Source organism: Microtus oregoni, unplaced genomic scaffold (genome assembly GCF_018167655.1).
Source record: "Microtus oregoni isolate MIOR12 unplaced genomic scaffold, Mior012 000012F_ref0000307, whole genome shotgun sequence".
Taxonomy (NCBI): domain Eukaryota; kingdom Metazoa; phylum Chordata; class Mammalia; order Rodentia; family Cricetidae; genus Microtus; species Microtus oregoni.
The window spans coordinates 45,678,326-45,750,414 of NW_024543071.1; the positions used below are offsets into that span (position 1 = coordinate 45,678,326).

Below are 72,089 nucleotides of genomic sequence, written 5' to 3' on the forward strand. Positions count from 1 at the left end.
ACTGACGTTGACTTTCACTTTCTGTTTCTAATCCTATGATTTTTCTTGTCACTCAATCCACCTCCATCCCTGAGGTTAAGAGTTGGCACAGTGTTATTATGAAATACCAGACTTGGGATCATGGAGAGCTATTTATATGAGCTCATCATTACCCTCCAGACATCTGAGTCCATATGTGTGAATCCAGGTGAGACTAGCAGAGCTGCTGTATGGAGATCGATCCTAATTGTAAGCTAAAATAATTGTTTTGAACTGATATTGAAAATTTGAGCTGGGCACTGGTGGTGCACAACTTTAATCCCAGCACTCAGGAAGCAGAGGCAGAAGAATCTCTGTGAGTTCGAGGCCACTCTGGTGTACAAGAGCTAGTTCCAGGTCAGTCCCCAAAACTACAGAGAACCCTGTCTCAAAAAATCAAAAAAAAAAAAAGAAATGAAATGAAAAATTGAGATTCTATAAAACTAGATAGAATATTACTGATTAGTTTCTACAAAATGACTCATGTAGCCCTTAAGGAGTCTATGTTTGGAATAGTATTAAAGTCATTTTTTTTTCTCACAAATCTTTGATCTCCAAAACAGAAATTACTTAGTCCTTCCCTCACAGCTAACAACTGTTTCAATCAGGATTCAATCTTAGATCATACCTCTTTAGAAGGCATAGTCTTATTTACTAAAATATTTCTTTGAAAAAGTGACAATATAATAAAACAGAGATGGAATGGGAGGTTATATTGCCCACATGTTTATGTTCTTTAGTAAAATATGGGCATGCTAAAGAAGAAATCTTAAGTCCTAAGGCAGTAAGAAACTACATTAAAATTTCCTTTGTACACTTTACCTTCCGCAGCTCTTGAGAGTTCCCCTTGCAGGTGGTAGATGCTGAACCTGGAAACAGGTAACAGCATGGCAGTTGTCTACAGCCTGCAAAACTGTGTGGAATATAAGGTTTTGTTCAAGAGGAACAGTGACTTCCACCATGTGTACACAGAAGATAACAACAGCTAAATATACCCTGGCTCTCTTACTTTGAATCTGTAGATGTTGTTTCCAGTTAATGACTTCTGATGAGCTGAGGAACTTCTGACAATTCTCAGGATCCTTTGAGTAGATTAGGTAAGTGTTGGTGTAGTGGTCAAGGTCATCGTCCATGTCCTGTTTTCAAAAAAATAAACCAAAATGTTTATGAATGGGTTGGTGTTTGGTTATATAGGTATTCAGAATTCAGTTACATTGTGAGAAATTAAAATCCTAAGAGTAAGGGCTCCTGTGGATTTATGTTGTAATTATTTACAGTGCAAAAACAAGAAGAAAAGACTTGACTCAATTCAAAGTAAAATAACCCGGAAAAACATTATCCAAACTCAAGGGAAACTAGAATGCTATAAAATTCATTTAGAAGAATCAAAATAACAAAATAAAAGAACATTTTGACAAAAGAATACTCCTTGCTCTGGGCTATGAATACTCTGGTATTAAAGTCTATACTGAAAACAAAATCAGAATACGACCCCATAAATAGGAAAGCATTGCTAAAGCTGGTAAGCTAGGTAATCCTTCAAAAATAGCTTATTATTGTTTAGTAAATGACAACCTCATAAAGCAAGTAAATGGGCATATATATATATATATATATATATATATATATATATATCTACACGGTACAAGTTTACAAACTCAAAATGGGACTACTTAATTATCACAGAATATATTGCAGAAATATTACTTCTACTAATATATAATCTGAATGCTTTTACTCCTCAAATTTTGGTGAAGTATTAACTAAAATGTTGTATACTGTATAATGATACTGCAGATCAAATTATTAATTTTCTTGTTCTGCCTTATTAAATATTTAAGTCATCTTCAACATTCATGTTGGCAAATATTTTCCACTTGGTATTGAGAATAAACTCTAATTCTCTCCCTATAACATCAACCACCCTAACCATTCTTTTTTCTACCTTCTTTTATTGTCTTTGCTGTAGATAACTGGTATAGAAAGCAGAGCAGCATCTCAATGGGAAGCTGATATTACAATGAAAATTTATGATAGAATGAGAATGAGCTGTATTACTTTAAGTCCAGTTATCTTTAAAGTCAGGAAATCTGTTTTACCATAGGATAATAGTTGAAAATGGAACTAAGAACTTGTTACAATATACAAACCTAGCTTAGGTGATGCCTTTTTTTTCTACAGATTTCCTTCTTTTATTGTACAGATATAAATATTTTGCTTGCATGTATGTATGTATATCACAATTGAGTTATGCCTGTTGAGAATAGAAGAAGGTGTCAGATTTCTATAACTGGAATTCCTTACAGTGGCAGCCACCACATGGGTGCCTGGTTCCAAACCCTAGTTCTCTGCAAGAATAGCAAGTATCCGTAACCACTGAATGATCTCTCCAGCCCTAGGGAAATGTTGTTTTGATGTTTATAATAAAAGATCAAGCCATTTTTTTGTGTATCAACATGATCTTATGTTGATAATACTTCCAATAAGTTGCCTCTAAATCCTACAAATAAGACATAAGAAATAATGAAGTGATAAAGTGTGCTCACAGTTCAAATCAGCCACTGCTGATGGAGGAACTATGCTGCCAAGTAAAACAAAAGCATGGATAAAAATGAAAGTGTACCATCTGTACCTTTAGTTACCGTTCTCCATGGCTTATTACTACACCTTTGTGTATTTCCCTTCTTGAAAGTTTTATAACATTCTGTAATTTTTGTAGACTTTTATGAATTATCCTTCAGGCAGGGTATTGGTTGACTTTAGTACAACTCATGTCTATTTTTCATCACGGGATTAGGCAGTGGCATCAACCATCCAGCCAGACTCATGCTAGGAATGAAACACATGTGGAGATACAGGCATATTTATTCTATATTGCAACTTACCTCCTCCCGAGGTCGAATAACAACAGTATTAAAATCAGGCCACTTGTCCACCAAAGCCTTCAGCTTGAATGGGTTCCCCTGATTCATGTGGAAGACAGTCCCATAAACCTAAATATTTCAAGCCAGCAGAAATGTCATCATATTACAAAGAGGTAGGAAGCTGTAGCATATTTGACTAGAACAATGATCATTCCTATGAAAATATGAAATTTTTTTGGAAAGGTATGATTGATAAATTTTTCAAATGACTACTAGTGTCCAGTTGCTTATTGTAACAACAGTATCTTTTAAACATTTTGATAAAATATAAAAATGATGCATTTTATTAATAAACTCATTAACTCTCTTGATGTAGAATCTAATAAAAGTTTTTCATGGATATCAGATTTATTTCTTTTCATGTGCAGACAAATTTCATGACGATGAGACATTTTAGAAATGGTTTCCATTCATGGCAAGTGTTTTCTTACTACACCTTAAAGAATTTTTGTAATTGCTGCTTTTATATTCATACTACGTCATTTTAGATCTGCATCATCTGGCTGTTGATATGTGTGGATAACTGTTTCTCATCTAAGTTAATATTTAGTTAGGGTTAGTGATACATGTCTGTTATGTCAGATAATAGGGAGGCTGAGGCACTCAGGTTGAAAATTCATGGGCTGCCTGGAAAAACCAGGGAGTCCCAGGTCAACCTATAAAAATTGGGTTTCCATGCCATTAGTATGTTTTATGACAGACAATTTTACCTCATCTCTTCTGGGACCATATATAGGCCAAATCCTAGTTCACTGAAGATTTCCATAGTGAGTTATGTCAAACATACAAAGAGAACTTGAAATTTTTATACATTAATTCTTATTTCATTGAATTAATATATGCTACAGAGGCATCTGGTGATATATATTTTAATAGATTTTGTACTTTAAAAAGGCTTCCTATCATGGTAATGCAACTTTGTACAGGAACTTTGTATGTCAGTGTGGCAATTTCTCAGAAAATTAGTAAAAAATGTTACTCAAGACTCAGTTATAAAACTTTTGATTATGTATTCAAAGTATACTCAATCATGCCACAAGAACATGTGCTCAACTATGTTCACAGCAGCATTATTTGTCATAGCCAGAACCTGGAAACAACCTAAATGTCCCTCGACTGAAGAATGATTAAGGAAAATGTGGTAGATTTGCACAATGGAGTACTACACAGCAGAAAAAAATAATGACATCTTGAATTTTGCAGGAACATGGATAGAGGTAGAACACATTATTTTGAGTGAGGTAACCCAGATACAAAAAGACAATTATCACATGCACTCACTCATAGGTGTCTTTTAAACATAAAGCAATGAAAACCAGCCCACAGATCACAATCCCAGCTAACCTAGACAGCAATGAGGACACTAAGATAGATTTACATAGATTTAATCTACATGGGAAGTAGAAAAAGACAAGATCTCCTGAGTAAATTGGGAGCACGGGTACCATGGGGGAGGATGGAGAAGGGAGGGAAGAGGCATAGAGGGGAACAGAGAAAAATGTAGAGCTCAATAAAAATAAATTAAAAAAACATCCTTTTGGTAGTCACAAAAAAAATGTTCCCCTGCTAGAGCCTTGTTGCGGACACAACTAAAACAAAATTTAAATCAGATCAGAATCCTTATTACTTAGTTTCTAATATGATTTCAACTAAATAGTGATTTGTCATTTAAGAATCAGGAAAATTATTTATTTTCTACTGGCAATTAAACCTAGGACCTTGCACAGGTTAGGCAAACACTATTATGATGTATATTTTCAACATTCTTTCAAGTTTTATTTTGTAACTGAGTCTCACAAAAACTTTGAATTATCCTTTGGGAGTAAACGGTGACATTTGTTTTAGACAATGGGGAGCAGCACTTTGCTTTTTTAATGTTATGCAGTGACATTATTGAGACTTCTTTCTGCTCTGGTGGCATAAACATAGGAGAGAGGAATATCATGGCGCCAGTGCTCAATGAGACTTGACTCTTTCCCTCCTCTGCCCTACCACGGTGTGATCCTCAGTTTCTGTGAAAACATTCTACTCTTACCTTTAAGGTCTCAGGCAGGTGCTTCCTCAGGGAGTTCTCCAGAACCTGGAGCATCTGAGAACCCTGTAAGTAGAACATCTCTTCTGATACCTTAGATGAAAAGATTAACAATAGCAAGTTGCAGTGGGAAGACCTTTACACAGTGTGTCCAGACTACCTGTAAAATAAGGAGTCACAGGCATATAAACATCAGGAATTTATTTCTCACAGGGCTGGGAAATCCGTGATCAAGACATTGGCATGTTTCTTGTCCTGTAGAACTCTGTTTTCTGTTAGATACACGCTCTAGCAGTGCCTTCTTGGGACAGAAGGAGTAGGTTTGCTCTCAGGAGCTTAACCTATGAAGGCATTCATAACATCTGAAAAGGTGGCACAGAATCTCTCCCAAGGGCTCCAGCCCCTGCTATAACCCATCATATTGGCAAGACCTTCCAACATAGGACCCTTGAAGACATGCAAATATTTAGATCATAGCAATGCTAAATCAGTAGGATCTGGATCTACACCAGCCTTTCCTCATATCTTCTTTTTAGGACATATGATTTTGTGGTCATATCCAGTCTCTTTACTGCTGAAGGTATGTATCAGCTCTAAAAGTTCCCTGGTAGTATTTTTGAGGATTTTATATATAAAATCTTACCATCTGTAAATAGGGATACTTTGATATTTTCCTTTCTAACTTGTATTCCCCTTGATTTTCTTCAGTTGTTATTGCACTTGTTAGGTCTTCTAGTACTCTATTGAATTTTTACTACAAGTGTGGACCACCTTATCTTGTTTGAATTTACTGGAATTGTTTTTACTTTTTCTCTATTTAAATTGAGTTTGGATATTAGTTTGCTGTAAGTTGCCTTTATTATATTGAGGTATATTTTTTGTACCCCTATGCTTTCCAAGACGTTTATCAGGAAGAGGTTTTAGATTTTCTTCAAAGGCTTTTATTTGGTAGGGGACATCTGAAAGATAATCATAAGATTTTTTGACATCAGTTTGTTTATATGTGGGATTACATTGATTGATTTTTATATGTAAAGTAGTCCATTCATTTCTGGGGTTAAACCTACTTGGGCATAATGGATAATATTTTTGATCTGTTCTTATATTTGGTTTGCATTCTAAAAAGTAGTTTTACATTTATATTCATAAAGGAAATTAGTCTGTAATTCTTCTTTGTTGAATCTGTGTGTGGTTTGGATATTAGGGTGATTGTGCCCTCATAAAATGCATTTGGCAATGTTCCTTCTGTTTCTATTGTGAAATAATTTGATGACTATTGGCATTAGCTCGTTTTTGAATGTTTGGTAGATTTCTGTGCTAAAATCAACTGACTGTGATTTTTCTGGACTGGGCGAGTATAATTTAGAGGTTAAAGGTCTATTTAAATTTATGCCCCTTTTCGCCTTTTTATTAGAAACTATTGTTCATGAAATACATTTTGATCTTCTTTACTCCTCTCCCAATCCCAATTCCTTCCATAACCTCCCAATCTCCTTACCTACTCAATTTTATGTTCTTTGTCTCTCTCTCTCTCTCTCTCTCTCTCTCTCTCTCTCTCTCTCTCTCAAATACAAACCAAGAAACAAAAATGAAAAACACAGCACGAAACAAAAAATTAAACTAATGAAAAATTGGCAAAATAACAATAAAAATGGCAAAAAAGGAAAAGGAAACAAAAATGCCAGAAAGTTTGTTTTGTGTGGTTAGTATACCCAGTGACAACTCCTTTTAGAAAACGTCTGACAGAGGCTGTCATTTTCCAAAAGCTATCTCCTTGATTGTTCATAGTGTTTTCCTATCTCGTGATGGGACACCATTTGATCTGAACTATGCAAGTTTTGGTGTGTTGCCATAGTCTTTGTGGCTTCATGAATACATTAGATCCATTATGTCTGAGAGACACCATTGCCATGGAATTCTCCTTGACAATTATGATCTTTTAGCCTTCTCTTTTACATTGATCCCTGAGTCATGAAGGGCAGTGTTGATGAATATGAGAGGGTTTAGGATGAGGGGGGAGATATGGAGGAGAGAAGAGAAAAATGTGGAGCTCAATAAAAAAATAATAAAATAAAGAGGAAAATGTCTTATTTATGACAAAGAGCTCCAAAATCCTTCTTAGCACATTGTCCAGTTTTAGGTCTTGGGCTAATTCCCATCTACTAGAAGAAGAACTTTCTATGAGGTGAGTTAAGAGAGTCTTGATCTATGGATATAGCAGTATGCCATTATGAATCATTTTATTTCTATGTTTCTTCAGTAGAAAATGCAACATGTTTTCACCAAGGTCATGGTCTATCTAAACTGGGGTTCTTGGCCACAGTAATCAGGCATGTGCTACATTTCACAGAGAAGGCCTTAAGGGTGATTTTACAAAGTGGTTGGTTACTTTTATAACATTTGTGCCATTATTGTACTGGCCAGTCTTGCAGGTAGGCCACTGTTTTATGTCACAGGGTTTGTAGCTGGGAAATGTTGATGATTACCTTTCCCTTCCAGTGGTGTGCAAAGTATCTTCCAGTAACATGGACACTATTCAGTAGTGTGAAACTTCTCGTTTTGCACAAGCTCAACTCCTCTATTCTCAATGCTATAAGTAAGTGTTGGTATAAGCAATAGGGCCTTACCATCAGATTATAGGGAGTAACCAATGAATTTACAATAGACTGTGATGTCTTGGAATTCCATGGGACCCCTTGGCCAATAACTCAAAAAGATGCTATTGGATCCTGGCTCTGGAGGTTTAATTTCATGGCTTATGATATCTAGTTGGGGCCCTATCTCCCATATTTTTTGGAGACTCCATTTAAATTATTTTCATATACATATATATTCTAAGAAGCTTTTATATCAGTAAATTTCTATGTTTTTCAAGCAACATTTAGTATTCCTTGTCTTGCTATCTTCTTACCATTCTTATATTGTCTGTAGTTTCTGTATAGTATTCTTTTCCTCATTCATGGTAATGTTAACACATGCCTTTTATTTGTATTTCTTGGTAACATCAGAGTAGAGATACTCAAATTGGACTCTATAGTATTTTGGCCAAGATAATTAATTCTTTGTTTTTAAGACAATTATGTGAGTAAAATATATTTTGAAGACAATTATGTACACTGCTGATCATACAACAGAATCCACAGATTTTTAGTAGATGCGAGTGGCAATATTTTATCTCTTGGTAAAAGCAGCAAAAAAGTTTCTTACATTCATTCTAATGCCCTAGGTTGTAACAAAATAGTAGGGTCTAATATTCTTATAGGCAGCTGATTTTTTTCCCTGGAAACATTTTTCTGAGAGTGTCACAAACACAAAAGGCAAAGTAAATCTGGTATAAAATCATAGGCTTTGTTATAGTGTCAGCAAACTGGATAGCATGAGAATGTTTGAGAAATGCAGAAACACACACACATATAACGAATCATAATGTGCAATAACAACACAAGTGTGATGTCCAGTTAAAGGGGCAGATTGCAGTCTGAAGAGGTTTAAGGAATAGGAAATCTTAGCATTGTTAGTGGATAAAATCCACTGTGTTCTTCAGGGTTTTTAGACAGAGTTTTTACATTATTAAAAATATATCTACATAGAACTACTCAAAATAATGAATACAAAGAATAGATTTTATAAAACCTTTAAGGAATGGAACAAAAAATGCAGTGATTATAACCAAACTATGATGAGATTGTATAATTATAAGCTCATGGTCTGTCACTACTCTAAATGACTATTAATATAAAAATTATTGTACATATGTAAAAGTTAAGAAGTATTAAAAGGATGAAACATAAAGTAATACACAGACTTTTGTTAATTATGTGCATTTCACATGCATTAATCATCAGAATATGGAAGAATACAAAAAATAAATTAAGATAAAAGTCAATATTTTATAAATAGCTCATCACATGAACAATATAGATCAAATCTCTTAGGCTAGCTTTCTTTTTTGATAATATTGATTAGCAGTGAAAACACTTTATTTTCTTCATATTTCTCATCATATTTCTTCTTAGATTTATCTGATACATTTTACTCTCCTGGTAAATATCCAATAAAAAAAATTAAAGTCATTTTCAATTGTCCAGCATCCACGTGCTATTGGAACTGATTAACAGTTGCTAAAGCAAGATACTTCTTTGCAAATATTGCTAACCAAATGTACTGCCGAGCTTTCACAATATATCTATAGTTCCTATCTGTTTGGAATGGAAACCTGCCATAGATCTCTCAAGAATTTTGACATCAACAAACACATCAAACTGGATATAGAAAGTCCAAAAGCCCTCAAAACTACACAAAGAATTACACTCCAGGGAGGAAATCTGGGAAATGAAGAGGTTGCCTTCCCCAAGGAAGAGCACACCATTTCATTATTCAGTGTCAAATCAGTCCTAAAATATATGTACAGCTATAGTTTTACAGAACAGGTTAGTTATATTTAGGAATATATGTATATAAATATTTACATTCAATAACAATTATTTCAAAAAGAGGCCATGAATTTGAAAGAGAGCAGGGAGGGGTATATACGAAGTTTGGAGGGAGGAAAAGGGAGAAATTATAAAATCAAATTATAATCTCTAAATAAAAATTAAAGATTTTCCCCTATGGGACATATTAATAGGTATATGCACTTCTCAAGTTGAATAAACTCCCCCTTTTCACTGTATTTCCTTTCTAAAACCAACGTTTGATTTTTCCCACCTTGTATGAGAGAAAGGACAAGAACTCACCATTCTTCTATGATAAATCCTTACCTATAAATATGCATCCACACAGAGCCTGTTTAGAGCAAATAACAAGCAGCAGGTCTTTTCTGAAATGCTAGCATTCACAGTAGTTTGGTAAATGTTTTACAGAAATCTTTAGACTGAGGATGTACTCTGGACTTTGGTTTTCATTAAGAAATAGGAAAGCAAAATTCTGGCTGTCTTGAGAGTCAGAAGATTCCAGTATCCCCACAAATGTTTGCCCAGGAAGATGACTATGCAAATCTGAGATTCTGATTGTGTATGCTCTCTCAGATTTTCATATATTATCTTTTTGGCCCACAGGAAAACAGGACTAGAAAGAATCTGTGATTGTCTAGAAATATCTTTCCTCATTGCCTTATGTGGAATTTGCCTCTGTATGTTGTAAATATGTTTATTAAACTCTGTTTACATTTCTACCCTTCCTTTTCCAGCTGCAGTAACAAAGGGAAGCCAGAAGTGTTGGGTAAAATTAGTTCTGAAAAATTTAGAGTTTCTTATCCATACACTGTTGTTCGCCATCCCAGACATAAAACATTTCTTGAACCAGAGTGGAGGTGTGGAATAAATTTGGTACAGTTCACACGACAATATCAGGAGGGAGTCTCAGGGTTCATTTAAATCCTGAAAGTTACCCATTTTATTATCCAAACAGATTTTATATCAAATCATAAACTGAGGGGGAAACTCATTAGCATTCTGTTTCCTAGGTAGCAGGGGAAATGATCTAGGTCACGCCCATAGCTGTGCTTGCTGTCAAGTCCATGCCCATGCTCATTGTGCCACATAGACTGGAAACACCTCTTCCCCAGGTGACCTCCTAAATTACAACAGAAGGAGCAGAACGACATTGGCATATGCTGACCTCTTGATTAGGGTGGCATCAGGTTGTCTCACTATCAAAAGGCTAGGTGACCACCTTCTGTGTGGGAGTTGCAAATTGTGCCTTTCATGTCGCACAGAATTTTGACTGCCATACAATGTGGGAATATAAGCCTGTATTATCCTGCCCCTACAATCCATCCCTTGTATTAATTTTAGTAAAACCTGTGCCTCTTCAACATGACAAATGATTGCATCTGCCTTAGGCAAAGACTCCTTCATTTACCCACACTTATCCAACATCAGAAAAGAGCTTTCTAATCATGCAAGTTCCTATCTTAGGCATCTGGGGAGAAGAAGCTTCAAACCCATCTCTGACTGCCGACCTCTGTGAAACAAAAGAGATTAAGGGAGAGAAATACCATTGGGTTCTCTGCCTCAGAGATAACCAGACCCTAAATTAATCCATTACATCACCGATTCCAGACTATGACAACATCAGGGTGCTGCAATAGTCACTGTGGAGCCCAAGGGGCAAAGTCTACACCAGATTGTTCAAATCCCCAGATAGGCTTGCTCTTGAAGTGCACTGCCAGATCAGTGCTTTTTGTAAAGATTGAAGTAAGTGCCTACCTCTTCAAATCTACAAAAGATGACTGTAAAATAAAGGGCAATTAAGGGACCATCAAAATGCATCAACAGGTACCCAAAATAAAGTGTTAGTGACTCATAACTAGAGTGAGATGCATAAGATCCCAGACAAGAAATTTGAAATATCTGCTTTAATGATGTTCAAAGAACATTTAGAGTTTTCTAAATGTTTATTGTTTAATAAAACTTAAGATAAGGTATATACAATAATTGACTCAACATAAAATCAATATTTATTTACATATTGAAATAAAACTTTTTAAAAATCAAATGAATCCTGAATCTGAAACACAAAAAATAAAATTGAAAACATAATGGAGAACATTGACAGTAGAATAGATCAAGTCAAAGAAATAGTCCATGCTCTTGAAGATGGAACATTCGAAAATATCAATTTAAAGAACAAAATGAAAGATAAATAAAATAGATCGAAGAAACAATTTTTGTTTTTAATTATTTTGTTTGAGGGAATGAATTATAAGCTCAAATGGTTCATGACATTGAAATTTTGTTGCTCCCACTTTGACTTTCGGAGATAAATGATTCAGCATAAGGTTCCTCCCCAGGTTTTCACACTGCCAACCCTTTTCTTCTGCCAAGACAAGCAGCTCTCTACCCTCTCCCTCTGTGTCTTTCTGCCTTTCTTCTGGAGAGGCAACCTCTGCTTTTCTCTTCTCTTCCTCTGTTGACTCAGGTTTCTATTCTGCCTGGTCCCATAGTTGCTAAGTCCCAAAGAAATACAGAGAGGGTGACATTAATTATGAACTGGTTCGTCAATTAATTCAAACTTATTATCATCTCTTTCTTATATCTTACATTAGCCCATAAATTTTGTCTGTGTTAGCCATGTGGCTTAGTTCCTTTAGCAGTGAGGCTTCTCTTCTTCCTTCCTCTGTATCTGGGTGACGACGGCAAACTGAGCTCTCCTCTTTCCAGAATTCTCCTGTTCTCATTGCTCTGCCTCTATTTCCTGCCTGGTTGGCCCACCTATACTTCCTGCCTGGCTACTAGGCAATCAGCATTTTATTAAAATAGAACTGACAAATCTTTACAAAGTACAAGAACATTATCCCACAGCATTCCCCTTCTCCCTTTGCCCCCTTCCTTTCTCCTTTCATAACCCACTTAATAAACTGTATAACCAAGCTCTCTCTGCATGGCTTTTCTACCTGCCTGTCTCCTGCCAAGGCCTCAGGCCACCTGCTAGGAGACACATCAAAGACTCGGGTGAACCACAGCTGCCCCTCTTGTGCTGTCCTCAGGTTAGCAACATTATAAATTATAAACAACTTGGCTTGAGATTTTTGTGGGACTCCTAACAGTGGAATTGGGGTGTCTCTGACATTATCATTCAGAAGGCAGTAGGTGTCATACAGGAGGTGACAACTAGTATCCAGAAGGTCAGCCCACCAGATGAATGACTCTCTGATAGGGAGCCCACCTGGAAGAGCTGTGTAGGATTGACTGTAGTGACCAGTTGTCCCTGTCTATAATGTCCCTCATGTGTCACGTCACGTCTTCTGTAAGAACTGCATTTCTTCCCTAAGAAGAGCTATGGGTGTGTTCCCACTGCTTGTGTGTTTATCCCATGTATATAATCCACATATTGGGCACACATATAGCTGTGAAGGGTCATAAGGATGATTTATGCTTAATCTGTATAATTTTGATGAATTTAACTAATACTAGGATTTTTTACTACTCAAACTTACATAGAAAAACAATAGTATTCTCATTCACAAAGACAGCTAATTTTAGACTTTAGAACATTTTCAAAGCAAACTGGTTGCCCTGGGGATGAATATTTGGTTTCTAGAGACAAATACATGAGATCAATTTCCCAGGTGTTCATGCTGACTCAAGGTCAGAGCTTTAGGCAGCTTTAGCAGACATAACTTTCTCAGCAATTCACCTTTTGCTCCACATGTTACTCAGTAATGTTGTCTGCTTTTACTATACTAGAAAACTATGTAAGGAGAATAGGTCATGTTACTTGAGGAACTAATTGCATTTATAACTAACTCAGCATGCCTACAGTCATGCCAAGCTGAGTCCCTACAGAGTACCAAGTACAAAACAGAGCTTGTAAATTCCAAGTTGCTTTGGAAAAGAATTCTAGGGGGAAAAAAGCACACTGGGCCTTTTCTCATTTGCTGGATTGCCAAGAATTTTTAAAAATTGTTTTATTCTAATTGTATGAATATACATGTGTTTGTATCTGTGTGAGTGTATATAACATGTGTGTGAGGGTGCTTGTAGGAGCCAGTGGGGGTGTCACATCCCTTGGAGTTAGAGTTACAGGTATCTGAGAACCACCTGACATGGGTGTTGTATCCAAACTCCAGTTCTCCTGGTTTAGCAGAAAGTGTTGTTGATCACTAACCCATGTCTCTAGCCTAGAGGTTTTTTTTGTGATATTGATTTCTGCTTGTTTTCCTGAGATTTTGTTTACAATCATTAAAAGCTGGCCACTGAGCTCTTCTTCCCTGAAATTGCAGCTATTAAGTAACTGTATCCAGTGAACTCTTTGGTAATCTTGTGAGGCGTCTGGACCCCTCTTCAGGATAAGTGATGGACTGCTAAGTAAATTAAACATATGGATTATGGAGAAAACAAACTGGTATTGAAATACACTTATTTAAGTTTCAATGATGATTAATTCCATAGCTAACAAATATCTAATGGCAAAGTCTAGTAGTGAGTACAACTATTTATTAAATTATTATGTTATTACATTAAATATTTAAGAGAAGGTGATGTTTCAGTTTACCCTCAGCAATAGAAATCAGACATAAAATTATATTGTCAGCATTAAGGGCACAGCCAGCAGGAATTCTAATTTACTGTAATCTTATGTATACATTCATAATAGAAGGAAATGCTAATGTGTTGCTAATATGTGATTTGGAGTTCATGAAAATGAATCATCTATCTCTCTCTTCCCTGAATTTAAGTGAAGCTCTGGGAAATCTACTGACCTAAGCAGAAATTTATTAAACACTGCCTGGCCCATTAGTTCCAGCCTCTTATTGGCTAGCTCTTACATATCAATCTAACCCATTTCTAATATCCCTGTAACACCACGAGGTGTCTTACCAGGGAAGATCTTAACCTGCATCTGCGTCCGGTAGGAGAATCATGGCGACTCCTCGACTCAGCTTCTTTCTCCCAGCATTCTGTTCTGTTTACTCCGCCTACCTAATTTTATGTCCTATTAAAGGGCCAAGGCCATCTCTTTCTTTAATCAATGAAATTAACACAAAACAGAACTATCCCCCATCAGAAAGGTAGCTAAGACAGTGCTAAAAGTGATTGCCATTGTATCTTTATTTTTTCTTTTAAATTAAATTAGACATTTTATTCTAATTTCTATTTCTAATTTTATGTTTATATAATTTTACCTTACATATTATTTGATAATTTCATATATGTATTTAATGTATTCTGATCATATCCACTGCCCACCTTCTCTAGACTCACCCCCAATATGACACTTCCAAACCTCTTTTCTTGTATCTGTGTGTGTCCCACTGAGGCCAATAAGTGCTGCCCTCAGATGTGCATGGGTGTGTAGCCATCCCCTTGGGTGTGGACAGCCTACCAGTGGCCAACTTCCAAGGAAAACTGACTCTCCCTCCCCAAGCAATTGCCAGTAACTCCTCAGTAAGAACGGGGCTTCATGAACCCTTGACATGTTCATGCTGAGATTTCAACTGCTTGATCTTGTGCATGTCTTTTGCAGGTAATCACAGCTGTTGTGAGTTTATGTGTGCAGCAGCCATGTCACATCCAGAAGAAAGCATTTCATAGCTCTCCTCCCCATCCTCTAGTTCTTACATTCTCTCTGTTTCTGAAGATTTTATTTAAATTAAATATTTCTATTTAATATAAGAATTTCTATAATTTATTATAAGTTAATATAATAATTTCTACATTTATTAAGCAATAACTAAATATTAGCTGTGGAAAATTATATATGTGAGAAGTAAAACAATATAGAAATATAAGAGCCATTATATTACTTTATTTTGATTCCTTCATTATTTAGTGTATTCAGTAATTATCTCCTTCCAGTTCTTTTTTTTTGTTTGTTTGTTTGTTTGTTTGTTTTTTTTTGGTTTTTTGAGACAGGGTTTCTCTGTGGCTTTGGAGCCTGTCCTGGAACTAGCTCTGTAGACCAGGCTGGTCTCGAACTCACAGAGATCCGCCTGCCTCTGCCTCCCGAGTGCTGGGATTAAAGGCGTGCGCCACCATCGCCGGGCTCCTTCCAGTTCCTATGGAGAATTAGGAAATCTGGTGTGTACAGTGGGGAACAGTGGTGCCGAGTTACAGTTTTAGTCATTTCTAGTTAATTTTCTGCTTTTTTTTTCTACTCTGAAAACAGGGATTCATGATGAAAAATCTTATTAGCATTCCCTGTGTGGATGATCACTGAAACACAAAGACGAACCCAGGAAGGTAAGAAGCATAAATTCATTTTTTGCAGACTCCACTTTAAGACCCCTTCTTTGGAGAGATAGTCTTCCAGAGTATTTTCTCATTTTCATGTGATGTAGCTGCCAATGTCTTGACATAACAGTTTCCCAAAGTTTGAGTTGTAGTAGAAGATCTGCAGTACTTACTAAGAGCTGTATGCTAAAGTCAGGAGGAGTTTATCCCAAGAAGCATCCACTCCTGCTAGAGGATTTGGCTACTGCTGCTGCCCTCTGCTGGCTGTGCAGAGTCTCTGAAGATCAGCCCATCCTTTTGAACTATCTTTCATCCTTTTGCAATCTGGTCAACTGAAAAATTCTCACTCTCTGCTGTACTAAGGTAAATGGCCATTCTCTTCTCTACAAATTAATATTCTTTATTTATGTATTTTAAAACTGTCTTATACATGCATAGTGGCCCAGGTTTTAATCCCAGTGCTTGAGAGGCAGAAACAGGTGAATCTTTCAGAGCTCGAAGTCAACACAGTGAGACCATGTCTCAAAATAACAACAAAAAAAAACCCCTTCATTCTAACCTATGAAACACTTGTCACTGAAAGTGATTTTGAATATTTGAAGTTTCAAAGAGTTGTATTATAATAAATCTCTGAATTATGAACCTCCTAATTTATTCATAAACATTTTCTAAGTTTTTAACTTATTTTATGTAGTAGTGGAGTTGGCCCTCAAGACTATATGCATGGTACCCAAGTGACCCAAACCTCCGGTCCAAATCATTAACCAATAAAAGTAATACATAGACAGAAGGACCTCGAACACCATTTCCTAATTCTGTTTAAATAAAAAGGAAGACTTAAACTTTAACACAGAAAAATCACATATAACAATACAGGTAGCAAGCAAGAATTAGAGTTATAATATTTATATCTACTTTATCTTTTATTATACCTAAAGAAAACCATAACTATCATTTTTTCTGCTCCATCAAAGACTCCAGAAGGATATAATATTACCTAAGTAAACAGGAAGTGCATTGTAAACAACTTGTAAAACTCTAGAATAGACAGAGACCTCTTGCTGCCTGGACTACCCAAAGTTCTTATGTAACTTTGCGGCCTCCATCTTCATCCCACAGGTCCTTAGTATCCAGTAGACTTTTTCATGAAGCAAGAAATTCCAAAGACAGTTTCACCTATTTTGGCAGTTTTTCAATAATTTTCTTCTGTGTCCTGCAGAATGTCTGGCAAACTCTTTCATGTGGTAAGAACCCTGAAGGACAGTCTCACCTTTAGGCAAGTTCAACAGGCTTTTTTTTTTTGTGGATCTTGTATGTCCAGTTCATCAAGCAGTCCAGGAAAGAGCAGTTTCTTTTTCAAATGGCTAACCAACTCCATAAAAAGCATTTTTGATGCCCATCTTCCTCTTGAAATAATTGATGCTGCCAGAAGTAGATGTGTCTCATTGTCATGAAAAATTCTAAGGTCTTAAACATTTTAAATACCATATTCTGTAGTCTTTGAAAGGTTTGAATATTATCTATCCATCTGAGATACATCTCTGTACATATACAAAATCTAACATGAATACAAGCTTGACTATTATTGATAATTATCTATTAACCTATATTGCTTAATTATACATTATATTATTAAATGAGCTGCACAAATACAATACCTTAACAAAGATCATATATATATAAATTAACCTAGAATTTATATCAATAAACCAAGGTCCATGCCAATGCAAATCTCTATGGAATATTTCCCTTTAAATGTAAAGAAACATTTACAAATAGTATTTGGGTGTATGGGCATAGTTTTCTAGACTGTTTTCTGCTGATTGTGGGTGCTGTTAATCAGGTCTTTCATGGTATATCCTGTGTGCTAGGTTCATCTCAGTCAGTAGTTTGGTGAAGTCATCTTTTGGGAGCGTTCATAGTAATTTTTTCAGGGGGTGTTGATCCATCCACATTAGTCTGAAATCAATCCACAGGTTCTCATCCTCCATGGAAACAAAAGAAAAACCTCTTTTCCAAAGTAACATATCCTTACACCCATGTTCTAAAATCAAGATACCTTTAAAATGCATATGCTGGTTTAGCTTAGCAGCCCATACATCACTCTGTACTTAATCCATCCACAGTCAAAATTTAAAGAAAACCTAATAATATACATAACGCAGACTATCTGTGAATTTTCCATCTTTACATGGCTTATTATTCTTTAATTATTTAATTTATGACCATGTACACTGTCTCTTTAAAGACTTTATCTTTTAAAAAAACCATGTACTTCTTTCTATAACTGTCTATATTCTTTTTCTTTTCTCTCCTAAGCCTATGTACATTTTTAATTCTTTACTGTCCAGGAGTGCTTCTTAAAATACTATGTGCTTTTAAAAAACCTAAGCTGCATCATTACTAGGTGAAATACAGCACTGTCTGCTTGACCCAACCCACCCAGCATAGTGAAGTTGATCACCACTTCAGAGAGCCATGTACAGTACCCCATCTCTAGGCACAAAACTGGTCCATGTTGCCACCATGCAAGCTGTAGCATGCTGCTCACAAAACCCATTCAAATAAATGCTCAGTCTTCTGAAAGAGCCAGAGGTTATGCTTTCAGTGTGGCCCAGAAAGCCAGCATTTCAAAACAGCATGGGTTTTTTTCCCCAACTACCATTGAGTCAGAAAAATCTCTCTTAAAGGAGCTCCACCATGCCACCAGCAAACAGAAAGACTGTATTTTTGTGTCTATATTTCCTTTTCAAGCTCTCTGAGGTTTTAAAGTTGATTAAGTTGGCCATGTTGGTGCACTAATTTGTTATAGGAGGCTGCTTGTTTGTTCCCAGCTGCTGAGATCCAAAATAATCACACAGAAACCATATTATTTAAATCATGGCTTGGTCCATTAGCTCTAGGTTCTTATTGGTGAACTTTTACATCTCAGTTTAACCCAGTTCTATTAATCTATGTATCACCATGTGGCTGTGGCTTACTGGGTAAAGTTCTGTCTGGCTCCAGCAGGGTTACATGACTTCTCTCTGACTCTGCCTCCTTTCTTCCAGCTTTCAGCCTAGCTTTTCTGCCTTACTAAGTTCTATCTTGCTAAAGGTCAAACCAGTTTATTTACTCACCAACAAATAAAAGCAACACATAGACAGAAGGACTTCCCCCACACCAGTGGGGTAAAGGAAACACTCCTGCTTTGCTGGTGGGAGTGCAAGCTATACAGCCTCTTTGGATATCAGTATGGTGATTTCACAGAAAATTAAGAAACAAACTTTGTCAAGACACAGCAATATCACTTTTGGGTATATATCCAAAGGATGCTCAATTGTGCCACAAGGACATGTACTCAACTATGTTCATAGCAGCATTGCTTGTCATAGCCAGAAACTGGAAACAACCTAAATGCACCCTTGACCAAAGAATGAATAAGGAAAATGTGGTATGTTTACACAATAGAGTACTGCACAGCAGAAAAAAAATAATGACATCCTGAAATTTTCAGGCAAATAAATGGAACTAGAAAACATCATTTTGACAAGGTAACCCAGACCAAGAAAGGCAATTATCATACATACTCACTTAAGTGGGTTTTAAACATAAAACAAAGAAAACCTGTCTAAAATTCACAATCCCAGAGAACCTAGACAACAATGAGAACCCTAAGAGAGAGACACATGGATCTTCTCTACATGAAAATACAAAAAGACAAGATCTGACGAAATTAGGGGCATGCGGACCATGGGGGGTGGTTGAAGGTGGCCCACACCTTTGATTACAGAACTCAGGAGGTAGAGTCAGCGGGATCTCTGTTAGTTTAAGGCAATCCTGGGCTACACAAGTTTGAATCTGTCTAAAAGAAACAAAGCTCATACGAAGGTGATCCCACCACTTGGGATTACACACCTCTAATCTCAGCACTAGAGAGGTGGGACAGGAGTGATATGTTGGGGTAGAGTGAGGAATCTAAAGCAGGAGACAGGAATAGAGCAGTCTGAGGTTTGGTGGGGACACTTGTAGTCTGAGGATCAACCTTGCGGTCAAAGGATGAAGTCTCAGGAGAGAGTCTAAGGACAGGATCACCCCTATGGTTTGAGAATTGGTAGAAGCAAAAGAATTCTCTAGTTTCTCTGCCTCTCTGATCTTTAGCATTAACCCCTATATCTGACTCTGAATTTTAATTATTAATAGCAACTAGAATCCATGCTACTGCTCTCAGATTTAACTAGTAATATATGATGAGATAACTGATTTAGACTTTTAACTTTATGCTATTTCTAGATATTAACACAAGTTTGTAAGAGTCTCAGCTGGTGCAATCCTTATAGACTTGCGGAAGTTTCTCATGTATCGGGCTTCTACCCAACCCTGTAAAGTCCCCCTTTTCAGTCATCCCTGTACTCTCCCACTGCCCACCCACAACCCTATCCCACAAGTTCCCATGCTTGCCAGCCCTCCAGTCCACCCAGGAGATCTCTTCTATTTCCCCTTCCCAAGGAGATCCATATGTTCACCCCTTGCGCCCTCCTTGCTATGTAGCTTTTCTGGGGTTGTGGACTGTAGCATGGTTATCCTTTACTTTACAGTATATCCATTTATAAGTGAATACATACCATGCTTGTATTTGTCTGGGTTACTTCCCTCAGAATGATTTTTTTCTGCTTCCATCCATTTGCCTTAGTGTCCTTGTTTTTGACAGCCAAGGAATACTCCATTGTATAAAATCACCATATTTTCTTTATCCATTCTTCAGTTGAGGAGCATCGAGGTTGTTTCCAGTTTCTGGCTACAAATATAACTGCTACTATGAACAGGTGTCCTTGTGGTATGACTGAGTATCTCTTGGGTATATGCCAGAGAGTGATCTAGTTGGGTCTTGAGGTAGATATATTACCTATATTCTGAGGAATACTGTATTGATTTCCAAAAAGTCCTGGAAGCAGTGGATGCATAGCCTGAACTGTCTATCCCCCTGTACTCAGAATGGTGACAACCCCAGGTATCACCAGAGAGTCTTCATCTAGTGACTGATAAAGGCAGATTCTGGGACCCAAAGCCAAACTTTAGAAACTCACACATTCTGAACCAACAATAAGGGTGCCTACACAGGACTTATCAAGGCCCTTTACATATATGAGAAAGTTGTGTAGCTCGGTCAATTTATGGGATTCTGGTTATGGGAGCAGGGGCTATCCCCAGTGCTTTGACTGGCGCTTGAGAACATATAACTCATGCTGGATTGCCTTGCCCAAACTGAATATAGGGAGAAGTGCTTGGTCTTATGGAATCTTGATAGGCCATGCTTTGCTGACATAAAGGAGAGGTCTGTCCTTTATGAGCAAATACAGAGCAGGAGTGGATTAGGGGTGTGGAAGGGAGGAAGGGGGAGAGAGTGAGAGGAGAAGAGGGAATAGAGGTTGTGGTCAGGATGTAGACCCACACTGGAGCACTGGACTGAGCTCCCAAGGTCCCAATGAGGAGCAGAAGGAGGGAGAACATGAGCAAAGAAGTCGGGACCACGAGGGGAGCACCCACCCACTGAGACAGTGGAGCTGATCTATTGGGAGCTCACCAAGGCCAGCTGGACTGTGACTGAAAAAGCATGGGATAAAACTGGACTCTCTGAGCATGGCGAACAATGAGGGCTGATGAGAACCCAAGGACAATGGCAAGGGGTTTTGAACCTACGTAATGTGCTGGCTTTGTGGGAGCCTAGCCAGTTTGGATGTTCACCTTCCTAGAAATGCACGGAGGGGGGAGGACCTAGGACTTACCACAGGGCAGGGAACCCTGACTGCTCATTGGACTGGAGAGGGAGGGGGAGAGGAGTGGGGGGAGGGGGAGAAGGGTGGGAGGAGGGGGAGAAGGGTTGGAGGAGGGGGAGGGAAATGGGAGGCTGGGAGGAGGAGGAAACTTGTTTTTTTTCTCCTTTTCTCAATAAAAAAAAAGTTAAAAAATAAAATAAAATAAATAAACTAATTAACCAAGAAGTCTGGAAGATCTTCTGTATTTTTATATGTTTAATTTGAATAGTGTGTGTGTGTTCATGCACCTGTGTGTGTTCATGCATGTGTGTGTGTGTGTGTGTGTGTGTGTGTGTACAATGCCATTCAGGTGCCTGCAGAGGACAGAAGAGGGCATCAGAGCCCATGTAGTTGAAGTTGCAAATGGTTGTAAGTCATCATCTGAATTCTAGTAATCAAACAGGGGTCCTCTGAAAGATCAGTGAGTGCTCTTCATGGCTGAACTAACTTTCCAGCCCTTATATTTGAATTTTAGAATTTGCTATTATGGATGATTCTGTTGCTAAGAAAGATCTTTAAAAATTAAAGTGAAAATAAAATTCAAAAATATAGTTTGGTGTATGTTTAAATATTTAAGAAATTAAGATTGTAAATAGATGTAAATACACATACACATATATACATTATATATTTTATAGGTTCCTAAAAACATAGCTGGCTTCAAAATGGAATAATAAAGGCATATTATAGCCTTGTTTTAAAATGAACCCCTGGCAGTTCGACTTTAGATTGAAAAAGAAAGTAAATAGTCTATCATTTACAGGAAACATGAGGGGGAAAAACAACTTAAATAACTGTTGGGAGTCACAGGACTGGCAGCAGAAGGATTTAAGTGCTGGAGGGAAGAACTCAGGAGCTGTCTGCTGTACGAGATTTAGACGGTTAATGCTGGCAACATACTCAGGAAAACTTACTTAAATTCAGACTCAGCGTTTATCCTCTCTACTAAAGAGATGGTCTTTCTACAGCCGAAGATCTCCCTCCCTCTCTCTCCTACCATTCCCTTAGCCCTCCAGTTTTGCTTCTCTTCTCCTTCCTCACCCTCTCCTTTTTTCTCTCTCCTGTGTAAAAGACATCCATTTTCCTGGTTTGAGTGCTGTTGTTTCCTCCTCTCCCTACAGTGCTCTCCCTTCTAACATTTAAGCTTCCATAAATAAAGAATAGTTTTATTAAATATTGTAGTGGGAGCTGCAGGCTGCATTCCGCCACCGGCTAGGGCTAGCTTTACCCTAAATAACAACACACAAACTGTATTCTTTTAAACACTGCTTGGCCAATTAGTTCCAGCCTCTTATTGGCTAGCTCTTACATATTGATATAACCCATTTCTAATAGTCTGTGTAGCACCAGAATGTTAGAATCTTACCGGGAAAGATTCAGCATCTCTGACCTGGCGGCTTGCTTCATCGCGTCTGGCCCAGAGAGGGGAAGCATAGCGTCTGAGCTCAATTCCTCTTCCTCCCAGCATTCTGTTCCTCCCACCTATGTTTTAACCTATGGGCCAAGCAGTTTCTTTATTATAACTAACCAATGACCTTCCTCCATCAAAATATGAACACTAGAATGAAGAAACAAAGCTCAACCTTTAGAACAATGCTAATTTCTTCTTCCTGGTGTGGGAACAAATGGTGAAAGTCATTGTAAATTACAAAAAACTAGTCTTTTCTTAAAATTACATAATTTATTTGTGATTAACATGTCACAGAACACCTGTGGAGGCCAGAGGACAACTTGATGGAATTGGTTTTCTTCTTCCAGGTAATGGCTTGATTGCGAACATCTATACTTGATGATCCCTGGTTTATTTCTTAATAATTCTACAATTTCACCACACACATTGGGCATCTGTGTATGTATGTGTAGTAGTTTTTACATACTAACAATATAACAGCTAGGAAGTGACCTGATAGAAAATGATTTTGAATAGGTATTTATAGATGACAAGCTACACCTCCAGTCAATCAAAGAAAAACAACAGAAAGCCAGAGGTGGTATGAATATCTGGGGTGTGGCAGGTCACAAAACAGATCTACTTGCTAATGTACATGGATGAGAAGCTGTAAAACCAAAGTAGAAAAGAAAATGATTTAGTTAAGTGCATTAGAGCAGTGTTCTCAACCTTCAGATTGCAAAACCTTTGAGGTTTGAATGACCCTTTTCAAGGGTTGCCTAAGACCATCAGAAAACTCAGATATATATTTTATGATTCATAACAGTAGCAAAATTACAGTTATAAAGTAGCAACAAAAATAATTTTATGATTACGGTTCACCACAACATGAGGAACTGTATTAAAGGGTCACAGAATTAGGAAGTTTGATAACCACTGTGTTGAAGGCATCCTGAGAATGTGAGGCTTGTGACAGAGTTGGAGCAGGAGACAGTGACCTTCTGCATGACAAGGAAATGGAGTTAAGAGCATGAGCAATGTGAGGGCAGAGAAAAGGTGTGTGCAGTTCATGATATACCCCTGCTCTAGAAACACATGCCCACCTAATGACAATTTAGTACTTCTCTCTGTTCACTCAGCTGTTTCTCCATCTACAAGGACTGTACCCTCAACACTCTTTTCAACTTCATAGAGGCTCATAATTCCATTGGTTCCAAGTACAGGGCATGGGAACATGAGCTAGCCTGGCAACCATTCTCTGTACAGTGAAGTTAGCTTTATCCACATGTGCATACATGGGGAAGCCAAGATCATTTAGAGTCTGAATCTGGTGGAAGGCAACATGGTAAATGAGGCCCTGTTTCCGGTACTGAGGCAAGGTGCCTCCCATTCTCAACTCTCCAGTGTGGTCCATCAGGCCCCAGGACACAGGGATCCCCTCAGGCCCCATAATACAGGAGCTGGGGAAGGTGTGGATACAACGCTCAATAAACTTCTGACTTTTCTCATTGCCACCAAAATGCCAGATGCTATTCACCAGCGCAGCATGTGTAACATCCAGGGAGGTGAATTTGAACAACTGTTGATTACTATTGGAAACAAGAGGAAAGAGCAGCCCTTAGTCACATAGATTATGAAAAATTTTATTTATTTTCCCCTAAATTGCCCCAAGAGGCAGACAGTAGACTCACTAAGACTGTGTGCTCTGTAGCCAGACGGGATGAGCTCCTGTCAACACTGGGTGCATGAAGTGTTGATTAATTGTTCTTCACCTTTTGTGTTTCCCCATCTAGTGAGTAGGGCTAATAAGCAACTTGCAATGGTGTGTGAGGCTTCAGGAGTCATTTTGGGATGAGCTCTGTAGGTGGAGCTAGACACTCTTTTTTCAACTCTGGTTCACTCATCCATGTGCTAAGCAAACTATTCCACCGCTAGATTCTGCTTACTGTCAAGATTTGGGCTAACTTTAAGCTCACAGTAGAACAAAAGTTCCTAGTAGCTTCTAGATAGGAATATTCTCCAGGTTCCCATGTAGTACACAGGAGAGCAGGGTACTTCCAGGAGGAAAATTCCACAAAGGGCTTTAGAATTGAGCATCCTCAAGTCACATACTCGCTGCTGGTTTCGGGTTCTTTTCAGCATTACATTAAACATAAATGGGGATAATATAAAATGTGTTCAAAATATTTTTATTAGGATCCAGTTGTTACATGAAGAGAATTCAATGAACACATATTGGTTTAAAACTCACTGTGTGACAGCTCCTGATGATCCTAACTCTTGCAGGGTTTTCAATATTGGTAGAAGATGAATCAAATATCTAATCTGTAGAATAAATTAACTAGTTTCAAATACTCATGAGTGCTATGAGTAAAATAAATGTGAATCCTGCGCATTGGTGACTTTTATTGAAGTGATTTACCCAGACTGTGATGAAGGAACTTGTGAGCTGATCTGAACTGGATAACAAAGTAAGTCATTAGTGTTCAGACCCATCTGCATAGCAGAGAAGTTTTAGACAGAGGGGAGCTGATCTTGGAGACCTAAGCTCATGAAGGTCAAGTAGAATTGCATTAAAGCTACGGCATAGCATCAGTACCATCTGCATTTAGCTCTAACACTAGAAACAATGTTAAATCATTCACATAAATGAATCATGTCACCTAACCAATATTACAGTGTGAACTGACTTTCTGAGAGAGAGGAAAGAGCAAGAGAGTGAGCTAGTGAGTGAGCAAAAGAGAGAGATAGAGAATTTGAATGAGGTTCCCTTTCCTCTAAATCTAACCAAAATAATTAACATGAAGTAAACTGATGTGAACCAATCTGTCAAATTCTAATGTGTGCCTTCCTTTTCTATTTTATGTGGGAAATAACACTGAAATGACAAAAGTTCGCTTTTGTTATTTTAGCTTGCCTCAGTCTATAAAATCAACCTCTTTCTCTTTAGACTACATCCATGAGAACACTCGTTTGAAAGAATGGCTCAACCTCTGACTTTAGACTCATTTCTAAAAGACAGGTTATGTTTTTAAAGTAAACTTGTAGTATTTTTTAAAATGTCTGGAAGTTTTGTAGGGAAGAAACAAGATAAGGCCTGAGAAATAGATGAAAATCTCCTCTTAGAGGGCTGAGAAGTTCAGAAAGATCAGAAAGCATGTCAGAAAGCATTGAATTCTTGTTAGCAGGAGAGAGACGTGATCCTTATTTAAATTTATTGTAATTAGAAAGCTACCCTGCAGAATATGGTTGGATGGGTACCAGGGCAAAAGCTAGCAGAGGTAGTGAGGGCACTGCTAGTTAAACGGTAACCTACATTCAGATTGTGTAGGCAGATAAAATTTTTAATTGCATGCATATATATGTATATATATATATGGATGTAGCATGTTCATGTATGAAAATCAGAATACAAATTTTGGGAGTTGGTTGTCTTCTTCATCATGTAGGCCCCAGGGATTGAATTCAGGTCGTCTACTTGTTAGCAAGCACCTTTAGCTGCTGAGACATCTTGCTAGTTCTTCATGCAGATAATATGGTTTAAAAAAGGATTTTTGAACATCAAGTCTAAGACTTCAATATAAGCTCATCTCAGTTATTCTGTGCATCCCAAATCTATAGATAAGTGTCATCAAAACAAATAAAATGGGAAAAGACACAGAGGACAAAGAAGGTCAGGTGAAAGTGAGTTTAGTGAGTGGAGCATTGCTGCCCAAAGCCCAGGTACTCCTGGAATGACAATGTGTGTGGGAAAAGAACATAAGGAATTCTAACCTGTGGATTCCAATGCAGCACAGCCTTGCTCAGATCTTGATTTCTACCTTCTAGACTCCAAAACAATGATGGATCGCATGTGCTTTGATTTATCCCTATCCTTTCAGGTAGCCTTCTAACGATCACTTCAGAAATCTAACACAGGAGGCATGTCATTAGTAAGACAGTGATTGGTGCAGAACAGCTTTGAAACACTTACATGGGCCTGGTATTGTCACTGCTGCGCACTAAGTTATTCACGTCCATCAAGGAAGGAGCCAGTTTCTTTGCTGTTTCAAGTACCATATAGAGAAAGCACTGTGTATGCTTGACCTTGCCCAAATTAATGGCTCCAAGATTTTCTATCACTTTGTCCAGGCTTGACTGTGAACCTTCATGGGGAAACAAGGCAGCAAATGATATACCATTAGTCATCTTAACATTTGGGGAAGGCTATTCAGTGTATTCAAAGGGAATATAAACATAGAACCATCAAGTCTTATGTCAAATCGTGACCAGTTTCATATGATAAAGGCTATATCCCTCTCTTTTTCTAAATTTAATTTTTGGATTGTATCACAAACCTTAACTACTTAAGACTACAGTTATATTCAGGAGTTTTGAAATTAGAGAGAAACATGGTGCCAGGGAAGCTCCCAGAAAAACACAAGGATGACCCAGCTAAGACCCCCAGCAAGAGAGGAATTGATGCCTGATCTAGCCTTCCCCTGTAATCATACTGGTGACTTCCTTAGTAGTCATCATAGAGACTTCATCCAGTAACTGATGGAAACAGATGCAGAGGTCCACAACCAAGCACTGTGCCAAGCTCTAATAGCCCAGCTGGTGAAGGATGAGGGATTATATGAGCAAGGAGCTTCAAGATCATGATGGCAAACCCACAGAGACAATTGACCTGAGTTTGTGGGAGCTCAGGACTCCGGAAAAGCAGTTAGACAGCCTGCATTGGACTGACCTCAGCGTTCTGCATCTGGGTGAGAGCTGTGTAGCTTTGTCTGTTTGTGGGCCTCTAGCAGCGGGGCCAGAACCTGTCCCTGATGCATGAGCTGGCTCTTTGGAACCTATTCTCTATGGTGGGATGCCTTACCCATCCGAGATGCAGTGGGGAGGATCTTGGTCCTGCTTCAATTTGATATGCCCTGCTTTGTTGACTCCCATGGGAGGACTTACCCCTTCTGAATGAAGACTGAGAAGAAGTGGATTGGTGGTGTTGTAGAAGGAATATAGGGGAGGGAATGAGAAGAGAGGAGGAAAAGGAAACTGGTTGGTATGTAAAATTTAAAAAAAAAGTACACTCATAGCTACCAAACAAGTTGAGTTAGCATTATGGTTACTGAAATTGAAGGGACATTTCTATGTACACAATCCATTAAATTGTCAGTATAAGGTTCTCAGTATCTATCTATTGCACTAATATGACTCCCTTAACCCAACATTACTTTGCTTCAGTCATAAAACTTGCTTGGGCTCATGGGAAGAATGTGATTCAAAGAGTACACTGAAGTTTACTTTTTCTTTCTGTTCCTGATCCTGTGATTTTTTTCTTGTCACTCAATCCACTTCCATCCCTGAGGTTAAGAGTTGGCACAGTGTTATTATGAAATACCAGACTTGGGATCATGGTGAGCTATTTATATGAGCTCATCATTACCCTCCAGAAAACTGAACCTATATGCGTGAATCCAGGTGTGACTAGCAGAGCTGCCTAATGGAGATCAATTAAAATTTCTTACCCATACAATTGTAAGCTAAAATAATTGTTTTAATTGATATTGAAAAGTTGGGCTGGGCAATGGTGGTGCATGCCTTTAATCCCAGCACTCGGTAGGCAAAGGAAGGAGAATCTCTGTGAGTTTGAGGCCAGACTGGTGTATAAGAGCCAGTTCCAAGACAGGCTCCAAAACTACAGAGAAACTCTGTCTCAAAAAACCAAAAAAAAAAAAAAAGAAAGAAAGAAAGAAAGAAAGAAAGAATAATGAGAATTTGAAATTCTCTAAAACTAGATAGAATATTACTGAGAAGTTTCTATTAAATGTCTCATTTAGTCCTTAAGGAGTTTATGTTTGGAATTAGTGTTATAATCATTTTTTCTCAAATATCTTTGGTCTCCAAAACAGAGCCCTTCCTACTAAGCTCACAATTGGTTCAATCAGGATTCAATCTTAAACCACACTTCTTTAGAAGGCATAGTACTATTTACTAAAATATTCCTTTGAAAATGTGACAATATAATAAAACAGATTTGGAATGGGAGGTTACATTGCCCCATATTTATGTTCTTTAGTAAAATATGGGCATGCTAAAGAAGAAATCTTAAGTCCTAAGGCAGTAAGAAACTACATTAAAATTTCCTTTGTACACTTTACATTCCGCAGCTCTTGAGAGTTCCCCTTGCAGGTGGTAGATGCTGAACCTGGAAACAGATAACAGCATGCTGATTGTCTATAGCTTGCAAAAATGTGTGTGGAAGGTAAGGTGTTGTTCAAGAGGAACAGTGACTTCCACCATGTGTACACAGGAGATAACAACAGCCACATATACCCTGGCTCTCTTACTTTGAATCTGTAGATGTTGTTTCCAGTTAATGACTTCTGATGAGCTGAGGAACTTCTGACAATTCTCAGGATCCTTTGAGTAGATTAGGTAAGTGTTGGTGTAGTGGTCAAGGTCATCTTCCATGTCCTGTTTTCAAAAAGAATAAACCAAAATGTTTATGAATGGGTTGGTGTTTAGTTATATAGGTATTCAGAATTCAGTTACATTGTGAGAAATTAAAATCCTAAAAGTAAGGGCTCCTGTGGATTTATGTTGTAATTATTTACAGTGCAAAAACAAGAAGAAAAGACTTGACTCAATTGAAAGTAAAATAACCCGGAAAAACATTATCCAAACTCAAGGGAAACTAGAGTGCTATAAAATTCATTTAGAAGAATCAAAATAACAAAATAAAAGAAGAGCATTTTGACAAAAGAATACTTTTTGCTCTGGGCTATGAATACTGTGGTATTAAAGTATATACTGAAAACAGAATCAGAATACGACCCCACAAATAGGAAAGTATTGCTAAAGCTGGTAAGCTAGGTAATCCTTCAAAAATAGCTTATTATTGTTTAGTAAATGACAACCTCATAAAGCAAGTAAATGGGCATATATATACCTACACGGTACAAGTTTACAAACTCAATATGGGACTACTTAATTATCAAAGAATATATTGCAGAAATATTACTTCTACTAATATATAATCTGAATGCTTTTACTCCTCAAATTTTGGTGAAGTATTAACTAAAATGATGTATACTGTATAATGATACTGCAGATCAAATTATTAATTTTCTTGTTCTGCCCTATTAAATATTTAAGTCATCTTCAACATTCATGTTGGCAAATATTTTCCACTTGGTATTGAGAATAAATTCTAATTCTCTCCCTGTAACATCAACCACCCTAACCATTCTTTTTTCTACCTTCTTTTATTGTCTTTGCTGTAGATAACTGGTATAGAAAGCAGAGCAGCATCTCAATGGGAAGCTGATATTACAATGAAAATTTATGATGGAGTGAGAATGAGCTGGATTATTTTCAGTCCAGTTATCTTTAAAGACAAGAAATCTGTTTTACCATAGAAAATAGTTGAAAATAAAACTAAGAACTAACTTGTTAATATATAGAAACCTGGCTTAGGTAATACCTTTTTCTCTACAGATTTCCTTTTTTATTGTATAAATATCAATGTTTTGCTTGCATGTATGTATGATATCATATGTGAGCGATGCCTGTTGAGAATAGAAGAAGGTGTCAGATTCCATATAACTGGAATTCCTCACAGTTGGCAGCCACCACATGGGTGCCTGGTTCCAAACCCTAGTCGTCTGCAAGAACAGCAAGTGTCCGTAACCACTGAATGATCTCTCCAGCCATAGGGAAATGTTGTTTTGATGTTTATAATAAAAGATCAAGCCATTTTTTTTTGTGTATCAACATGATCTTATGTTGATAATACTTCCAATAAGTTGCCTCTAAATCCTACAAATAAGACATAAGAAATAATGAAGTGATAAACTGTGCTCACAGTTCTAATCAGCCACTGCTGATGGAGGAACTATGCTGCCAAGTAAAACAAAAGCATGGATAAAAATGAAAGTGTACCATCTGTACCTTTAGTTACCATTCTCCATGGCTTATTACTACACCTTTGTGTATTTCCCTTCTTGAAAGTTTTATAACATTCTGTAATTTTTGTGGACTTTTGTGAATTATTCTTCTGGCAGGGGTTTGATTTACATTAGTACAATTCACTTCTATATTTCATGATGGGATTAGGCAGTAGCATCAACCATTCATCCAGACACATGCTAGGAATGCAACACATGTGGAGATACAGGCATATTTATTCTATATTGCAACTTACCTCCTCCCGAGGTCGAATAACAACAGTATTAAAATCAGGCCACTTGTCCACCAAAGCCTTCAGCTTGAATGGGTTCCCCTGATTCATGTGGAAGACAGTCCCATAAACCTAAATATTTCAAGCCAGCAGAAATGTCATCATATTACAAAGAGATGGGAAGCTGTAGCATATTTGACTAGAACAATGATCATTTTTATGAAAATATGAAATTTTTGTTGGAAAGATGTAATAAATGAATTCTTCAAATGTTTCCTAGTGTCCAGTTGCTTATTGTATCAACAGTATCTTTTAAACATTGAGATAAAATATAAAAATGATGTGATTTACTAATAAACTCATTAACTCTCTTGATGTAGAATCTAATAAAAAATTTTCATAGATATTAGATTTATTTCTTTTCCTATGCACACAAATTTTATGAAGCTGAGACATTTCAGAAATGGTTTCCATTCATGGCAAGTGTTTTACTTACTACGCCTTAAAGAATTTTTGTGATCGCTGCTTTAATATTCCTACTATGTCATTTTTAGATCTGCATCATCTGGCTGTTGATATGTGTGGATCACTGTTTCTCATCTAAGTTAAGATTTAGCCAGGGTTAGTGATACATGTCTGTTATCTCAGATAATAGGGAGGCTGAGGAACTCAGGTTGAAAATTCAAGGACTGCCTGGAATAACCAGGAAGTCCCAGGTCAACCTATAAATATTGGGTTTCCATGCCATTAGTATATTTTATGTAAGACAATTTTACCTCATCTCTTCTGGGACCATATATAGGCCAAATCCTAATTCACTGAAAATTTCCAGTGTGAGTTATGTCAAACATAAAAAGAGATATAGTAATTCTTATACATTAAATCTTATTTCATTGAAATAATATATGCTACAGAGGCATCTGGTAATATACATTTTAATAGATTTTATACTTTAAAAAGGCTTCCTATCATGGTAACGCAAGCTTGTACAGGCCCTTTGTATGTCAGTGTGGCAATTTCTCAGACAATTAGGAAACAACCTTCCTCAAGACTCAGTAATAAACTTTTGATTATGAATCCAAAGGATCCTCAATCATGCCACAAGGACATGTGCTCAACTATGTTCATAGCAGCATTATTTGTCATAGCCAGAACCTGGAAATAAACTTAATGCCCCTCGACTGAAGAATGAATAAGAAAAATGTGGTACATTTACACAATGGAGTACTATACTATACTATACTATACTATGTAGTATAGTACTCTACACAGCAGAAAAAATAATGGCATCTTGAATTTTGCAGGAAAATGGGTAGAGCTAGAAAACATTATTTTGAGTTAGGTAACCCAGACACAAAAAGAAAATTATCACATGCACTCACTCATAGGTGTCTTTTAAACATAAAGCAACGAAAACCAGCCCACAGATCACAATCCCAGCTAACCTAGACAGCAATGAGTACACTAAGAGAGACTTACATAGATCTAATCTACAAGGGAAGTATGAAAAGACAAGATCTCCTAAGTAAATTGGGATCATGGGGACCATGGGGGAGGATGAAGAGGGGAGGGAAGAGGCATAGAGGTGAACAGAGAAAAATGTAGAGCTCAATAAAAATAAATTTAAAAAACATCCTGTTAGTGGCCACAAAAAAAAAATCTTCCCTTGCTAGAGCCATGTTGAGAACACAACTAAAATAAATTTTAAATAAGATCAGAATCCTTATTACTTAGTTTCTAATATGATTTTAACTAAATAGTGATTTATCATTTAAGAATCAGGAAAATTATTATTTTCCACTGGCATTAAACCTAGGACCTTGCACAGGTTAGGTAATTACTATTATTGATGTATATCTTTAACATTCTTTCAAGTTTTTATTTTGTGACTGAATCTCACAAATTTTGAATCATCCTTTGGGAGTAAACTGTGATATTTGTTTTAGACTATGGGGAGCTGCACTTTGATTTTTTAATGTTGTGCAGGTGACATTATTGAGACTTCTTTCTGCTCTGGTAGCATAAACATAGGAGAGAGGAATGTCATGGTGCCAGTTATCAGTGAGTCTTGACTCTTTCCCTCCTCTGCCTTACCACGATGTGGTCCTCAGTTTCTATGAAAACATTCTACTCTTACCTTTAAGGTCTCAGGCAGGTGCTTCCTCAGGGAGTTCTCCAGAACCTGGAGCATCTGAGAACCCTGTAAGTAGAACATCTCTTCTGATACCTTAGATGAAAAGATTAGCGACAATAGCAAGTCAGGAATGGGAAGACCTTTACACAGTGTGTCCAGACTACCTGTAAAATAAGAATTCATAGGCATATAAACATCAGGAATTTATTTCTCACAGGGCTGGGAAATCCGTGATCAAGACATTGGCATGTTTCTTGTCCTGTAGAACTCTGTTTTCTGTTAGATACACCCTCTAGCTGTGCCTTCTTGGGACAGAAGGAGTAGGTTTGCTCTCAGGAGCTTAACCTATGAAGGCATTCATAACATCTGAAAAGGTGGCACAGAACCTCTCCCAAGGGCACCAGCTCCTGCTATAACCCATCATATTGGCAAGAACTTCCAACATAGGACCCTTGAAGACATGCAAACATTTAGATCATAACAATGCTAAACCAGTAGGATCTGGATCTACACCAGCCTTTCCTCATATTTTCTTTTTAGGACATACGATTTTGTGGTCATATTCAGTCTCTTTACTGCTGAAGGTATGTATCAGCTGTAGAAGTTCTTATCTGTAAATAGTGATACTTTAATTTTTTTCCTTTCTAACTTGTATTCCGTTGATTTTCTTCAGTTGTTATTGCACTAGCTAGATTTTCTAGTACTCTATTGAATTTTTATTGCAATTGTGGACAAGCTTGTCTTGTTCGAATTTAATGGAATTGCTTTTAGTTTTTCTCAATTTAATTTGAGTTTGGATATAAGTTTGCTGTAAGTTGCCTTTATTATATTGAGGTATATTTCTTGTATCCCTACGCTCTCTAAGACGTTTATCACGAAGAGGTTTTTGATTTTCTTTAAAGGCTTTTTTGGTGGGGCATATCTGATGAGATAATCGTAAGATTTTTTGACATCAGTTTGTTTATCTGTGGAATTACATTGATGGATTTTCATATGTAAAGCTGTCCATTCATTTCTGGGGTGAAACCTACTTGGTCATGATGGATAATATTTTTGATGTGTTCTTAGATTTGGTTTGCATTCTAAAAAGTAGTTTTGCATCTATGTTCATAAAGGAAATTAGTCTGTAATTCTTGTTCTTTGTTGAATAATTGTGTGGTTTGGATATTAGGGTGATTGTGCCCTCATAAAATGCATTTGGCAATGTTCCTTCTGTTTCTATTGTGAGATAATTTGATGACTATTGGCATTAGCTCGTTTTTGAATGTTTGGTAGATTTCTGTGTTAAAAGCATCTGACTGTGGGCTTTTTTGGATTTGGCGACTATAATTTAAAGGTTAGAGGTCTATTTAAATTTATGCCCCTTTTCTTCTTTTTATTAGAAACTATTGGTCATGAAATACATTTTGATCTTCTTTCCTCCTCCCCCAAACCCAATTCCTTCCAGATACTTCCCACCTCTTTACCCACTCAATTCTATGTTCTCTGTCACTGTCTCTCTCTTTCTCTCTCAAATATAAACCAAGAAACAAAAGTGAAAACACAGCACGAAACAAAAATTAAACTAATAAAGAAATTGGCAAAATAACAATAAAAATGGCAAAAAAGCAAGAGGTAACAAAAATGCCAGAAAGTTTGTTTTGTGTGTTTAGCATACCCAGTGACACTTCCTTTTAGAAAACGTCTGACAGAGGCTGTCATTTTTCAGAAGCTATCTCCTTGATTGTTCACAGTGTTTTCCTATCTCGTGATGGGACCCCATTTCATCTGAATCTATGCAAGTTTTGGTGTGCTGCCATAGTCTTTGTGGCTTGATGAATACATTAGATCCATTTTTTTGATTATTATAATGAGTCTGTATTTTTTAATAATTTCATATTAATTGAATTAGTGAGTTATCTTTTGTCTGCCTTCATTATACACATTTTGAAATTAAGTTGATGTTCCATTTTTATACTAATGTATGATCATACTGCTGTTTGCTCATCCATCCACTGTTGACATAGTTTTAACCAGAATATCTTCTCTTTGTATAAATTTGAATTATTCATTAAAATATAATTACATCTCTCTCCTTACCTAAATTCCCTTGAGCCTTTTCCATGAACCCATCTTACTCCCTCTCAGAGTCACAGTTTCTTTTTATCTTATTATTACATATATATAAATGCATATATATTATATAATATATATTTATCCTTTTGAGTCATAAGTGTTTTTGTATGTATATTATTATGTCATTGCCAGCTGGACTGTGACCGAAAAAGCATGGGATAAAACCGGACTCTCTGAACATGGCGAACAATGAGCCCTGATGAGACACCAAGGACAATGGCAGGGGGTTTTGATCCTACTTAATGTGCTGGCTTTGTGGGAGCCTAGCCAGTTTGGATGTTCACCTTCCTAGATATGGACGGAGGGGGGAGGACCTAGGACTTAACACAGGGCAGGGAACCAGGACTGCTCTGTGGACTGGAGAGGGAGGGGGAGAGGAGTGGGGGGAGGGGGAGAAGGGTGGGAGGAGGGGGAGAAGGGTGGGAGGAGGGGGAGAATTGTGGGAGGAGGGGAAGGGAAATGGAAGGCTGGGAGGAGGTGGAAACTTGTTTTTTGTTTATGTTTTTTTTCTTCTTTTCGCAATAAAAAAAAAACATTAGATCCATTTTGTCTGAAAGACACCATTGCCTTGGAATCCTCTCTGACTATTATGATCTTTTAGCCTTCTCTTTTACATTGATCCCTGAGTCTTGAATGGGGGTGTTGATGAATATGAGAGGGTTTAAGATGAGGGAGGGAGATAGGGTGGGGAGAAGAGAAAAATGTACATCTCAATAAAAATAATAAAAAAATAAAGAAGAAAATGTCTTATTTATGACAAAGAGCTCCAAAATCATTCTCGGCACATTGTCTAGTTTTAGGTGTTTGGGCTAATTCCCATCTACTAGAAGAAGAACTTTCTATGATGTGAGTTAAGAGAGTACTGATCTATGGGTATAGCAGTATGTCATTATGAATCATTTTATTTCTATGTTTCTTCAGTAGAAAATGCAATATGTTTTCACCAAGGTCATGGTCTATCTAAACTTGGGTTCTTGGCCACAGTATCACTATCAGGCATGTGCTACATTTCACAGAGAAGGCCTTAAGGGTGATTTTACAAAGTGGTTGGTTACTTTTGTAACATTTGTGCCATTATTGTACTGGTATGTCTTTTTTTTATTTTTTTTTTAGTATTTATTTATTATTCATACAGTATTCTGTCTGTGTGTATGCCTGCAGGCCAGCAGAGGGCACCAGACCTCATTACGGATGGTTGTGAGCCACCATGTGGTTGCTGGGAATTGAACTCAGGACCTTTGGAAGAGCAGTCAGTGCTCTTAACCTCTGAGCCATCTCTCCAGCCCCCTGTACTGGTATGTCTTGCAGGTACGCCACTGTTTTATGCCACAGGGTTTGTAGCTGGGAAATGTTGATGATTACCTTTCCCTTCCAGTGGTGTGCAAAGTATCTTCCAGTAACATGGACACTATTCAGTAGTGTGAAACTTCTCATTAGGCACAAGCTCAACGCCTCTATTCTCAATGCTATAAGTAAGTGATGGGCCTTACCATCAGATTATAGGGAGTAACCAATGAATTTACAATAGCCTGTGATGTCTTGGAATTCCATGGGACCCCTTGGCCAATAACTCAAAAAGATGCTATTGGATCCTGGCTCTGGAGGTTTTATTTCATGGCTTATGATATCTAGTTGGGGCCCTGTCTCCCATATTATTTGGAGACTCCACTAAAATTATTTTTATATACGTATATATTCTAAAAAGCTTCTATATCAGTAAATTTCTATGTTTTTCAAGCAACATTTAGTATTGTTTGTCTTGCTATCTTCTTACCATTCTTATATTGTCTGTAGCTTCTGTATAGTATTCTTTTCCTCATTCATGGTAATGTTTATACATGCCTTTTATTTGTATTTCTTGGTAACATTAGAGTAGAGATACTCAAATTGGACTCTATAGTATTTTGGCCAAGATAATTCATTCTTTGTTTTTGAAGACAAGCATGTACACAGCTGACTTTATAAAAGAATCCACCGATCTTTAGTAGATGCCAGTGGCAACACTTTATCTCTTGGTAAAAGCAGTGAAAAGGTTACTTACATTTATTCTAATGTTCTGGAGCGTAACAACATAGTATGGGTCTAATATTCCTATAGGCAACTGATTTTTTCCCGGGAAACATTTTTCTGAGAGTGTCACAAACACAAAAGGCAAAGTAAGTCTGGTATAAAATCATAGGCTTTGTTATAATGTCAGCAAACTGGATAGCATGAGAATGTTTGAGAAATGCAGAAACACACACAAATAACAAATAATAATGTGCAATAACAACACAAGTGTGATGTCCAGTTAAAGGGGCAGATTGAAGTCTGAAGAAGGTACAGAAATGGGAAATGTTAGCATTGTTAATGGATAAAGTTCATTGTGGTCTTTAAGGTCTTCAGACAGAGGTTTCACTTTATTGAAAATATATCTAGGTAGAACTAGTCAGAGAAAATGAATACAAAGAATAGATTTTATAAAACCTTTAAGGAATAGAACAAAAATGCAGTGATTATATCCAAACTATGATGAGATTTTATAATCATCAACTCATAGTCTGTCACTTCTCTAAGTAACTATTAATATAAATATTCTTGTACGTATGTAGAAGTGGAGACCTATCGAGTTAAAAGGATGAAACATAAAGTAATACACAAACTTTTGTTAATTATGTATGAGTTTATGTACATTTCACATGTGTTAATCATCAGAATATGGAAGAATACAAAAAATAAATTAAGATAAAAATCAAAATTTTAGAAATAGCTCATCACATGAGCAATATAGATCAAATCTTGTAGGTTAGATTTCTATTTTAGATAATATCGATTAGCAGTGAAAACACTTTATGTTCTTCATATTTTCATCATATTCCATCAGACATTTGTCTGAGACATTTTATTTTCCTGGTAAGTATCCAATGAAAAAGAATTAAAGACAATATTAATTGCCCAACATCCCTGTACCTTTGGAACTGAATAAAAGTTGCTGGAGCATAATACTTCTTTGCAAATATTGCTAACCAAATGTACTGCCAAATTTTCACAATATCTTTGTAGTTCTTATCCCTTTGAAATGGAAACCTGCCATAGATCTCTCAAGAATTTTGACATCAACAAACAAATCAAACTGGATATAGAAAGTCCAAAAGCCCTCAAAACTACATAAAGAACTACAATCCAGGGAGGAAATCTGGGAAATGAAGAGGTTGCCTTCCCTAAGGAAGAACACACCATTTCATTATTCACTGTCAAATCAGTCCTAAAATATATGTACAGCTACAATTTTACAGAACAGGTTAGTTATATTTAGAAATATATATGTATATAAATATTTACATTCAATAAAAATTAGTTGAAAAAGAGGCCATGAATTTGAAAGAGATCAGGGAGGGGTGTATAGGAAGTTTGGAGGGAGGAAAAGAAATCGTGTAATCAAATTATAATCTGAAAATAAAATTAAAGATTTTCTCTATGGTACATATTAGTAGGTACATGCACTTCTCAAGTTGAATAAACACCCCTTTTTCACTGTATAGACGCCTACAAAGAGATCAATATTTCCTTTCTAAAACCAACGTTTGATTTTTTTCCATCTTGTATGAGAGAAAGGACAAGGACTCACCATTCTTCTATGATAAATTCTTACCTATAAATATGCATCCACACAGAGCCTGTTTAGAGCAAATAACAAGCAGCAGGTCTTTTCTGAAATGCTAGCATTCACAGTGTTTTGGTAAATGTTTTACAGAAATCTTTCGACTGAGGATGTACTCTGGACTTTGATTTTCATTAAAAAAAAATGGAAACCAAAATTTTGGCTGTCTTGAGAGTCAGAACATTCCAGTATCCCCACAGATGTGTGCCAGGAAGATGACTATGCAAATCTGAGTTCCTGATTGTGTATGTCCTCTCAGCTTCTCATACATCATTTTCTTGGCCCACAGGAAAACAGCTGACCAGGACTAGAAAGAATCTGTGATGGGGCTGGAGAGATGGCTCAGTGGTTAAGAGCATTGCCTGCTCTTCCAAAGGTTCTGAGTTCAATTCCCAGCAACCACATGGTGGCTCACAACCATCTGTAATTAGGTCTGGTGCCCTCTTGTGGCCTTCAGGCATACACACAGACAGAATATTGTATACATAATAAATAAATAAATAAATGTTTTAAAAAAAAGAATCTGTGATTGTCTAGAAAATACTTTCCTCATCGCCTATGTGGAATTTCCCTCTGTATGCTGTAAACATGTTTATTAAGCTCTGTTTACATTTCTCGCCTTCCCAGTTTCCTGCTGCAGTAACAAGAAGGAAGCCAGAAGTGTTGGGTAAATTTAGTTCTGAAAAATTTAGTTTCTTATCTATACACTGTATGGCACCGGCCCAGACATAAACCATTTCTTGTACCAGAGTGGAGGTGTGGGAATAAATGAGATACAGTTCACACGACAATATCAGGAGGGAGTCTCAGGGTTCATTTAAATCCTGAAGGTTACCCACATTTATTATCCAAACAGCTTTTATATCAATCATAAACTGAGGGGGAAACTCATTAGCATTCTGTTTCCTAGGTAGCAGGGGAAATGATCTAGGTCACGCCCATAGCTGTGCTTGCTGTCATGTCCATGTCCATGCTCACTGTGCCACATAGACTGGAAACACCTCTTCCCCAGGTAACCTCCTAAATTACAATAGAAGGAGCAGAACGACATTGGCATATGCTGACCAATTGCTTAGGGTGGCATCAGGTTGTCTCACTATCAAAAGGCTAGGTGACCACCTTCTGTGTGGGAGTTGCAAATTGTGCCTGTCAGGTCGCACAGAATTCTGACTGCCATACAATATAGGAATATGAGCCTGTATTATCCTACCCCTACAATCCATCCCTTATATTAATTTTAGTAAAACCTGTGCCTCTTCAACAGGGCATATGATCATATCATATCTGATTAGGAAAAGACTCTTTCATTTACCCACACTTACCTGTCTTCGGAAACAAGCATTCTAATCATGCGAGTTTCTGTGTTAGGCATCTGGGGAGAAGAAGCGTCAAACTCATCTCTGACTGCCGACCTCTGTGAAACAAAAGAGATTAAGGGAGAGAAATACCTTTGGGTTCTCTGAATCAGAGATAACCAGACCCTAAATTAATCCATTACATCACCGATTCCAGACTATGACAACATCAGGGTGCTGCAATAGTCACTGTAGAGCCCAAGGTGCAAAGTCTACACCAGATTGTTCAAATCCCCAGACAGGCTTGCTCTTGAAGTGCACTGCCAGATCAGTGCTTTTTGTAAAGATTGAAGTAAGTGCCTACCTCTTCAAATCTACAAAAGATGACTGTAAAATAAAGGGCAATTAAGGGACCATCAAAATGCATCAACAGGTACCCAAAATAAAGTGTTAGTGACTCATAACTAGAGTGAGATGCATAAGATCCCAGACAAGAAATTTGAAATATCTGCTTTAATGATGTTCAAAGAACATTTAGAGTTTTCTAAATGTTTATTGTTTAATAAAACTTAAAATAAGGTAGAAATACAATAATTGACTCAACATAAAAATCAATACTTATTGACATATTGAAATAAAACTTTTTAAAAATCAAATGAATCCTGAATCTGAAGCACAAAAAATAAAATTGAAAACATAATGGAGAACATTGACAGTAGAATAGATCAAGTCAAAGAAATAGTCCATGCTCTTGAATATAGAACATTCGAGAATACCAATTTAAAGAACAAAATGAAAGATAAATAAAATAGATCAAAGAGACAATTTTTGTTTTTAATTATTTTGTTTGAGGGAATGTATTATAAGCTCAAATGGTTCATGACATTGAAATTTTGTTGCTCCCATTTTGCCTTTCAGAGATAAATGACTCAGCATAAGGTCCCTTTCCTGATTTTCGCATTAATCTTTAACTTCAAAGCCTCCAGAAACATGGAACAAAAAAAATTCTGTTAATTATAAGTTACTATTTTTGGCATTCTGCTATAATGGTGCAGACTGAGACAAAGTGTATCTTCAATAATCTCCGCTATCAGAATTGAGTATCCATACACAAATAATATAAATGTCAAATATAAACTGTAACAATATGTCCCTCAAACCAATCTACATGCAAATATTTTTTAAAGCATTGTATTTTTATTTTGGCTCCTTTTCATTGAAAAAATTTCCAGATATTTTGATCATATTTTCCCCTACTTCTATTCTTTCCAGATTCTCCATAACTAACAAAATTTATGCTTTTCCTTTTTCTCAGAACAAACACACAAAACAACAGAATACAATAACAGAAATAAAAATACACAATCAAAAGAATAATAAGAAAAACATTCCCAAAACAAAGCAAAATTTGACAAAAAGTCTACAAAAAAAACCATTGAGTTTGTTTTGTGCTAGGCAACTACTAATTGGTATGGGGAATGCCCTAATATGGGGTTAATATATCCAGTGAGATTCTGTTGATGACAGCAGATGTTTCCTTTACCAGTGGCTGTCAATCGAAGATAGCTTATTTGTTAGGGATGGGAGCCCATGTTCATGTCCCCTCTCAGTGCTGGGACCTCATCTCACTTGAACATGTTCATTCCTTGTGCATGCCACCAGTCTCTGTTGGTTTATACATATTGATTCAGTCCTGTTTTGTCTGAAAGTCACCCATCACATCCAGCTCTTACAGTCTTTCTGGCCCCTCTACTACATATATCCCTATATATCCCTAAGCCTAAGGACAGGGTTTTGATGATGTCCTATTTAAGATTAAGCACTTCAAGTCTCTCATGCTCTGTGCACTGTCCCATTGTGCATCTCTGTAAATTCCCATTTACAACAAGAAGCTGTTCTGATGAGGACTGAGCAAGGTACTGATTTATGGGTACAGCAATAATATATCATTAGGAATCATTTTATTGCTATACTCCTTTAGCAGTAAAATAATGCTTTCCTCCTAGATCCATGACCTATCTAGTTTTAGCTTTTTGGCCACATTAGCAGGGACAGGCAAGGGTAACAAGCAGGCTTGTGTAATTAAAACAGATCAAGCTAATGTACTCACTTTGATTTAGATTGCAGCTGAGCTGCTGCTGAGCACTGTGAAAACAAGGCTTAGTGGAGGGTCAGTGCACATGGGAAGGAAAGTGACTGTCTTATGAAGGAATCAGACTCTGAATCTCTTTACAGAGAGACATGAATGTAGTCAAGGAAACTCCATCCAAGGAAGCAACAAGTTCAAGCATCCTGAGGTGGAGACATTCTTGTAGTTGAGAAGAACATTAAGGAGATCGGTGTGAGTGGAGTGAGGTGACAGATTATATAAGGGACAAGATGGTACAACTTTATTAAGGATAAATGAGCATCACTAACATTCAGAAGACCTTGCAGAGGGAAATCATGGGAAACGTGAATATGCCAGGGCACTTTCAAAGCAGTGAAAATGTGGATAATCATGGACAATGAATTAACAATGCCTTTGTTTTCAGTCCACTTTCATGATGCACTGCCTAATTTTTCCTTTTGATGTATACTATAACAAACAAATGTCTATAAGTTAGTTTCACAAAGAGAAAAGAATACATTCATTTAAGATACTTTTTTTTTAACCTTGAAAGTGGAACTACACTAGATTTTGCAGGTGGACTGGGGACCGGTAGAGATGGAAACAGGAGTGATCAGGTGGGTAGGGAGGGGTAGAAGGAGAGAGTACTGGAATAGGTGGCCATTTAAGGGGTAATGTGGAAACCTAATGCTGTGCAAACTTCATGGAACCTATGAGGGTGACCTTAACAAGATTTCCTCATAGAGGAGGGCTTGGAGCCTGAAGTGGCCATCTTTTATAACCAGACTAGGCTCCCAGTGGTTAGACGTAAATACTAGCTCAGTCACACATACCTCCTACCCACGACCTGTTCTACCTGCAAGATGTTCTGGCCCAATGGTGGCTCAGAGCTTGTGGGTTTTGTCAAGAAGCCTAAGCCTTAAGACAGAGTTCATGCCCAATACAGCCTGCAGTGCCTAGATCCAGTAGTGGGATGGTTCAGAGGTTATCTTAGGGTTTCTCTTGCTGTGATGAGACACTGTGGCTCTGCCAACTCTTATAAAGGTAACATTTATTTGGAGCTGACTTAAGATTCAGAGGTTTAGTCCATTACTGTCATGGTGGGAAGCATGGTGGCAAGCAGACAGACATGGTGCTGGAGAAGGAGTTGAGAGTTCTACATCTAAAGAAGCAGGCAGCAGGAAGTGAATGTCACAATAGACATGGCTTGAGCATTTAAGACCTGAAAGACTACCTTCTTGAGATGTACTTCCTCCAACAAAGTCACACCTACTCTAATAAGGACACATCTTCTAGTAATGCTACTCCCTATGAGCTTATAGGGCTCGTTTTCTTTCAAATCACCACAGAGGTGAAGAATCAAACACAAGTGACAAAAATAAAACAAAATAGCACAACAAAAATCAATGTAATGATTCCTAATGATATTCTGCTATACTCATAGCTTAGTGCCTACCCCATTGTCATAAGAGTGGCTTCCTCCACCAACTTAATGGGAGCAGATGCAAAGATTCATAGCTAAACACTAGGCAGAGCTCTTAGAACCCCATGTAAGAGGAAGAAGAAGAATTATAGGAGCCAGAAGGGTGGAGGACACCCAAAGAACACAACCTACAGAATCAGCTAAGCAAGGTTCATAGAGTTTCACAAAGACTGAAGTGGCAGTCACAGAGCCTGCGTTGGTCTGCTCTAGGCCTTCTCAACTCATACTGTGGTTGTTTGTGTAATCTGATTGCCTGGTCTGTTATTTGGGTACCCTGTCCCTTTAAGAGACAAACCCTGGCCACTGCCAACTTCCCTCTTCTGCCAAGGCAAGCTGCTCTTCTACCTTCTCTCTCTCTGTTTGTCTGCCCTTCTTCTGGACTGGCAGCTTCTGCCTCTCTCTCTTCTTCTCTCTTCTCCCCTTTCCCTCTCCCTTTTTCTTCCATAACACACTAAATAATATCTATACCCTAACTCTCTCTACATGGCCTTTATATTTGTCTGTCTCCTGCTGAGGCCTCAGGCTATCAGCCAGGGGACCCACCAAGGCCATGGGTGACCCACAGCTTCACCATTTGAAGATAGCCTTGGGTCACCAGCATTATGAATGATAACAGTTTGGCTTGGTGTCTTTGTGGGGACTCTTAACAGTGGAATTGGGGGTGTCTCTGATTTTCTTATACATAAGGCTGTGGGGTGGAGGGTTTACAGGAGGTGACAACTAGTATCCAGAAGGTCAGCCCACCAGATGAATGACTCTCTGATAGAGAGCCTTGCCTAAAAGAGCTGTGTAGTTACTGACTATAAATGACCAGTTGCTCTTGTCTGTAATTTCTCTCATGTGTCACTTCATTTCTTCTATAAGAACTGCATTTCTTTCCTAAGAAGAGCTATGGGTGTGTTTCCACTGCTTGTGTGTTTGTCTCATGCCTATAAACCATCTATTGGGCACACATATAGTTGTCAAGAGTCAGGAAGATGATTTATGTTTAATCTGTATATTTTTGGTGAATATAAATGATATTAAAATATTTTTCATTACTCAAACTTTCAGAGAAAAACAATAGCATTCTCATTCACAAAGACAGCTAATTTTAGACTTCAGAGCGCATTCAAACCAATCTGGTTGTCCCTGAGATGAATATTTGGATGCCACTGGAGACAAATACATGAGGTCAGTTGCCCAGGTCAGGTCAGAGCTTGAGGCAGCTTTAGTAGAAATAACTTTCTCAACAATTGACTTTTTGCCCTAGTCCCAGCCTCAGTTTATGTTATGGGCTCACGGTTCAACAAACTGTTTACTTTCTATCGGAGAACCCTAGCTTTGAGGCTTCACGCGTGGCCAAGCATTACTGAAAATGACCTCCCTGGCCTGAGAAAAACTACATGATTTATGTGTTATGAGAATGGCCTTAAAATGTAACATCTAACTGTCCAGAGTTTTGTGCGAGGAGCAGCAGTGGAGAAGGAGGCTGCTATAGAGAGCTATGTAGAGGAGTGAGAGAGATTTCCAGAGAATTGTTTTCAAGATGAAGAAAAGTGAAAGTCACCATCAAAAAGTATCTGTGTTTCCTTATTTTCCCCTCAGATAGAAAAAGTCTAGTATCTTGTTGTATTCACAGTTTTCTGCGTGCCCTGGTGCTAACGGGAGGCTGCTTCCCTCCTCAGTTAACAATGCTTTTGCCTGCTCACGAGACCCCTTTTCTCCTACTAGGCTGCCTTGTCCAGCCTTGATGGGAGGGTTTAAGTCTAGTCTTATTGCATCTTATTATATTGTGTATGGTTGATATCAGTGGGAGGACTGCTCTTTTCTGAAGGGAAAGTGAGGAGCAATGGATCTGGGGGAGAAGGGAGGTGGGGGATCTAGAAGGAAGGGAGTGTGGGAATATACTTTAGATTTCTATCGCTCAATGAAATACTCCCAAAATATTGACACATGTATTTAAACCAGTATCACTTGGAGGAATTAGAGTAGTTATTCAACTAAGAAAAAAACAATTGTAAGTGATATTTCAATACCTTAATGAACTATCTTATTTTTATTGAACACTAGCAGTGGACCTGAGATGTGTCAGAGGATAAAGAACTTGCCATGCAAACATGAGAACAAGAGTCAGAATTCACATAAATGCCAGGGAAGCATAGGAGCCCATTTGTAATGCCAACGCTGAGACCATAGGGGAACATCTGCAATGCAAGCACTCAGAAGATAGAGATTCCAGAGAAAGGTTACTAACTGGACTGGCTATTCTGCCAGGTCTGTGTTCATTTGCCTGCCACAATGTATTATGTGGAGAACCATTGAAAAAGAAACCCATCCTCTGGTTTCCACGTGTGTACTCTCATGCACAGTGTGCCTACAGATATGCAAACATGCATACATAAAACATACACACAAAATAGAGATGCAAAAAAAAAAAACCAAACAAACAAAGACACCCAAAAAGGAGTCTTCCACTTATGTCTGAATACTTTTCCGTTCTTGTAGTGTGTGCCCATGTGGGTCATAAGCAGACACTTCTTCTCATGGGCTTTTCTTCTCCTCTTGTTTTACAGGTATGTTAGCAGTGGCATATAGAAATAATAAATAAACACTATGATCTATGAGTGTTTAGAAAAATATAGCCTACATATATTAAAATTCCATTTAGCCATGCTAAAGCAGATATTGTATTTACATCATTGCTTCCCTTTTCTAAGTTACAAACATTTGAAAGGAGAAGGGCATTCTACTTAACATCAGGGTAGACTGGAAATGTCACTAGGTATCTGGAGAAGACCTGAGAGCCCCGAAGCTGCATTACAGCACACCATTAAATACTAAGCTCAAAAGCCTAGGGAATATTTTGTCTTCTCCACAACTTTCTTGAATGCACTTTTCACCTCTTTGTTCCTCAGGCTGTAGACTACAGGGTTTAGCATGGGGATGACCATGGTGTAGAACACAGACACAGTTTTGTCAGTGTCCATGGAGTGGCTGGAGCTGGGCTGTAAGTACATGAAAATCAGTGTCCCATAGAAAATGGAGACGGCAGTGAAGTGAGAAACACAGGTGGACATAGCTTTCTGGTATCCTGCAGCTGAGCGCATCTTGAAGATGGTGATGAAGATGAATATGTAGGATATCAAAATAACAACAAGTGCAGAACAGATAACAAAACTTGCCCCATAAAGAAGGACCATCTCGCTGACACGTCTATCAGAGCAGGAGAGAACCATGACTGCTGGAACATCACAGAAAAAGTGATGGACCACATTGGACCCACAGAAGGAGAGCCTGAATGTGTCCCCAGTGTGGATGGAGGAATTCAGAAAACCACCAGCATAGCAGGCTCCAGTCAGACATGCACACATAGTTGGAGTCATTGTGGTGGTGTAGTGCAGGGGTTTGCACACCGCGGCATAGCGATCAAAGGCCATTGCAGCCAAGAGAAAATTCTCTGCCGTAGCAAAGACTACAAATAAGAACATCTGAGCAGCACAAGCACTGTAGGAAATGACTTGGTTTCCTACAAGAAGTCCAGCAACAACAGTTGGAGTGACAGCTGAGGAGTAAAAGATGTCCACCAGAGACAAGTTACCAAGAAAAATATACATGGGAGTGTGGAGTCGAGAGTCCCAGAGAATCAGCACAATCATCCCTAAGTTTCCAACCATGTTAATGAAGTAGATGAGAGTGAACATGATAAAGAGAGGAGCCTGCAGTTCTGGTGCATTGGTTAGTCCTAGAAGGATGAACTCTGTAACCTCTGTCTTGTTCTCCATCAGCATTATTTGGGAATCAGGAGACGCCCTGTAGCAAAAAGAAGTAAGGAGACATTATTAAGGATAAAAGATATTACAAATAAACTGATGTATCTTCACACCAAAGTCATGGTTTATTTCATTATAACAAGAATATGTGTTTCAAACATTTTTGTAACGAGGGCCAATGAGATGAGTCACTGAGTTAAAGTGCTTGCCATGAAGTCTGATAGTCTAAATTCAATACTTAGACCTTAATAGTATGAAAATAATGAACCAAGCCTCAAAAGATGTCCACTGGCCCCCACATACTGACTGAAAAACACACACTCACACACCTCATACACAGACACACACACACACACACACTCCCAACAAAAATGGAAGATTCTCTATAATTAAAGCATAAGGTAAATGAGAAATTTCTGCCTAAAAGACTTAGATCAATTGAATGAAATATTTTTAGAGTCCATAACTTCAGTAGTAAGTCTTACATATTTGTGGGCTGATACTTTGGAAAGTCAATTATTACCCAACATGATATTTCTGAAGATTGAAGATCAGCAAGGTTACCATTTCCCATCCCTACACATTTACCGACTTCTGTGTGAAATGTGTCAAGGACGGCTCTCTGGAAACTTCTAGACATTTACTCCCATATCTCTGACCAAATTTGAACAGTGGCTACTTCTCTTATATTTCAGATCACCAAATGCCAAGTATTAAATACATTGACAAAGCTCATTTGCAAACCAAATGTTGGTCCCAGAGGAAAAAAAAATGGTTATCAAATTCAGTGGTGTAACCTAAGATTAAGTCAAGTTGCAGTTCATAGTTAGCCATTGTTTTTCCTGGATCACTTCAATCTTAAAGCTTTGTGCAGTAAACTAACTAACTGAGAGATATACACATTACAGTTCTAGTAAGATGATCAGAGCAGAAGGGGCTTCTATAAGCACACTGATAATTATAATAAAGGAGATAAAAGTACCAGGTAGCATCAGGTAGAAAACTTTGGTTTTGGCGAGAATTTGCAGCCAAAGAACCATTGGCTGACCCTGTCTCCTAAGCCAGAACTTCTGTATCTACAAAATGATGGTGATAATGTGTTCAGCGTTAAGGTATTGTTTTCTAAATTGAATGAGAAAATTTATGTTTTAAATGAACAAAACACTAATATCTAGCAGAGCTGCATGATTCCTAGCTGTGCAGTTGTCATTGTCATCATGGTCATCATCATCCACCATCATCATTGTCGTCACCGTCATCGTTATCGTCATCATCATCGTCATCATCGTCATCATCATCATCACTAGGTATTAGAATGGAACTCTGCTCTTCTTGAGAACTGAGAAAAGTTTCTGGAAACATATAGGCTATCAAGTGTGGATGAATGGAAATCTCATTCCCCAACTTCCTTTTTTACACACAATCCAGTGGGTCTTAAGTGAACCCCAATCACTCATGCTCTGCTTATTGGATTGATTGTTTTATGGAATCCATACCAGCCACTCTTTTGTTTAATATTTTTTACATATCTCTATTTCAGCTTTAGTAAATTTTCCTTCTTTTGCTTAGGATGCCATAACTTGATTAAAACACAAACTTCTCCAAAAGTTGACAGTTCATAGTTTGTGCATTATATTTAGAATCATGACTTATTATAGTTAAAAATTTATTTTTGAAGTTTTTGATGGAATCTTTTCTAATATAAGCATAATATATTTAAAATGTTTTGTTGGAATTTTTAAGCCCTAGACAAGCATCTATCCACTACCAACTACTACTTCTTCTTAGGTTTTTTCTAACTCTTCCAGAAGCTCACTTGATAAGACTAGCAAACAGGACTTTCTGTAAACCTTAACACACACAACCACATATACATGCTAGGTGTTACAAAATGCCACAAGAGCCTAATGAATAAGTATGTGTGTGATTTCTTGTGTGTATAATTGTGCTTGTATGAGAATAAAACATATTACCACTGTTGATTTACCATTCATTGTTTGTAAAATTTAGTGATATTCTAGTTTTTTACAACTAGTTTCAAGAGTGGTGATTCCATATATAAGTAGTGAAATCTTTACAAAAAGTTGTTTTACTCAAAGGTACAGTCTATGGATAAATGTCTTGGGTTAAATTTAAAATGAGATTATGGGATTTGGGTGAGATTCACTAAAATGAATATTAGCTCTTTTTCTCTTAAGTTAGAGTCCTTTCTCTGGTCTAAAAACACATCATTTTAATTCATGCTTTTTAAGTTCCAGTGAGAGATCAGAATATAGCAAATAAAATCATTACCTGACCAGCCAGCACCTCATCTCTACTGTTTCTCTAGGATTATTAGAAAGCAGGACACTGATATTTCATAAGCACCATTCAGCTCTCCAGTGACAAAATCCCAATGTTTGCAAGACAGATCTAACTCTGTGTCTTAGAAAAGGGTCCAGGCCCTTGAGCTCTGGGCTCAAATGACTCACAGTGGTCCTGCTAATACTACTTTTGTGTGAGCTGGACTTTTCACTAAAAGTGGGTGGTGATATTGAAACTTACCTTGCTCCTTAAACAGTCAGTTCTGAGCAGTGTGTTTGCAATGAGAAGTCCTTCCATGGAGTTATGCATGGTATCATCAAAGGGGCTCTCTGGCAGGGAACAATCAAAAGGTGCTGAACTTTCTAAAGCAACAAAAAACAGAAAAACACTCAAACTCCCCAGCCATAGCATGTATTCCCTGTGTCCTGAGAGAGCTCTCTTACTTTCTCCTTACTTGTAAAAGAAAGAGTCTATCATTTCTTCTCCCATATAATCCATAGACTTGTGTCTGTGGAGTACAAGCAGAGGAAGGAGCACAGAAGAGCTTGCTAACTGCTTATTTCTCCCAGGTTCTTCAGAACAGGTTTTATCTTGGATGTTTTTTCAACCACATTTGAAGATTCCAAGGAAATCTTCAGTTCAAAAGAAAAGCAGTGTGTGGAAGGAAATGTCAACATTCAGATGACTGAACGATAACCAAAGTGGTCAGCTTGCCATCTGGCTCCTATAACGTAGATCACCAGGATTAACTTCAAAGGGCAGTGCTCATGAGCGAGCCAGGCATTATGGAGACACTGAGCTCTCTGGAGATGCTCCCCTTGCGGGTACCTGTAGGTCCTTATTTCACCTTTATAAGGAAAAAGCAATTAAACTATTGCTGAATCTAAAACACATGGTTTAAATGTACCATACATTTTTATCACCCATTATTTCCTTTATTCTCAAGTAATGTATAACTTATAGACACCAATAAATAAATGATTTAGTATATATCCTTCACAATTTGGTCAAAGGTATATACATGTTACTACTCTCATGATCATCCTTCATTAATTTTTTTAAAAGCTCTTGCAGACTCTGCTATTCTTTCATATAGTAGACCTTCAAAACACCAAACCCTTTGTGTCCATATAATTTACCTTTGTGACACCGGCTTTAACCAGACCCTTGGGAATTGTAATCACTGCTTCTGATCCCTTTTACTTAGATTTTTACACTTGAGGTCCACTTGCAGTTTAGCCTTATTGGTCATAGAACTTTTTCTAATGTACATTTATATTGTATTAAAAGCTGTTGGTACATTGTTTACCCTTCAATTAAGCAACACACACTGTTCTGATTATGATTGGTTTGTTTCCTTATGATTTGTGACAGGGACTCCCTATAGCCCAGACCACCCTTAGCCTTCTCAGTGCTGGAAATAAAGACAGGTACCACCTTGCTCAGCTATTTCCACTGGTTGTCGACTGCAAACAAAGATAGTCTGACTGTATTTTCCTAAAGTTTTTTTTTATGACCAGAGGCAATAGGAAATACTTTGTAGCCTATTCTGTGAAGTCAACATTTCTTGAAACCAATGCTGGACAAAACATCAAAGAAAGAAAATTATAGACAATATCTCTCTTGAATGCACACACATACACACACACACACACACACACGCTCGCACACACACACACAGACACACGTTTAAGCATGTTACAAACTATTATTATTACTATGTCATTCCAGGAATGAAAAGGTACTTCCCTACATGAAAGTCAACCACATACTAAAACAAATTATTATAATAAAGAGAAAATAAAAGCAAATGTTTTGCTAAACTGACTAAGCACTTGTCAAAGTTTTCTTTCATGATAAATATAGCTAGGGCTAAACATGAAATTCATAACATATGTGACACTCAAGAGGGAAAGTACAGAAACCGCTCATGTAATATCAAGCTCAAAGAAGATATTTCATTTTCACTAGCTTTGCAGAAGTGTATCAGAAGGTCTGGCCAGAACAACAGTCAGGAAAACTATATGATACTGACAAAATGAAATTGTCATTTCAAGATTCGAGAATATCCCCCCCATCTTAGCATGCTAGCAGGAAATAATACAAAAAGGGAATTGTTCCACTGACAGCAAAAATCCTCTAGTTCCTATCCAATGTGGCATTTTATTCCATAATTTCTTTCTCATTAATATGCCAATAAACAATTATGGAATTTCTTTATTTGTTTAGTGAAGATGAAGGAATAAATCCATAAACAGGCAATCGCAACTCTCATGTTTCTAAGCAACCAGAAGAGGACGTTACAAATGGGAACAGATGAATTCAGTGCGCTGCTGGATTAGAGCCAGATATTAACATGTTTGTTTTTAGCTTAACATCATCAGGATTGTGAGATACAAAAATAAGTATAGCTTTGTGTGTACACATATAAATATTCACACTAAACTAGAGACCTTTGCATGTATTCAGTTCATAAACTTTTTCCCTATAAAGACCATGTGACTGCAGCACAACAATGCTGAATGGGCAATTACTGTTTTTTGTTTGTTTGTTTTTTGTTTTGTCTGCAAGGGGCAGACAGAAATCATCTATGATTCCCCTTTTAATAGTCAAAAAAAGAGAGATGATTCACTTGAAATGGGAGTTTTAGAAAATAATTCAAGTAGCCCACAAATGGAGCCTGCAGTGTAGTGTGAGAATAAAGATGATGAAAATGTTCGAAACACTCTGAAAATAGTCTGTGCCCCTACATGTCTAAATATAATAAGATCTGTTTATTAGGCTTTATACTGTGGTTATCACGCTTCATCAGTGGTTTGAACATTTCATGATACAGCTGGACTCAACTGCTTTAATTTATTAATTCATCTAGCAAATATGTATGCAGTATCTATAATAGGTCAAAATTCCATTCAAGTGCCATGAAATAGTGTGTCATTCAAACAGATCAAGCTAATCCTCTTGTTTAGATTTAGATTGCAGCTGAGGTGCCGATGAGCACTGAGAAACAAGGCAGAGTGGAGGGACAGTGTACATGGGAAGGAAAGTGACTGTCTTATGAAGGAGTCAGACTCTGAATCTCTTTACAAAGAGACATGAATGTAGTCAAGGAAACTCCATCCAAGAAGCAACAAATTCAAGCATCCTGAGGTGGAGACATTCTTGTAGTTGAGAAGAACATTAAGGAGATCGGTGTGAGTGGAGTGAGGGGACAGATTGTATGAGTGACAACAGATGGTACAACTTTATTAGGAAGACCTTGCAGAGGGAAATCATGGGAAACGTGAATGTACCAGGGCACTTTTAAAGCAGTGAAAATGTGGATAATCATGGACAATAAATTAACAATGCCTTTGTTTTCAGTCCACTTTCATTATATTCTACATATTTTCCCTTTGAAATATATAATGCAAAATTAAGCTTCTGTAAAATGTCCTAGACACACAGGAATATTAGTTCATTTAAGATACTTTATCTCTTAATAAAATATACAAAGAATAGGGGTATTTTTCTACATCACTAGTAGCACTTAGAGTCATACCTCAATTAAACAGAAACAACCACAAAACGGTATTCTCTTCTCACAATAACTTATTTGTTTGTTGGAAGCAAACAGTAAAACAGGGAAGTGACTAATAAAAATAATGTCATGCTAACAAGAAGACCAGAGTTTAGATTCTCCGAACCCACATAAATGCTAAGAGGGAGTGAGGGCCATCTATAATTGCAGTACTTGTAAGGTGGAAACAGGGAATTACCAGAGGAAACTAGCTATCTAGACTAGTTGATGGAAGAGATCTTGGTTTAATTGAAAGATTCTCAATCAATAAAGTAGAGAGCTAGCCACTAATGAAGACTCCCAGTGTCAACTGTAAGTCTCTCTCTCTCTCTCTACACACACACACACACACACACACACACACGCACACACACACACATGCACACACAAAATTGAACACACATGTGCTCATACACATATGAACATTAAATGCATATGCACGCAGAGCGTGGATGAACACACATGTGAAAAAGGACACTTGCAGGATGTCATTCTACTATAGTTATGTTTCTACACCTATATGTGTGTGCCCAAGTGGGCTATGTGGGTAACAAGCAGACACTTCTCATGGGCTTTTCTTCTCCTCTTGTTTTACAGGTATGTTAGCAGTGGCATATAGAAATAATAAATAAACACTATGATCTATGAGTGTTTAGAAAAATATAGCCCACATATATTAAAATTCCCTTGAGCCATGCTAAAGCAGATATTGTATTTACATCATTGCTTCCCTTTTCTAAGTTACAAACATTTGAAAGGAGAAGGGCATTCTACTTAACATCAGGGTAGACTGGAAATGTCACTAGGTATCTGGAGAAGACCTGAGAGCCCCGAAGCTGCATTACAGCACACCATTAAACTCAAAAGCCTAGGGAATATTTTGTCTTCTCCACAACTTTCTTGAATGCACTTTTCACCTCTTTGTTCCTCAGGCTGTAGACTACAGGGTTTAGCATGGGGATGACCATGGTGTAGAACACAGACACAGTTTTGTCAGTGTCCATGGAGTGGCTGGAGCTGGGCTGTAAGTACATGAAAATCAGTGTCCCATAGAAAATGGAGACGGCAGTGAAGTGAGAAACACAGGTGGACATAGCTTTCTGGTATCCTGCAGCTGAGCGCATCTTGAAGATGGTGATGAAGATGAATGTGTAGGATACTAAGATCAGGAGGAGTGCAGAACAGATAACAAAGCTTGCCCCATAAACAAGCACCATCTCGCTGACACGTCTATCAGAGCAGGAGAGAACCATGACTGTTGGAATGTCACAGAAAAAGTGATGGACCACATTGGACCCACAGAAGGAGAGCCTGAATGTGTCCCCAGTGTGGATGGAGGAATTCAGAAAACCACCAGCATAGCAGGCCATGGTCAGACATATACATACAGTTGGAGTCATTGTGGTGGTGTAGTGCAGGGGTTTGCACACCGCGGCATAGCGATCAAAGGCCATTGCAGCCAAAAGGAAATCTTCTGTGGTGACAAAGGCTGCAAATATGAACATCTGAGCAACACACGCATTATAAGAAACAATTTTCTTTCCTATAAGAAGTCCAGCAACAACAGTTGGAGTGACAGCTGAGGAGTAAAAGATGTCCACCAGGGACAGGTTGGCAAGGAAACAGTACATGGGAGTGTGGAGTCGAGAGTCCCAGAGAATCAGCACAATCATCCCTAAGTTTCCAACCACATTGATAAAATAGATAAGGCAGATTATGATAAACAATGGGATCTGCAGTTCTGGGGCATTGGTTAGTCCTAGAAGAATGAACTCTGTTGCCTCTGTCCTGTTCTTCATCAGTCTTCTTTGGGAATCAGGAGATGCCCTGTAGTAAAGATAACACAGAGAGATTGCCAAATATTAAAATGTCTTTGTACCACTGCCAGGAATTATTTCATTATTTAAAAACACATAGATTCCAAAGATTCTTAATGTCTAGGGCCAGTAAGATAGTGCACTAGGTAAACATGCATCTCTTAAGACAGACAACTTGAGTACAGTCCTCAGATTCCCCAGTGAAAAGGAGGGGATAGTAACACGGGAAAATTATCCTCTGTCAATCGTGTAAGCGCCACAGCATGCATGCATGCACCTACACACATATGTCATAAACATGGTAACAATAGAAATCACAATATTAGAAATGGTCTCACTATGGACTTGAGGGTTGCCTGGAACTCATGAAGATCGAGCTGACCTCAGACTCCTAGAAATCATTATCCTTCTGCCTCCTATGTTCTGTGATTAAAGGTGTACTTCATCATATCCATCAACAATTGAATACTTTATATCAGCATCTAGAAGAATTTAAACAGTGTAATGAAGCATTGTCAAAGTTCACCACCCCGATATTTAAGTCTTACATATTTGTGAACTAATATTTTGAAATTTAATAGTACTCAATACTTATTTTTATATATGTATTTGTATGTCTCTGTGTGGGGTATTTGCATGTGTGTGCAAGTGCTCATGGAATTCATACTCTTCAGTTCCTCTGGAGCTGGAGTTCTAGGTGGTTATGAACCACTTGATGTGGGTGCTGGTGACAGAACTCAAGTCCTCTGCAGGGGTTCATTTTTCCAGCACCATCTTGAAAATTTAATGGATTGTCCAATGTGATGTTTGTGAAAGTAATATATCAATTATATGATCTTTTCCAATCCTCAAGCTTCGGCATACTCAATTTGTGAATGTGCCATGAACTACCCTGTGGATATGTTTGCGTATCTCTTATATATGTATTTCATCTTGAGTACATTCTTTCTATTGCTTAGGGTTGCCATGACTTGATTGAAGCACATACATCATCAAAAGTTGAAAGTTCATAGATCGTGAGCTATATTTAAGTTCATGAATTGTGAAAGAGAAAAATCCATGTTTGAAGCTTGTGTTAGAATCTTCTCTGATGTAAATACAATACTCTAAAATCTCATTTTTAGAATATCAAGTTCTTAGAGATGTATCTGTCCTCTACCAACAACCGCTTCTTATTGTTCTTTGCCTTCCCATTTCAGCAACTCACCTGACAAGCCTCGCTCTTGAGAACTGCATACAAGAGTTAAAAGAACAATCACTTCTGAATATATTAGATGCTACAACATATAATATAGAATTGGATTGTGTGTAACTTGGTAACATACAAGCGTTGTTGTATATTTTTTTCTGAGTTAACCGGGGAAAATAGGGATATTTAATGTATCTGACTTTACAAAGCAATTTGCCTTACAGTTTGACACATTATAAAGAACACATCATAGTTCTCTGGGCTGGCGAGAACCTCAGTGGAGACAACACATGTACAGCTTCCATGTGGCATGACACCTCAAGGGTTGAAGGCCCTAATCTTTATGACTCAGTCTCCTTTTCTTCTTTGTAGAGGGCATGAACTCCTTGTGGTCTCAGATAAGCACTGGGGGAAACAGGGATGTTAAAAACACAGGGTTGTTTTCTCAATGGAGTACATATATATCCGTTTTCCACCCAGGAACCTAGGGATGTATGTACTTAATAGCCTGGTGCCCTGTACTATCTGTAGGGTCAGGCCACCCCCAGGTCTCCCAAACTATTATGTTTATTCTACATTCTACCTTCCTGGGGCTTTATCTTTTATTTATTTTATAAGAAGAAAACATACTATCTTTATTTCATTTTACGTACCAATCCCAATTCCCACTCCTTCCCCTCCTCCCATACCTTTATTTACCCCCTGACCCAACCACCCCATCTACTCCTCAGAGAGGGTAAGGCACATTTGCTTTTGGGGAAAGTCCAAGGACCTCCTTACTATATCTAGGCTGAGCAAGGTATCCATCCAAAGAGAATAGGTTCCAAAAAGCCAGTACAAGCAGTAGGAATAAATGCTGCTGCTACTGCCAGTGGCGCCTCAGTCTGCCCAGCCACTCAACTGTCACCCACACTTAATGGGTCTAGTTTGGACCTATAATGGTCCCTTAAAATGAAGGTCAGGTCTTTTGTTTATTCATTTATAATCCTTTTAAGATTAAAAATTAATCATTTTATCTTACTCTTCTAATCTCCAAAACAAAGTTGGTACTAGAGAGATGAGTCAGCGTTTAAGATCACTGAGCACTCTTACAAATAACCTAAGGGCAAATCCTATCACATGCATGCCAGCTCATAATCATCTGTAACTTCAGTTCTAGTTGGGTCCATAACTTTCTCTGGTCTTGACCAGCACTAGAAATATGTGGTGTACAGACATACACACAGGCAAACTACCCATATAAATATAAATAAATAAATATCCAAAAATAAGTCTCCAGCAATAAATAAATACATAACAAATAATATCAAAACATTGTGGGTTTCTACAGGAGCTTATGGGATATGGGTGGGATTCACTAAAATGGATATTAGCTCTTTTTCTCTTAAGTTAGAGTCCTTTCTTTAGTCTAAAGACACATCATTTTAATTTATATATGTTTTAAGTTCTAGTGAGAGATCAGCAAATAGCAAATAAAATCAAATTATTACCTGACCAGCCAGCAGCACCTCATCTCTACTGTTTCTCTAGGATTATTAGAAAGCAGGACACTGATATTTCATAAGCACCATTCAGCTCTCCAGTGACAAAATTTCAATGTTTGCAAGACAGATCTAACTCTGTGTCTTAGAAAAGGGTTCAGGCCCTTGAGCTCTGGGCTCAAATGACTCACAGTGGTCCTGCTAATACTACTTTTGTGTGAGCTGGACTTTTTACTAAAAGTGGATGATGATATAGAAGCTTACCTTGCTCCTTAAACAGTCAGTTCTGAACAGTGTGTTTGCAATGAGAAGTCCTTCCATGGAGTTATACATGGTATCATCAGAGGGGCTCTCTGGCAGGGAACAATCAAAAGGTGCTGAACTTTCTAAAGCAACAACAACAACAACAAAAAAAAAAACAGAGAAAAGACACTCAAACTCCCCAGCCATGAGAATAGCATGCATTCCCTGTGTCTTGAGAGAGCTCTCTTACTTTCTCCTTACTTGTAAAAGAAAGATTCTATCATTGCTTCTCCCATACAATCCATAGACTTGTGTCTGTGGGGTACAAGCGGAGGAAGGCGCACAGAAGAGCTTGCTGACTGCTTGTTTCTCCCAGGTTGTTCTGCCCAAGGAACTAACTGGGGACCTCGGCTTGGGCATCTGGGAGCCACTCTAGGTTCAAGTCTCTTTCCAACCCTAAGGTGGCTCCCTTAACTAAGAATTGTGCTTCCGTGCTCCCCTATCTAACCTTCCTTTATCCCAATCCTCCTTTTTCCCCAAGTTCCCCCCATTCTCCCCTTCTCCCTTTTCTCTCCCCATCTCACCTTACCCCCATCCCACCCCACCCCCAAGATCTCAATTTTCTCCCCGGCAATTTTGTCTACTTCCCATAGCCAAGAGGACAACTATATGTTTTTCCTTTGGTTCACCTTTTTACTTAGCTTCTTTGGGATCACCAATTGTCTTTCTGTGTCTGTGTTACCTCACTCAAAATAATGTTTTCTAGCTCCATTCATTTGCCTGCAAATTCAAGATGTCGTTATTTTTTTCTGCTCTATAATACTCCATTCTGTAAATATACCACATTTTCCTTATCCATTCTTTGGTCGAGGGGTATTTAGGTTGTTTCCAGGTTCTGACTATGACAAACAAAGTTGCTATGAACAAAGCTGAGCAAATGTCCTTGTGGCACAATTGATCATCCTTTGGATATATACCCAAAAGGGGTATTACTGAAATGTTGTTTCCTAATTTTCTGAGAAATTGCCACACTGACATCCAAAAGGGCTGTGCCAGTTTACATTCCCAACAGCAAGGCAGAAGTGTTCCCTTTTCCCCACAACCTCTCCAGCATAAGTTGTCATCAGTGTTTTTAATCTTGACTATTCTTACAGGTGTAAGATGTAATCTCAGAGTTGTTTTGATTTGTATTTCTCTGATGACTAAGGATGTTGAACATTTCCTTAAGTGTCTTTCAGCCATTTTAGATTCCTCTGTTGAGAGTTCTCTGTTTAGATCTGTGTTCCATTTTTTTTATTGGATTATGTGTTCTTTTGATGTCCAATTTCTTGAGTTCTTTGTATATTTTGGAGATCAGACCTCTGTCTGATGTGGGGTTAGTGAAGATCTTTTCCCATTCTGTAGGCTGTCATTTTGTCTTGTTGACCATGTCCTTTGCTTTACAGAAGCTTTTTGGTTTCAGGAGGTCCCATTATTTTCTGCCATCTATTTCTCTTAGGTGAGCTTGTTTCTTTTTGTTTTAAAGTTTTCAAATGTTCTGTCAATTCACTAGTATGGGATTTTTCCAGCTTCCTTATGTAGGCATTAAGTGCTATGAACTGTCCTCTTAACACTACTTTAATTGTGTCCCATAAATTTGGGTATGTTGTGTGGTCATTTTCATTGAATTTTAGAAAGTCTTTATATTCTCCCTTTATTTCTTTCTTGACACATTGATGATTAAGGTGAGCATTGTTTAATTTCTATGTGTTTGTGGGGTTTTCTGGAATTAGTATTGCTGTTGACTTCTAGTTTTAAAGCATGGTGATCTGATAAGGTACATTGGGTTATTCCATTTTTTTTTGTATTTGTTGAGGTTTGTTTTGTTACTGAGTATGTGGTCAAATTTTGAGAAGGTTCCATGAGGTTCTGAGAAGAAGGTATATTTTTTTCTGTTTGGATGAAATATTCTATAGATGTCTGTTAAGTCCATTTGATTCATAACATCTGTTAGTTCTCTTATTTCTCTGTTCACTTTTAGTCTGATTGACTTGTCCAGTGGTGAGACATCAATTGTTTGTGTAGCCAACATCTTTGGGTTGGAGTGTCCTTTGACTATTTTGTGTGGGGCTGGATTTGTGGCTAAGTATTGGTTAAATCTGGTTTTGTCACGGGATATCTTGTTTTGTCCTTCTATGGTGATCAAAAGTATTGCTGGGTATAATAGTCTAGGCTGGCAGACTCTTAATGTTTGCATAATGCTTGACCACAACCTTCTGGCTTGCATTGTTTCCAGTGAGAAGTCAGGTGTAATTCTGATAGGTCTACCTTTATATGTTACTTAGCCTTTTCCTTTTGCTGCTCTTAATATTCTTTCTTTACTCTGTATGTTTAGTGTCCTGATTATTATGTGGCAAGATGACTATTTGGTGTTCTGTAAGCTTCTTGTATCTTCATAGGCATATCTTTCTTTAGGTTGGGAAAGTTTTCTTCCATGATCTTGTTAAGTATATTTTCTGTGCTTTTGAGTTGAACTTCTTCTCCTTCTTCTATACCTATTATTCTTAGATTTGGCCTTTTCATGGTGTCCCATATTTCCTGGATATTTTGTGTTAAGTTTTTGTTTGGTTTAGTGTTTTCTTTAACTGATGAGTCCATTTCCTCTATTGTATCTTCAGCACTTGAGATTCTTCCATCTCTTGTATTCTCCTGCTCATGCTTGCCTTTGTGGTTCATGATCATTTTCTCATGATTCCTGTTTCTATAATTCGCTCAGTTTGTGTTTTCTTTATTGTCTCAATTTCAGTCTTCAAGTCTTGAATATTTTCTTTCATATGTTTGATTTCTTTTTCTTTTTTTGTAGTTTTCTTTAAGGGATTTGCTGATGTCTTCCAACTTTTTATTTTTTCTTCCATTTCTTTGAATGAATTTCTCATTTCTTCTTTAAGAGTTTCCAATATTCTCTTGAAGTTATTTTTAGGTCATTTTCTTCTGCTTCATCTATTTTTTTTTGTTCAGGTCTTGCTCTTGTAGGGTCTTTAGGTGTTAAAGGTGTTGTGTGTGTTCTTACCTTTCTACTCATCTTTTCCTCTAATAGGTGTGGTTTGGGCTGTCTGAGATTCTGTTGCTTAATTGTCTAGGTGCCAGTGAATCCAAAGCTCAGATGATTGTTCCTCATGGTACAGTCTGTGCCACAGTTCTAGTTACCCAGTAGGTTACTCTGTGTTCCTGGAGATAACTCAGTGCTCCTGGGCTTTGCTCTGCTGCCTTGGAGTTTGCTGTATCAGGCCTTTTTTGGCCTAGTTTCCCAGCTTTGACCTGTTTCTGTAAACCCTTTTCTGAACCCCCTCCTGAAGAAGTCCCTGGCTTGGAGTTGGTCCTGTAAATGTCTCTGGCTCTGGTCTATTGCCTCAGAGTTCCCAGGCTTGGGTGTGACCAGAACTGCAGATGTCCTAGCTCAAGCCTACTCCCTTGGAGGTCCCAGACTCACACCTGGCCCCATGAAGATCTCTGGTTTCTGCCTACTTTCTCAGAGGTCCCAGATTCATGCCCAGACTGGCAGAGGTCCTGGTTCAGGCCTAGTTCCTTGGAGGTCCTAGACTCACGCCCATACCCACAGGGGTCCTGGCTTAGGTCTACTCTTTTGAAAATTTCAGATTTACATCTGGATCCTCAGCAGTCCCTGGCTCTGGCTCACTCACTAAGCAGTTACTCCCCTGTACCAGGTCCTGTTCCGGTGGGGATCGCTATACCTAAAGCTTTTCCTTATGAACATAGGCACTACTAAGAAATCATACAACACTCATCCTGTGAAGCCAGCATTTCCTGATACTAACTCTAGTCAAAAATGTCAGGCCAGTAAAATTAGATAATATCTCTATTTAATATACATTTAGAAATACAAAAAATAAAAGAAATTCATCAGTTTTTAAACTTAGTTTCTCTAGTAGTTTGAATGATAATGGTTCACATTGGCTCCTATATTTTAATGCTTAGTCACCAAGTAGTGAAACTGTTTAGAAAGAATTAGATGGCATGGCTTTCATGTATGAGGTATGTCATGAAAAGTGAGTTTTGAGGTTTCAAAAACCCAAACCATATCCAGTCTCTCTCTCTCTCTTCCTGTTGCCTACAGGTCAGGATATAATACTCTCAGCTACAGCTCTAGTGCAGTGCCTGCCTGTCCTATCATGATGATTAGAGACCCTCTAAAACTATAAATCTTCAAGTAAATGCTTTCTTTTATGAGAACTGCCTTGGTCATAGTGTCTCTTCAGAGCAATAAAACAGTAACTAAAAAGGCCGGGCGGTGGTGGCGCACGCCTTTAATCCCAGCACTCGGGAGGCAGAGGCAGGCAGATCTCTGTGAGTTCAAGACCAGCCTGGTCTACAAGAGCTAGTTCCAGGACAGGCTCCAAAACCACAGAGAAACCCTGTCTCGAAAAACCAAAAAACAAAAAAAAAAAAAAACAAAAAAAAAACAAAACAGTAACTAAGACTTAAAAAACCATTAATATTTTATTATTAGAAATATATGCAGATAGGAGGGGGGAAATATGCAGGAGACAGGTAACAAGTGAAGCAAGCAGCTGTCAGGGAAGTCATAGTTTTGCAGCTGCTTACGAGCCTCGGCTCATTTGGAGAACAATCTCCTGGGCTAAGCACATCCAAACAATGCTGCAAAGGAAATCAAGTCCAGCAGCACGGAGTGTGTGCTGTGCTTGGGAGCACTGGATTTATACACGCGAGCACCCACGTCCCGGCTTTAAACCAGCTGTAAACAATTCAGATGTCGCTATTCCGCAGTTCTTAAAGGGATTTAACTGCTGATGGAACAAGGCCCTTGAAACAGCTATGCAAAGATACAATGTGCAAGTCGTGAAATAAACACTCCTTAAGCAAAAAAAAAAAAGAAAAGAAAAGAAATATATAGGTACTTCAATATGTAAAAGTCAATGTTGTAATAAAACAAATTAATATAATGTAGAGAAAAGAAACCGAGAATAATCTTATTAATGTATGATAAATGTAAGTTATTTCAATGTTTTCTTTTATGATTCAGTTGGGTAGATAACTAGTAACAGATGTGAATTACACAAATACAAAAGCAATGATTAAATCTCATAGCTAATGTTATAATCAAGAGAGACCTTGGGTCCTCAGTAAGTGGAGAGTGTGCTGTTAGCCACTGATCCATCTCTCTAGCTCTATTTGGAAAAGTTAATGAATTACCCACTTTGACATATCTAAAATAAGTAAAAAGGAAAGTAAGAAAACATGTTATATAAGTTTTCCAACAACACAAGTGTTATTGTTTTTATCTGTTTGGCTCAAAATTGTTCCAGAAGCATCTATCCAGAGCAGACAGTCAAAAAATACATCAAAAGACAAAAAGGGATTAATTAAACTAGAGATATTTTTAAATAACATTACCTTTATACTCATTTTTTTTGCTGCTTGAGAATTTCATACATCCTGTTTTCATCAAATCCATCCCACTTGCTGTCTCTGATTCCTCTCTTTTCCCTCCATCAATTTTCTCTCTCAACTTCATGGTTTTTCTTGAACTTACTGAGTCTACTTACTCCTTCCTATACATGCATGGGTGGAGGGCTACCTAGTGGAGCTTGAATAGTTTCTCAAGGGCACCATGTCCCTGAGAATGACTGACATTCCTCTCTCCATCAGCAAGCATCAGCTACCAACTGCCCCTCAGCTCCTCTTTCATTGGGGTTGGCATTCTGGCTGGCTTAATCTTGTGCACTTCTTGTGCATGTAGTCAGAGCTGCTGTCAGTCTCTGAGCAATGGTGCTGGTATGTCCAGCAATTACTGTTTCGCTTGCAGCCATCAACTACGTCAGGCTCTTACAGTCTTCTGACCCAACTTGAGCAATGTTTCCTGGCCCTTGGGGAAAAAGACTGTGATATAGAAGCTTCATTTAGATTTGGGCACTCTACAGTTTCTTATTCTTTGCATATTAACAGTTGTAAGTCTCTATATTAATTACCATCTACTGCAAAAAGAAGGCTCTCTGATGAGGCTTGAGAAATGCACTATTTTTTTTTTTGCTTTACCTCCAAACAGGAGACCAAGAACATTTTATTTATTTTATTATTATTTTTTGGAGTTTTTCAAGACAGAGTTTCTCTGTAGTTTTTTTTTAATTTATTTTTTATTGAAAAAAATATTTCCGCCTCCTCCCAGCCTCCCATTTCCCTCCCCCTCCTCCCATTCCTCTCCCCCTCTCCCCTCTCCTGTCCCCCTCCCTCTCCAGTCCAAAGAGCAGTCAGGGTTCCCTGCCCTGTGGAAAGTCCAAGGTCCTCCCCCCTCCATCCAGGTCTAGGAAGGTGAACATCCAAACTGGCTAGGCTCCCACAAAGCCAGCACATGAAGTAGGATCAAAACCCCGTGCCATTGTCCTTGGCTTCTCATCAGCCCTCATTGTCCGCCATATTCAGAGAGTCAGGTTTTATCCCATGCTTTTTCAGTCACAGTCCAGCTGGCCTTGGTGAGCTCCCCGTAGATCAGCCCCATTGTCTTAGTGGGTGGGTGCACCCCTCGTGGTCCTGACTTCTTTGCTCATGTTCTCCCTCCTTCTGCTCCTCATTGGGACCTTGGGAGCTCAGTCCGGTGCTCCAGTGTGGGTATCTGTCTCTATCTCCATCCATCGCCAGATGAAGATTCTATGGTGATATGCAAGATATTCATCAGTATGGCTATAGGATAGGGTCATTTCAGGTTCCCTATCCTCAGCTGCCCCAGGAACTAACTGGGGACATTGCCCTGGGCACCTGGGAGCCCCTCTAGGTCCAAGCCTCCTGCCAATCCTAAAATGGCTCCCTTAATTAAGATATGTGCTTCCCTGCTCCCCTATCCAATCTTCCTTTATCCCAATCATCCCGTTTCCCCAAGTTCCCCCCATCCTCCCCTTCTCACTTTTCACTCCCCATCTCCCCTTACTCCCCCCATCCCACCCCAACCCCCAAAATCCCAATTTTTTTGCCCTGCAATCTTGTCTACTTCCTATACCCAGGATAACAACTATATGTTTTTCTTTGGGTTCACCTTCTTATTTAGCTTCTTTAGGATCACAAATTATAGACTCAGTGACCATTATTTATGGCTAGAAACCAATTATGAGTGAGTACATCCAATGTTCATCTTTTTGGGTCTGGGATACCTCACTCAGGATAGTGTTTTCTATTTCCATCCATTTGCATGCAAAATTCGAGAAGTGTTTTTTTTTTTTTACCGCTGAGTAGTACTCTAATGTGTATATATTCCACACTTTCTTCATCCATTCTTCCATTGAAGGGCATCTAGATTGTTTCCAGGTTCTGGCTATTACAAATAATGCTGCTATGAACATAGTTGAACAAATGCTTTTGTCATATGATAGGGCATCTCTTGGGTATATTCCCAAGAGTGGTATTGCTGGGTCCAGGGGTAGGTTGATCCCGAATTTCCTGAGAAACCGCCACACTGATTTCCAAAGTGGTTGCACAAGTTTGCATTCCCACCAGCAATGGATGAGGGTACCCCTTCCTCCACAGCCTCTCCAGCAGAGGCTATCATTGGAGTTTTTTATTTTAGCCATTCTGACAGGTGTAAGATGATATCCCAAAGTTGTTTTGATTTGCATTTCCCTGATGGCTAAGGAGGCACTATCTTATTAGTGCAAACAGAAACTTGACCAGGAGGCATGGTGACACACACCTTTGATCCCAGCACTTAGGAGGCACATGCAGAAAGATCTCTGTGAGTTTTAGACCAACCTGATCTAGTTCAATTTTCATGTCTTCAAAAACTACATAGAGACACCCTGTCTCAAACTAACAAAAACCCTTAAATAAATAACCATTCTATTAATTATAATTCCAAACTGGTGTGGGATTGTTTGTGATTTACGCCTTCATCCACCCACGCATGCTTGCACAACAGCTCACATGTGTACACACACAAGTTTCATATACACATTGTACATAGACACATATACAAAAATAGTAGAATGAAATAAAAAACATAAATGCCAGTATATCAATAAATATGACATTCGGATGTTTCCATTACTCTAATTGGCACAATTATACATTTTGAAACAATGTATAATAGAATTATCAAGGTTTATTATTTTGCTGTGCAATTTAAGGTGTTTAACTTTTCTATACTTTGTAGTGGCATTTCATTTGTATTTCAATAAATAAAGTTTGCTTGGGGATTGGGAAAGTAAAACACCCATACTGGCCAGCCTTACAATGACATACACCTTTAATCCCAGTAGCCACATTGGTTGCCATAGAAGCAAGGTGGTACATTACTTTAATCCTTGTGGTGCATACTTTTAATTTCAGGACTTGAGTGAATTATATAACAGGAGGAATCAGCTCTTAGACACAGTCTCATTCTGCGATTCCTTGGAGGCAGCATCATTTTTTCTGACTGAGGTCGAGGTAACAGCCAGTGACTAGCTGTTTTGCTTTTCAGATTTTCAGGTTGAACCCCAATTTCAGTCCCTGAGTTTTTATGAATTGGGCCTCATTCCTTTTTATTTTATTTTGAGATTATAATATAATTATATCATTTCTCTTTTCTTTCTTTCCTCCAAATCTTCCCATATACCCCTCCTTATCTCTTTCGAATTCATGACCTCTTTTTTCATTAACTGTTGTTACACACACATATGTACTTGAACAGACATATGTATTTTTAAATATTACCTGCTAAATCTGTATAATATTACTTATATGTATGATTTCAGTGCTCTTCCCTGGAGATGAATATTTAACAAAATTATCAGCATTCCTTAGTTGCCTGTAATTCTTAGTCTAGAATTAAGGCTTAATGGTCTCTACTGAAATGTTTATTATTCTTGTTCTTGTTCAGCTACTGTATAGAGTCATGTTGGCAAGACTTTATAGGTGAAGCTTCTGACATTACTAAGAGACATAATCTCACAGCAAATCCCCTGGTCCTCTGAATTTTACAGTCTTTCCACCCCCTCTTCTACAGTATCCCTGAGCCTTTAGGTGTGGAGGTTATTGGCAGTTGCATCTATTAAAACAAGGATTCACAACTCTGTTTTTTTGTTGTTGTTGCAGTTTTCTGTACTGGTCTCATATGTGACAAAAAGAAGCTTCTTTGATGAGGCATAAGGACTATACTTAAATAATGAAAGGGAACATGTGATGTTTGTCTTTCTGAATCTGGGTCACTTCACTCAGAATTGTGTTTTTCTGCCCATTTACCTGCGAAGGCAATTACTTCATTTTTATTTACAGCTATGCAGTATTCCATAGTATATATGTACTACATTTCCTTCATCCATTCCTCAATTGATTCCATTTCCTAGCTATTACGAATAAAGCAGCAATGAGCAGGGCTGAGCAAGCATCTGCGGGGTAGGATGTAAAGTGCTTTGAGTGTTCACTAGGAGTGGATAATATGAAAGATTAATTTTTAGTTTTTCTAGAATTCTCCACATGTATTTCCATAGTAGCTGCACCAGATGGCAATCCCACCAACAGTGAAAGAGTACTCTCTTTTTTTTACACCCCTTTCAGCATTTGTTTTTGGTTGTTTTGTTGAACCTTGACATTCTGACTGGAGTAAGATGAAATCTCAAAGTTCTTTGTATTTTTTATTTTCTTTTATTTTCTTAATGTCTAGGAAAAATGAGTATTTTTGAATTATTTATCTTTTTAACATGTTTAGACTGTCTTTATTTACTACCTTCTTTGTATGTTTTATTTTAAATTTTTATTTGAAAATAATTTTTTTCATACAACATGTTCTGATTATAATTACCCTCCTCCACTTCCTTCCAGATCCTCTCTACCTCCCCACATGTCTTTTCATGTTCTTTCTCACTAGTAAACAAACAAGTACTTCAAAAAGAAAAAAATAATAATGAAATAAAACAAAAAAATATAGGACAAAACAAAGAAGCAAACAGAAAAATGGAGAGCCAAAGAAAAGGCACAAGAAATGTATATAGACATAGAGACACATGCATTGCCCTGCACAGAAATCCCTTAAAAGCGCAAAGTCAGAAACCATAATACATAAGCAAAAACCTGTGGGGTAAGAAAAAATAAAGAAAGGAAGAATGTGCAAACAATACATTATGAGAAAAAAACTCAAAAATGCCATTGAGTTCATTTTGTGTTGGGCATCTACTGCTGGCCATAGGGCCTGGCCTTAAAATTGGTTTGAGTGCTTTGTGAGACTCCATTAAATAAAACTAATTTTTCATTTTCAATTTTTTGTGAGTTCATATGGACATTGATAATGTTGAATTAGAGGGCCTTGTCGTCTTCATGTGCTCCAAGACCCTCTGACCCTGACGGTCTTTCTGCCTCCTCTTTCACAAGCTCCATGAGGCCTAAGGGGAGGGAATTGATGGAGATATGCCATTTAGGATGTTCCAAGGTCTCCCACTCTTGGCACAAAGTACAGATGTGGGTCTCTGTATTTATTACCATTAATTGGTTCGTCCCACAAGCTTTGTGTCACTATTGTACTGGTACAACATGCATGCAGATTACCATTGTAGATCAAAGATTTTGTAGCTGGGTTGGTATTTATTTTTCTACTTGGGTAGCATGCTGATATGGGATTCCCCTCTATGTGCTATGAATATGTTTTATTGCCATTTATTAATAAAGAATCTATTTTGGCTTATGGCAGGGCATAATATAGCAAGACTGGAAATTCAAGTAGACATAGAGGAGGAAAGAAGGAGGAGTGAGAGAGATACCATGTAGCTGCCAAAAGAGAAAATGCCAGAACCTTACTGGTAAGCCACAGCTTGATGGAGATACACAGATTAATGGAAATCGATTAATTTAAGATATAAGAGCTAGCTAGAAATTTGCCTGAGCCACCAGTCAAACAATGTTGTAATTAATATAGTTTCTGTGTGGTTATTTGGGTCTGTGCCGCTGGGAAATGAAAATGTAGCCTCTGTTAACAGCATACCAAGTACCTTCAGCACAATGAACACTGCTAGTCAGTAGGAATGAAGGCTCTGGGTTGGCAACAGCTTGATTTCTCCATGTTTACTGAGTTATGTAAGTGTCTTAAGCAATATGGTCTTACCATCAATTTGTGGAGAACAACCAATTGGCAGCCTGAGTTGTTAGGGAGTTCCCATGGGGCTCCTTTGGCCAACAACTTGATTAGATGTAACCCGTTCCTGGAATTGTTAGCCTCATTTGGTGGTGAGAGATGTCCACTTAATGCTTTGTCTTCTCTGTTATTTGATGATTTCATTTAGTTCACCTTCATATATACATATATTTTAGGATGCTTCTATTGTATTAGGTTTCCATATGAGCCCTAAGATAGCCCTTATTCTCTCCTTCACTCCCCTCTTAGTTTCCTTCCCTGTTTGGTTCTTCAGTTCCAGTCCTCCACCATCAATCTATAATTATATATTCAACTTCCCTTTCCTAGGGTAGAGTTTCTAAGTTCCTTCCTCTGTGTCTAACTTCTCTCCTTGGAAATCTGCTGGCCACATTAGCCAGGGAACCACGTAAGCAACATTCATTCTCTTTTTCTGTTCTCCAAGTCCAATCCCCCAGTCTCATCCCCTACCCTGTAGCAGACCACCTGTAGGGGCCTGTCTTCCCTCTCTTCCATTCCCTGTGGACTCCACAGATCCTTGTGACAGACTCAACCCCACACCCTGCTAGCCCATCTCCATTCTTGCATGTCAGCTTCCAACACAGAAAGAAGTTCTACCCACGACCCTCAATGGTCACACGTGGTGAGTAATCAGAAGCACACCTACCAAAAAACCCACTGCCATCACAGGGTCCTAGGATCCAGAGAGGGCTACAGAAACTAACGACCATAAAATCCACCCAAAAAGTAAGGTCGGTGACAACACTGAGAATTGCAATTCTCCCAAACATTTAGACATCTTAAATGTCTAAAAGTTGGCATAAAAGTTCAGTCAATAACAGTTAGGACAATATGTTTCCACTAGACCCTAGCAGCCCCACTACAGTGAACCATGAGAAATGCAATATGGATGAAGTATAAAACAAGGACTTTAAAGTACCTATTATGAATATGCTCAAGGACCTTAAAGAGAATATGAATAAACCCTTTAATGAAATATATTAAGAAACAAACAGTGGAATGAAATGAAAATTGCTCAAGACATAAAAGTTGAAACAGAATTACAAAAGAAAATCCAAACTGAGCAGAAAAGAAATTCCCTACAGCACATAATAATCAAAGTGCTAAATATACAAAAGAAAGAAAGACTATTAAAAGTGATGAAGGAAAAAGACCAAATGGCATATAAAGACAGACCTATTAGAGAATAACACCTGACTTCTTTTTATATTGTCATCATCATTTACTTTTTATTCAAATTCCATAAACATGGAAAAATATGACAGGCATATAGTAAGTATTCCATTAGTGTTTTTTTCTAAATGACAGACACCACCTGACGTTTCTTTTTCCCACTTTTATTAAAAATAGATTCATTTCTCATATAATATATCCTGATTACAGTTTCCGTTCCTTTTACTCCTGCCCAGTTCTTCCCCACTTCTCCTCCCGTCTGGATCTACTCTCTTTCTGTCTTTCAGTGTGAAAAGAAGAGGCTTCTAAGAGCTATCAACCAAACATAACAAAATAAAAATAAGATAAAATAAAGCTGCTGGCTGGTTTTGTGTGTCAGCGTGACACAAGCTAGAGGAGATCCAGGTGAAAGGCATTTTCTCATTTAGTGATCAGTGGGGGAGTCCATAGTGGGTGGTTCCATCCCTTGGCTGCTGGTCCTGGGTTCTATAAGAAGGTGGGTTATGTGGAACAAGGCAGGAAGCAACTCCCCACCATGGCCTCTGCATTAGCTCCTGCCTCATGGATGCTCACCTGCTGTGAGTTCTTGTCCTGACTTCCTTCAGTGATGAACAGCAATGCAAAAGTATAAGCCAAATAAACCCTTACCTCTCCAACTTGTTTTTTTTTTTTTGGTCAGGTGTTTCATCACAGCATTAGAAACCCTAGCTAAGACAAAAACTCATCACATCAAAGTTGTACAAGAATCTATTTTTAATAAAAGGAAAAAATAACTAAGCAGTTCCTGTTTTGTTTTACTTTGTTTTCATTTTTGAAACAAGCTCTCTCTGTGTAGTCCTGGCTGTCCTGAAATGGAGACCAGGTTGGACTCAAACTCACAGAAATCCACCTGTCTCTCTCTCCCACGTGCTCGGATTAAAGGCATAAGCGACCATGATCTACCTAGAGTTGTTCTTAAAACCTAAAATTCTACAGAATTTTTCTAGAATTGCCTATTCCACAGCTTCTAGACATCAAGTAGAATCTTCTAACATGGGAGCGGCACTCTGTTATACTGGGAAAATAAAGCACAATGTATTTGTACACTTAAAAAAGAATAGCACCTGATTTTCAATGGAGACTCTAAAATCCAAAATGGCCTGGACAGGTGTTCTACAAACTATAAGAGACCACAGGTGTCAGCTCAGACTGCTATACCCAGAAAAACTATTCAACACAGTAGATGGAGAAAGAAAGACATTCCAGGGTAAAACCAAATTGAAGCAGTATCTATCATAATAAAAACTTCAATCTGAAGAAGTTAACTACACCCAAGAAAACACAAGGAATAAATTATCTCAGACTAGTAAATCAAAAGAGATCTATGGGATTAATATAGTAGGAAAGACAACCATGCTGCCAAAAGCAGTCTTTAGATTGAATGTAGTCCCCATCAAATTTTCAACACAGTTCTTCACAGGTCTTGAATTCTCCTTTCTGCTTCCTCATCTGCCCCAGAGTGAGCAAGCAGCCTCACATTTCTGCCACCACAGCCCACAGCTGCTCCTTCTCGCCGCACCCCTGCAACTGATAGCAGACCAAACCATCAACCCACTAGCCAAACCAAACCCTTCATGCTTTAGTATGCCAGGTGTTTCATCACAACCTGAGAGATTAACTAATGTGGAAAACTA

At 38.0% G+C, this 72,089-nt stretch overlaps 4 protein-coding genes across 9 annotated transcripts in view; all 4 read right to left on the reverse strand.

Moving 5' to 3' along the window:
- The window catches only part of LOC121454334 (glycine N-acyltransferase-like protein Keg1), a 14,432-nt gene extending 4,643 nt beyond the window's left edge, over window positions 1-9,789 (reverse strand). The window contains exons 1-4 of one of the 2 annotated variants that reach the window (XM_041661625.1): window positions 9,735-9,755; window positions 4,978-5,134; window positions 2,904-3,011; window positions 1,028-1,154 (exon numbers count right to left, since the gene is read on the reverse strand). In XM_041661625.1, the coding sequence (XP_041517559.1) occupies window positions 1,028-1,154; window positions 2,904-3,011; window positions 4,978-5,055 (313 nt within the window). In that variant the 5' untranslated portion in view covers window positions 5,056-5,134; window positions 9,735-9,755. Of the gene's footprint in view, window positions 1-1,027; window positions 1,155-2,903; window positions 3,012-4,977; window positions 5,135-9,734 lie in introns of both variants that reach the window. The other variant, XM_041661624.1, reaches the window with a different exon arrangement.
- A 13,340-nt stretch (window positions 9,790-23,129) lies between these two features.
- LOC121454473 (glycine N-acyltransferase-like protein Keg1) lies at window positions 23,130-40,312 on the reverse strand. Of its 5 annotated transcripts, XM_041661844.1 has the most exons (7): window positions 40,208-40,261; window positions 38,877-38,901; window positions 33,134-33,223; window positions 31,021-31,128; window positions 29,165-29,291; window positions 26,809-26,980; window positions 23,130-24,424 (listed from the first exon to the last, which is right to left on the reverse strand). In XM_041661844.1, exons 3-7 carry the CDS (start codon window positions 33,209-33,211, stop codon window positions 24,022-24,024), a joined length of 888 nt encoding a protein of 295 aa, XP_041517778.1. In that variant the 5' UTR covers window positions 33,212-33,223; window positions 38,877-38,901; window positions 40,208-40,261; the 3' UTR covers window positions 23,130-24,021. The 5 variants fall into 5 exon arrangements, with proteins under 5 accessions (XP_041517778.1, XP_041517777.1, XP_041517774.1 ...); XM_041661843.1 differs by lacking the exon at window positions 38,877-38,901 and having other exon boundaries at window positions 40,208-40,312; XM_041661840.1 differs by lacking the exon at window positions 38,877-38,901 and having other exon boundaries at window positions 33,134-33,294; window positions 40,208-40,302.
- A 6,286-nt stretch (window positions 40,313-46,598) lies between these two features.
- Window positions 46,599-47,540, reverse strand: LOC121454427 (olfactory receptor 5B3-like). The gene has a single exon (XM_041661758.1). It carries the CDS (start codon window positions 47,535-47,537, stop codon window positions 46,599-46,601), a length of 939 nt encoding a protein of 312 aa, XP_041517692.1. The 5' UTR covers window positions 47,538-47,540.
- Window positions 47,541-54,248: 6,708 nt separating this feature from the next.
- Window positions 54,249-55,187, reverse strand: LOC121454430 (olfactory receptor 5B3-like). Its single transcript, XM_041661762.1, has one exon. It carries the CDS (start codon window positions 55,185-55,187, stop codon window positions 54,249-54,251), a length of 939 nt encoding a protein of 312 aa, XP_041517696.1.
- Between the last annotated feature and the right edge of the window lie 16,902 nt (window positions 55,188-72,089).

Bases quoted from the DNA above. Each gene is read 5' to 3' on its own strand.
- LOC121454430 (XM_041661762.1), bottom strand. From the start codon at position 55,187: ATGAAGAACAGGACAGAGGCAACAGAGTTCATTCTTCTAGGACTAACC.
- LOC121454427 (XM_041661758.1), bottom strand. From the start codon at position 47,537: ATGGAGAACAAGACAGAGGTTACAGAGTTCATCCTTCTAGGACTAACC.
- LOC121454473 (XM_041661843.1), bottom strand. From the start codon at position 33,211: ATGTTCTACTTACAGGGTTCTCAGATGCTCCAGGTTCTGGAGAACTCC. The intron at 31,129-33,133 runs GTAAGAGTAGAA...TGAAATATTTAG, and splicing joins ACCTGCCTGAGACCTTAAAG to GTTTATGGGACTGTCTTCCA. The intron at 29,292-31,020 runs GTAAGTTGCAAT...TTTTGAAAACAG, and splicing joins TTATTCGACCTCGGGAGGAG to GACATGGAAGATGACCTTGA.